General features: G+C 43.9%; 1 protein-coding gene across 1 annotated transcript; it reads left to right on the forward strand.

The window, feature by feature from the left end:
• Positions 1-13,632: 13,632 nt before the first annotated feature.
• On the forward strand, positions 13,633-48,490 carry LOC308158000 (STAM-binding protein-like A; the record flags this gene model as incomplete). The annotated part of the gene is made up of 9 exons (XM_080531593.1): positions 13,633-13,892; positions 16,132-16,207; positions 16,301-16,396; positions 21,104-21,488; positions 26,015-26,139; positions 41,830-41,967; positions 42,115-42,227; positions 47,437-47,536; positions 48,201-48,490. 9 exons carry the CDS (start codon positions 13,633-13,635, stop codon positions 48,255-48,257), a joined length of 1,350 nt encoding a protein of 449 aa, XP_080387719.1. The 3' UTR covers positions 48,258-48,490.
• Between the last annotated feature and the right edge of the window lie 23,599 nt (positions 48,491-72,089).

A 72,089-nucleotide genomic window follows, 5' to 3' on the forward strand; every position in this document is an offset into this window, starting at 1 on the left:
AGGGCATACATGTGGACCTCATCATCAGGATCCAGCAAACCCTCCCTCTCCATATTGTTGAACATGGTGTAGAAGAGGTCCAACACTCCCCCAAACACATCCCTCCACAATCTCTCGATTCTAGATAGGGTATGGAAAAGGTGGGAGGGGGGAAACACACATATTACACAAAACAAAAAACATACTTAAAAAAAGAGTTTTGGAGAAATGTTTGGGACATGTATATTTTGGACGTTGATTTGGAGAAGCATGATATACCTCTGGTTGTGTGTGCTTCGGCCTGTGAGGTGCGAATTCCGGCCTGAGCCTCTGGCGGACACCATGAAGTGCGCAACCTTGACATTCTCCCCTCCCTTGTCAGACCTGACACGGGACGGCACTCCATAGATATGAACTGCTTCAAGGAAGCTTGTCAATACTGTGGAGGCACGGTTGTTGGTGGCAGGATTCAGGAATGTCACCAGACGGCTAAAGCCATCAATGCCACCGTGAACTACGATTCGCCACCTGTAATGTAAGAAATTGCAAATTGTGTATACAAAAAGAACAATTATACCATCCCCTTACACACATGGAAAACAGCATTGCATAATTTTGGTAGGCTACTGTATCTTATGCAGTGTATCTTTCAAAACCATAGCCTTACTGTATAAGTTTATGGTTGCCATCGATGTGCCATAAACTATTGGGGGCTGGAACAGTATACCTTCTGCGCCTTACTGTACGCAGCTGGAGAGTGTGGCTCGCAATTCCCTCTGGACTGACACGGCGCATGGTTTCTTGGACACGCTGTCCTTTATAGAAGCAGGAAAAAACAAAATAAGAACCCAAAGCAAATAACGATTGCTTATACAAAGTTCAAAGCTTTATTGTCATTATACTGTAGCCTAGTGTATTAGCATGGTTGATGGGGAAGTAGCCTATAGGCCAAGTAGTCAATATAGGACAAGTCAGGTGGATTTATGACCAAATACAGGAGAATCTCCCTATTTGAATAGACCTGGGATACTTTCATTGATCTTTCAATCATATACTAATACAGGTAGCCAGACACCGGAGCACTCATATCTGCACATTGTCACAGTGTGACACCCAGGGTCCCATAGAAATACACCATGTCATCACCACAGCCTCCCCATAGAAATACACCATGTCATCACCACAGCCTCCCCATAGAAATACACCATGTCATCACCACAGCCTCCCCATAGAAATACACCATGTCATCACCACAGCCTCCCCATAGAAATACACCATGCCATCACCACAGCCTCCCCATAGAAATACACCATGTCATCACCAAAACCTCCCCATAGAAATACATCATGTCATCTGAGTGCGATTCACATTTCCGAGATGTACAATCCTGTTTATTTATATATTTAATGTAAAGATATCTATCTAACATTAGGCTGATTTGTGCATGAGTCGCACGTTTTGACCTAGTTCCATGTATCATTTCCCCCCCTTGATGGTATATGACAATATAGCTGTATAGCGGCACTTATTAAACCAAAACAACCCGCAATCAGAGCAGTTACTATTATGTAATATTATTGATGGATGTGCCATTTTTGATGGAGAGCAGTGAGCGGGAGACTCATCAAGGAGCATGTAGTTAACTAATGCAGTGGACAGCGGCTGTTTCCAGCGTTCCTGTCACATCGGATTTCGGAATGCCATAAAAATGTATCTGCGCTCCCTGTAAGTCATGCATTTTTGCATGTTTCCCTTTGATGGCATATGACGTCGGAAATTTAACTTAAGTTCAGCTGCGAAGTTGTTGCACTGTTGTCCTATATCAGTGCAGACTGGCAGGATGGGAGCACAGGTTTCATACAGGTTAGAGCGCCGTTATTCTGTCATGGTCTGATAGTGAAGCATTGTTCTTTTTTATTTGAAGGGTTGTCCCATTTCATAGGGAAAGATTTCAACCACTACGGCTTGTGGCTCTGTTCAGAGGCCTTGACTCCAAAGCGAGTGGCACTCCAAAACGAGCCATAACGGTAGAAAAGGAAATCGGGATTGGGCCTTAAGTATACATTATACAAACAGGGAATATATACGCAACCTTTTACAGAATTACTTACTGATTTACAGTTCATCTGCTGTTGACTTTCAGAGCTCTAAATCCATTGATAAAATACTATCGCTTACACAATTGAACACTAATGACTAATAAAATAGGACCATGTATTGGTAGGTACAAGAAAGAGTAATGCAAATTAATATAATTGAAGTAAGAAGCATACTGTCATATTATAGTGTGGAGTCCCTCCTCCTCTCACATACACACATACAGTCTATATACACCTATATACACATCAAATCTATATTGCAGACATTTTCTTTGCTTAATGCCGTACATTTAGCCTGATCTGCTCACACACTGGTTTCCTCCTCTCCCACTTCCCTCTCCTTCTCTCTCTCCTCTATCACCTCTACTCTCTCCTCCTCTTTCCTCCTCTATCACCTCTACTCTCTCCTCCTCTATCACCTCTACTCTCTCCTCTTCTCTCTCCTCTATCACTTCTACTCTCTCTCCTCTATCACCTCTACTCTCTCCTCCTCTCTCTCCTCTATCACCTCTACTCTCTCCTCCTCTCTCCTCTCTCTCCTCCTCAGGGTCCTCTGAGAAGCCTGGTCTCTTCTCCTGGCCTTCAGGTTCACAGCGATCACAACACAGACCTGCACCAGCAGACCACAGTTCAGCACGGAACACCACGCTGCGTAGAACACGGAGTCGATGACATTGATAACTTGATAGGGTTAAGCCTACTAATGTTTAATATTTAAGATGATGTGTTAGTGTCGGCTATATGATTGTAACATGACACCTTTTTTTAAGATTGTCCTTGAGGACCCCTGTACAGATGAGTGATGCTAGCTGGAACAGCACTGTGCAACCATAATGTTGCACTGCTGTACCAGACCACACACTACTATCACTGCTGTACCAGACCACACACTACTCTCAGAGCCTCACTGCTGTACCAGACCACACACTACTCTCAGAGCCTCACTGCTGTACCAGACCACACACTACTCTCAGAGCGTCACTGCTGTATGAGTCCTGAGCTGTACAAAAACGCTGGCACAAGCCAACAACTATGTTAGTCTGTGAGCACTAGAAAACCACATGTAAGCAAGGGTTTGTGTTTTTAAGTGTGCTTGCAGTAGCAATTCTGTAGCATTCTGGTTGACTCAGCGCTTGGGAAGGTTCAGGAAGGCAGTCCCATCTCCTACCAGCACCCAGGGCCTGTGAGCCGGATCAGCTTATTCCACCCAGATGTGACTCGAAAATGTCTGATTATAGTTCCATGGTGTGAATAGTGTCAAAGAACTAGCAAGCTAGCTAGCTAGCTCAGAGGTGAGGGGGCCGGTTCCATGCCACCCGCCCCCCCCCCCCCCCCCCCCCCCCCCCAAGGCAGCAAACCTAGGGTAAACACTGAAGCAAAGAGATATTTGTAAATCTGCCAAAAATCGTCCATGTGGCCTGCGGTAATGACATTTTGGAAAACATCACCTAATGTGATTCAGCCCCATTGCCTTCTTCAGTGTAATTACAGAGTTGAAACACAATAGGGTTGTTGCATTTGACTGTTTATTAGAATAAGCCAGTGGAGTATTTGAATGCCTTTTCCAGCATGATGGAGCACCTTGCTATAAGGCAGAAGTGATAAGCTAAGTGGCTCGGTATACCACAGTAACATCTTTTTGTGATCAAATATTTCTTTATTTTCTTTTAAAACAAACAAACATAATGACAAAACAAGACAACAAGGCCACATCCTGCAATCAACGCCCCCAACAGCCCATACAACCACGCCACAACACACAAATTACAATATAGCTTCTAGGTATTAGGGAGTCGGGACATACATTACAAGTCGGGACCCAAAACGTAAAAGAAAGTAAAACAAATAACCCCCACCCACCCACCCCAGGGACCAGAGGACAAGTCAGTTACAGTTGTGATAACCTACACTCAACTCAAAAGATTTTTAAGATCGACAGCTGTGGATATCCACAAATTAATATTTGCCTCTTTAGCACCATGCATACGGGCTGTAGAGAGTTCCAAATAAACAACATCCAAAAAACTTAAAACCCATTGTTTAAATGAAAGTGAATGTGGAGGCTTCCAACGTGTGGCAACCATTTTTTTTGCTGCCGTCAGACCAGCAAACAGAATGCGTTTTTTAGTTTGAGGGAGGAGGAACAGGGAAAGATCGTTGAGAATCAATACAGAAGGAGAAGGGGGTATAGTCACAGAGAGCAGAGCAGAAAGTTTAGAAGCGACCATTACCCAAAACTCTGTAACCTCTGGACACTCCCAAATCATATGAATAAATGTGCCCACAACCCCCAGAGGACACAGAGTGCAATTGGGGTCATTTATGATTTTCATAATACACATCTTCCGAGGAGTCATATAAGTCCTATGAATAAAATTATAATGAATTTGTTGGTGATCAGGATTCCTTGATGTTTGTAGGACATCTGACCACACTTTATCCCAGTCAAATTCTAGGTCTAGGTCCGGAATGTCCACCTTCCATACCGATCCAACTGCCAATGGGAGGTATGTTTTCTGCAAGAAGTACCCATATAATGTGGAAACTATGCCCCTCGTACTACCCACCCTGTCCAGAACAACAAGCACCGGGTGCCTGTGAAGTGGCTCCTTCCATGGGACCCCATGGGTTTTCATGGCAGCCCTTAGTTGTAAATAAAAGAAAAAGGAGGAGCGTGGTAAATTAAACTGAATTCGTAACTCTTCAAAAGAGTGAAGACCTTTATCCCCAATAACATCGCCCAATGAATGGATACCCCCGTCAGCCCATTGTTGGCATCTAATCGGACGCCCCCCAATTAAGAGTGCATCATTATTAAATATTGGTGAGCAGGGGTTCCATCCAGAGGGCAGTTTACATGTTTTTGTCATTGCTCGCCAGACACTGATTAATTGAGAAATAATTAGGCCAAACCGTCGCCTACACTGAGCAGGTGGAGTGTTGGAAAACAGCACCTCCTTCAAGGTGAGAGGGAATGTCAATCCCTCTTCCAAAGCACGCCAAGAAACCTCAGCCATGGGATTAAACCAAGTTACCAGAGGACGCAGTGTGAAAGCCCAATAGTAAAGTTTAAAATTAGGTAGAGAAAGGCCTCCATCCTGTCTCTCACGCTGTAATGTAACACAGTAACATCTGACAAAAAGATCTAAAAACACTGAAGCAGCAAACTTTGTGAAAACCAATACTTGTGTCATTCTCAAAACTTTTGGCCATGGCTGTAGGTTAAACGTCTCAACGTTTACCTGCCCATGCCTTCACCAGCGGTCCATTCTGGTAGTCTACGTGTCTAGTCTGTGTGATTTATCAGCTCCATCAGCTCCATGACGAAAAAAGCCCAGCAGAGGATGTTCTTCCTGCGGCAGTTGAAGAAGTTCAACCTGCCAAAGACCATGATGGTGCACTTCTACACTGCCATCATCGAGTCCATCCTCACCTCCTCCATTACCATCTGGTACACTGCTGCCACTGCCAAGGACAAGGGCAGACTGCTGCGTATCATCCGCTCTGCAGAGAAGGTGATGGGCTGCAACCTGACATCTCTCCAGGACCTGTATGCCTCCAGGACCCGGAGGCGTGCAGGAAAGATTGTGGCCGACCCCTCTCACGTCTCCTCTCTGCCTCCTCCCTGCCTCCTCCCTGCCTGTCTCACCCCGGACACAATCTCTTTGAAACACTCCCCTCTGGCAGGAGGCTGCGGTCCATCAGGACCAAAACCTTTCGGTCCTTCTGCAGTCAGCCTCACCAACAAGGCCCGGGACCCCCACTGACACAGACTCTTAACCCGCCCCCATAGACACTATTTATTGTAAATATCCATTAATTCATATTTATATCTTACTTGATTGTTTTTGCACTACTTGTTTTTTAATTCTTCTTATTCTTATTCTTATGTTGCCTGTTTGCACCAATCTACCACAGCAAATTCCTTTTATGTGAAAACCTACTTGGCGAATAAAGTCATTCTGATTCTGATTCTGATTCTGATTATATAATATAAAACACCTCACTCTGCAAAACGAGAGAGGAGGGAGTTTGGCAAAAAATGTCTGTCCAGTCAAGCACCACTTGTGTGTCAGGGAATGATGGAAACTCTGGTGGTAAGTGAGCTTTGACATCTTCTGGTGGTATCCACAGGCGGATGGAACCAAGTATATGGTACAGAATGTGCGTCCAGGTTGCAATGATTCTGCTGGCTGTGGTGCGATGAATATCAAAACGGTCACCGGCCCACCGACATGTGCATGAGAAACAGCAGTAATTAATCTATGGGTGCAAGGTTCTGTGAAAATAAACAAATAACAATAGCCCTAGATATAGTTTATTGACCTGTTATACAAAGACAAAAAGCCTTGATTGATTGATTGATTGAAAACCTTTATTGTCCCCAATGGGGAAATTTTGTTGTCAAACAGCTCAGTTAGGGCAGAAAACATTCAATACAGAAAACAGAAAACATTCAATAAAATACATAAAGCAGTGCAGGCTCAATAAGTAAAAAGTTCCAAAAGTTCCAGCTCCAGGTCTCCCCCACCCTGCAGGGCCTGGTTGTAGAGTCGGAGTGCAGCTGGAACAAAGGACTGTCCAAATTTTTTTGTACTTTGACAGGGGAGAACAAATCTGTGGCTGAACTTGCTCCTCATCCCCGCCAGCTCGCAGTACATCGGGTGGGAGGGGTTGGCCAGCATGGCCGCCAGTTTTTTCCCCATCCTCTGTTCTGCCACCACCTCTAGGCTGTCCAGCCCGGTCCCCACCACAGAGCTGGCCTTCTTCACCAGTTTGTTTAGCTTCGCAGCATCCCTGGCACAGATGTTTCCACCCCAGCAGGCCACGGCGAAGAACAGAACGCTGGCAACCACCGACTGATAAAACATTTGCAGCAGCTTGTTGCAGACACCGAAAGACCTCAGCCTTCTCAGGAAAAACAGTCTGCTCTGCCCTTTCCTGAGAAGAGCCTCGGTGTTGTTAGTCCAGTCCAGTTTGTTATTAATTTGTACTCCCAGGTACCTGTAGGAGTCCACCCTCTCGACTTCCACCCCCTTGATGGTGATGGGGGCTGGGGTCCTTCTCTTCCTCCTAAAATCCACCACCAACTCCTTTGTTTTGCTGGTGTTAAGCAAAAGGTAGTTGGTGTCGCACCACTGCACAAAGCTCTCCACCAGGGCCCTGTACTCCTCATCCCTGTCGTCTGTGATGTAACCGACGATAGAGGAGTCATCCGAAAACTTCTGCAGGTGGCACTGGTCGGAGCTAAACTGGAAGTCAGAGGTATAGAGGGTGAAGAGAAAGGGTGACAGAACAGTTCCCTGGGGGGCACCGGTGTTGCACACCACCACCTCAGACTGACAGCCCTGCAGTCTCACATACTGACGCCTGTCTGTGAGGTAGTTGTGGATCCAAGCCGTCAGGGAGTCCTCCACACACATCACTGCTAGTTTGTCAGCCAGCAGTGATGGCTTGATAGTGTTAAATGCACTGGAGAAGTCGAAGAACATGGTCCTCACCATGCTCTGTGGCCTCTCCAGGTGTGTGTAGGCCCTGTGCAGCATGTAAATGATGGCATCCTCCACCCCCATGCTCTCCTGGTATGCAAACTGCCGGGGGTCCAGGAAGTCCTTCACCTGGGGCTTAAGGTGTTGCAGCACTAGCCTCTCCAGGATCTTCATGACCTGTGGTGTCAGGGCGACAGGTCTGTAGTCGTTTGGGGTGCTGGGCCGTCCCTTCTTTGGCACTGGGACGATGCAAGAGGTCTTCCAGAGCTGTGGCACCCTCCTCAGTCTTAGAGATAGACTGAAGAGATGTTGGAATGTGTCCGCCAGCTCTCCAGCACACACCTTCAGAACCCTGGGGTTGATGTTGTCTGGACCTCTGGACTTGTTCACATTCACCCTGGAAAGCTGCCTTCTCACCTGCTCAGATGTTATAAAGCTGTGAGTACCGGTGTCTCCAGGTGTGAAGCATGCTCCCTGGCTCCTGGTGTTGGTAAGGGGAGGCAGTTGCTGCTGGGGTGTGAGGGGGTCAGGGGGAGTGGGGGCTACTGTTGCCAGGGGTGCGGTACATTGGAGAGGGGAGGAGAGGGTCGGGGGCTGTGGGGGGTGACAGGGGGATGGTTGGTCAAACCTGTTAAAGAAGCAGTTCAGGTCATCCGCCTGCTCTCGGGTCCCCTCCACCACAGTATGTGGCTGCTTGTGGCCCGTGATCTTCTTGAAGCCCTTCCACACCTCCTTGGAGCTGTGGGCCTCTAGCCCGCCCTCCAATTTCCTCCTGGATTCCTCTTTGGCTGCTCTCAGCTCCTTCTTCACCTCCTTCTGAGTGGCCCTGGCTCCCTCAGTGTCCCCTGCCTTAAACAGCCTCCTCTTCCTTTTCAGAAGGTTCTTGATGTTCCCATTTATCCACGGCTTGTTGTTAGGAAAGCACCGTACCTTTTTAATGGGGACGATGCTCTCTTCGCAGAACTTGATATAGTCTGTGACACAGTCTAGCAGACCATCTATGTCCTCCCCGTGGACTCTCTGGAACATCCCCCAGTCGGTTGTTTCAAAACACGCCCTCAGCTCCTCCTCCACGTCTTCTGACCATTGCTGGACAGTCCTGGTGGTGATAGGCAGCCTTTTTATGATAGGGGTGTATGTTGGTTCCATCCAGACCATGTTGTGATCGGATGCCCCTAGTGGCGGGAGGGCAGTGGATGTGTAGGCTCCCTTCACATTGGCATATAGTTTGTCTAGTATTTTGTTCTCCCTTGTTTTACATGTGACATACTGGGTAAAATCCGTCAATGTCTTTTCCATATTTACATGGTTGAAGTCCCCATTCACAATGATAAATGCGTTTGGGTGAGCGGTCTGTATCCCCGCGATACAGGAATGGATGACGTCATTTGCGCGCGCCGGGGTCGCGCTTGGTGGAATGTAAACAGTCACGGCCACAACATGGGAAAACTCTCTCGGACAGAGATCTGGCCTCAAACCTAGCGCCAACAGTTCTGTGAGAGCCTGTAGTCTTAATCAGAGGTGTTGCTGAAGCTTCCTGTCAGCTGATTTATTTGGGCAGCACACCCCTGATGAAGACTGCAGGCTTTGGTATGGACATTTCAGGTAAAGAAAATTGTCTATATTATAGATCTATATCATCATCAATTATATATTATGATATAGATCAGGGCTGTCAAACACATTCCATTGTTGGCCGAGTGTATGTAGGTGTATGTTCCAACTCTACCGTAACACTGATTGAACTGATGAACAGAACCTGTGCCCATGATAGAATGAGTTTGACACCCCTGGATAGATATAACAACTGTTTGCTTATCTTTCTGTTCTATAAAGCAGAGACCAATTAAATCCGACCTATCCACAGTGTTAAGCATGACATTACTTTCTTTTGTTTTTCGAGACCCTGATTACATAACTTCCTGTTGCTCTGGCAGAGGCAGCGTTGGCTTTGGTGATCCACCATCTTCCTTTTTACAGCAGGCTCCACTAGTCGCCAAACTAGAGGGAGGGAGCTGTCGGTCAGACATAGGGAGCCACTTGTCTGTCAGAGACAGACAGTAAGCCCATATCTGTCAGCAGGTCCTCCTCCTTCCTCTCCTCTGTACTGAGCCACTGCTGGTCAGAGGTCACACGTCTCTTCCTCCCTGCAGGCCCCAGCTCCTCCTCCGCCTTTCTCTTCCTCTGCTGGGACGCGAGGCTCCTGCAGATGTCTCTGTAGGCCCTCCTCCTTCTCCTCGTCCTCTTCATCCTCCTCCTTCTCCTCCTTCTCCTCCCCCTCCTCTTTATCCTCCTCCTTCTCCTCCTCCTCGTCCTCCTCATCCTCCTCCTCGTCCTCTTCATCCTCCTCCTTCTCCTCCTTCTCCTCCCCCTCCTCTTTATCCTCCTCCTCCTTCTCCTCCTCATCCTCCTCGTCCTCCTCCTTCTCCTCGTCCTCATCGTCATCCTCCTCCATCTCTTCTTCGTCCTCCTCATTCTCCTTCTCCTCTTCCTCGTCTTCCTCCTCTGACTCTCTCTCCTCTCACTATTCCTCTCCCTGCATCCACTGTTCTCCAACACAGGAGCGCCGTTTTATTATATAGCTCACCTTTGGCCGTTTTATTGCTAAAGCTATGATGGCTAATTCAGGTGTTTGCCCATATGAGGTGTGTGAGTGTGTGATTGGTGGTTTGAGTTTAGCATTCTGAATGGTGGTGTTTTCCATGTGAACACAAGAGATTTTAGCAAGTGTGGTGGGTTGACATAATTCACCCACAGAACTATGGGTTGGGAGTATTGTTCCGCACGGACAGTTAAGTGCGTGGTACCCAAGTTGTTTAGTCAGTTATACTGCTTGAAGTGTGTCGTTGAGACTCGTTCATGTCATTCAATAAACGTTTAGCTTTGACATTTGATACGCCGCCTACGACTCCCGTCTCTCGGCACTACACAAGGAAGATTGGGCCAAATGTAGAGAATTGTATTTTATTTAGTGTTTTGTCAACTGTGTGGTTTAGAGTGGCAACATGAGAGATAAGCAAGAAATGTGTTCGTCATTGTGAAGAAAAAAATTCACCAGTTTCAGGTTTTGGTCATTGTGTTTGAGGTTCGGATGTTAGTGTTAAAACAGTAGAGAAAAACTGTAAAGCGATAGAGAAAAACTGTAAGAGAACAGGTCTTACATGTAACGATGAATTGAGAATCAAGGACCCCAATTGAAATAAGCCAGTGGCTTTCTTGGGTTTTTATCCTGTTAGTTGACCTTGTATGTAATATGTACTTTCATGTACCTACTTCTGCAAATCTTCTAATAAAGTTTTCAATCAATCAATCAATCAATCAGGACTGATAGGGAACATCTGACAAACCGGACTCTGTAGGAGTTAGCTAACTCCAGAAGATGGCAGTAATGCAACATCAAGGATGCAAGCTGCCGTTAAACCCAAAAAGAAAAAAGAAGAAGAAGAGCGCTTTTATTTTGAAGTTTCAACCCAAGCGGATGTTGTCTGGGACCTGCTGGTTCGCTAGCTCCTAACCTGCTCCTGGCTGGACACTTCCTCGTCACAGGCAAAGATACTCTCTGAATGTGGTATGCTTATGGTGCATATGTATAGGCGGAGACAACATATTTGTGTCGCTAAACCAGGTAAGAGTTACAAAATAGTGGAGTTATCCGTTGGATAGCCAGCTATTTGAGCTAACGTCAGCTAAATGAGTTAGCCAACCAGGAAGTGCTAGTAAATCTATACTGGTCTCTAACTGTAACTAATGACTGCTTGGGTAACCTTTACTTAAGCACTGGTTTCCTAGACACGAAGCCTGTCTCATTCGTAATCCAAACCTCTTTAAAGAAGGTTCTCCATTGACATTGTGTTGTAGTCCAAGTTGTTCCTCTTATACCACTCAAAACTAGCCAGATACATCTGATCCTGGATAGCAAAAAAGAATCAGGATCATTCTGATCCAGATTAAACGTTTTGAGCAACTGGGAGGACCCAGGAGTTATTATTTCATATGTGCATATACCTCACCAGCTAGGTAGCCCTATTTGATGTCCAAGGACTAGGTACTAAAGCTTTTGAGGAAGCACACTTTTACGTCGCCTCTTGTCTTGGATTCGCTAGTACCTGGAATAAATCCAGTGACGGCATAAAACAGTTGTGAATACAGGCCCAGTGTCACTCACTCGGGTGCTTGGTCCTCAGGTATTAAAACAGTAATGCACATTGTCCACTGGAACGTATTAATAAACACACTGTTGCCTCAGCCTGCAGTGTGCACTTATGTAATATTCTCTTCCAGGTAGGTTCCAGGTACAACCAAAATGTGAAATTCATCATAGCATATCAATTATGTCAATCATCAATAGGGTGTCAAATGAAAGCTAGGAGTCTATATTTCAGCTATGAAAGCTAGGAGTCAAACAGAAGAATATTGCAGGGGATTTTGGCAAACTTTTTTGGGCCGCTACCCACACGTTTAGCTGTGTTACTCATTCCACGAATGCATGATCCTTAGAAGTTGTACCTCGTTGTAAAGGTGACTAATCAGGCTTTCCAACGATATAAAATACAATACCAGGTGGTATTATTAAAGGGGAGGAAGAATCGACTGAAATAACGTTTCCAAACTTTTTTGAGGGGTTTATATTTGTTCCAAAATGACATTCAAATCCATAAATGATGCATTTCTCATCAGGACCCATTAAGTCATTCTGTTACCAGATGTAAATCCACTTCATCTACTGTAGTTCAACAACCCAAAGAGATTTAGGCTATTCAAGCTCAAGGTATCAAATGATAACTAAAACCACACTCTTTCTCCAGACATATTAACATTTTAATCTGGAGCAGATATTTACACATTTGAGAGAAATGTGGTTACATTGGTGGTTACACCCAGTTGGTATTGTTAGAAGTAGTCTTTGTGCATATAGGCCTAGTTGTCTGGATTGTTAAACTTTGCTATCAAGGGTTTTTGTTTGGCATATTGAAAGTGAAAAATCAAGTCTCAGCATCATTCTGTTACCGTAGCACTAAATGATTGTTTTGGAGGAACAACTGACGCTGGCCATATGCAGTGGTAGTGGTGGTCCCTCGGGCTCAACAGTCTCCACACAGGTTAATTATACATTTTTGATAGATAGATTTAGATTAAATTCAACTTTATTGTCATCGCAGAGTACAAGTACTAGGCCTATACAACAAAATGCAGTTTAGCATCTAACCAAAAGTGCAAATAGTGATATAAGAACATGATAAATAAAACAAGAATGATGACAGTTAACTATGCAATATACGGTATGTGCAGAGGTAGGATTGTAAACATCAGTTATGTGGCTTGTACAGTGTGGTAGCTTATGTACAGTATCTAATGTGCATCGATCTAAAATTATAAATAAGCTAATCAAAAGACATGTGCGATGTGCAGTATGTGCAAAGGTCGTATTGTAAACATCAGTAGTGCAAAACGTATAGAGTGATCATAGTAATAGTTCAGCGGAGTGTGTGGAGGGGGGATTGTTTATCAGAGTGATTGCTCTGAGTGATCAGCCTGCTGGTGCGGGACCTGAGGTTCCTGTACTTCCTGAGTCTCTTAGAAGGTAGGGGGTTAAACAGTCCGTGGTTGGAGTATGAGGTGTCCTTGATGATGCTTGCTGCCCTCTGTCGACACCGGGTTGCCTGGAGGGACTGGATGAAGGGAGTTTGGTGCCGATGATGCGCTGGGTCTTCTGGTCAATCACAGTGCAGTTGCCGTACCACACTGTGTTGGTTGAGGATGCTCTCAATGGTGCAGAGGTAGAAGTTGGTCAGGATCATGGTAGACAGCTGGGCTTTCTTCAGTCTCCTCAGGAAGTATAGGCGCTGCTGCACCTTTTTGACCAAGGAAGAGGTGTTAAGGGTCCAAGAGAGGTCCTTTTTATTGAATCCATTCACAGTTGATGCTTTAACCAATGTGCACTTTTTAATGAACCTGTCGATGGAACTGTAACATCAGTCATGAACATAATTTCTCCATCTCATGGATGAATAACAATGTAAACTCTAACGCCCTTCAGGTGTGCAGGGAGGAAGAGTTGGGGCACCATGGCGGACCCCACTGACGTGAGTCTCCTTCAGGTGGGCAGGGGGGAGGCGAAGAGCGGGGGGGACCACACGGACGTGAGTCTCCTGCCGGAGCAGCGCGTCCGCGCCCTGACTAAGAAGGGCAGCTCTGTGGATGTCAACGACGACGTCCCCCCGCGCCGCTACTTCCGCTCCGGCATGGAGATGATCCGCATGGCCCACATCTACACGGAGGAGGGCAACACGGAGCACGCCTTCCTCCTCTACAACAAGTACATCACGTAAGGAGCAGCTGGATGTCATGATAATAATAATAATAATAATGCATTTTATTTATGGGCGCTTTCAAAGCACTCAAGGACACCTTACAAAGCATAATTTAAAAACAAGCAACAGATTCCAACAGTGATTCAAACAAGACAAAACAAAAGATTTAAAAACAACTATCAGTTAAAAATACGCTAGTTTAAAAAGGTGGGTTTTCAGGCAGGATTTGAAGGTGGAAAGAGAGTCAGTGTTGCGGATGTCTTGTGGGAGGATCAGAATTTTGAAATCGATGCGGTATTTAATGGGAAGCGAATGGAGTTGTACCACGATGTACCACGGTATCAAATGACGAAGTAACCCTATTACACACGGTAGTCTGTGATGTCTGGTTTTAACCGGGATGGTTCTCTATTTTGACACCTTTTGTTTTTAGATACTGTATCTCTATTTGCGCCATCCAGGTGGGTTTTTTAAGTGTCTCACTTTTTAGCTACTTCCAGCAGCCTGCTTGTTCAACTCGATATAGTAATATAGGCTTGGTGGAGTAAGCGGGGCACATCATTTCATGTTCTATCAGCAAAACATTTCCTTTTTGCTACTAATATGGCTTATATGTTTCACGTATTATTGTTATGTTACATTACACAAGTGTAAGAGAGTGAAATTCTTAGGCTTTGGATTCCTGACATTGCAGCACAAGACAATAAGGCAATAGGCAAGATAAGTCATTTGGACAAGTTACAAGTTGTGGGAGACAAATGGACAATAAGACAGGAGACAATTAGTACAAATAGTAAAATAAATAAAACAGTACAAGTAGAATGTCATGAGTATTGCAGTGGGTGTGAGAGGTAGTGTTGAGTAAAGTGACTGTGTGCTTAAGGTTAGGTCGTCCGTCTAGGTAGTCCGTAGTCCTTCTGAGGCTGTGCGTAGGCATATTACTGGATTCTTGTCAAGTCATGTTTAATTTTATTTCTCTACTTTGAAACACACCCAGAATTTGTGGCGTCAACGACTTGGGAGAGTCACAAGACTGAGCAATGTGAAAACTGGTTATTGGGGCGTCTCAAGACTACAGCAGAGTAACGTAACTGCTTCTAAGACTACAGCAGAGTAACTAACTGTTTCTCAAGACTACGGCAGAGTAACTAACTGCTTCTCTAGACTACAGCAGAGTAACTAACTGCTTCTCTAGACTACAGCAGAGTAACTAACTGCTTCTCTAGACTACAGCAGAGTAACTAACTGCTTCTCTAGACTACAGCAGAGTAACTAACTGCTTCTCTAGACTACAGCAGAGTAACTAACTGCTTCTCTAGACTACAGCAGAGTAACTAACTGCTTCTCTAGACTACAGCAGAGTAACTAACTGCTTCTCTAGACCAGTGTTTCTCAACCCTCTCCTCGGGGCGCCCCAGCCGCACCACATATTTGATCTGTTCCACCACCAGCTCACCTGATTCCACTAATCAAGTACAAAGCAATTATGGTTTGTACTTGATTAGTGGAATCAGGTGAGCTGGTGGTGGATCAGATCAAATATGTGGAGCGGCTGGGGCGCCCCGAGGAGAGGGTTGAGAAACACTGCTCTAGACTACAGCAGAGTAACTAACTGCTTCTCTAGACTACAGCAGAGTAACTAACTGCTTCTCTAGACTACAGCAGAGTAACTAACTGCTTCTCTAGACTACAGCAGAGTAACTAACTGCTTCTCAGGACTACAGCAGAGTAACTAACTGCTTCTCTAGACTACAGCAGAGTAACTAACTGCTTCTCTAGACTACAGCAGAGTAACTAACTGCTTCTCAAGGATCCCCGTTAGACTATTCCAGTCGGCAGTCGGACACCTTAATGTTCAGAATTGAGGACAGAAACCCTCATAACTCATCTAAGACCCAGCAGAACTCATCTAAGACCCAGCAGAACTCATCTAACAATTCATTTTATATGCAGAATCTGAAAACATCAAATCACTATAGTAGGGCACTTAGTAAAAGTGATGTTTTTGTACTTTTTTGGGGTACACTATATTGCGGAGGGCTTGTGGGCTTTTGTACATAGCTAAATAACAAAGATACACACTTTACATACTGTCGGGGTAGTGGTGACCTTGTGGATAGTGAGTTGGGCTGGTGATCAGAAGGTCAAGTCCCACCTGGGAACACCACCACTAGTGTGCCCTTGAGTAAGTGAACTACCATCCTAAAGCCAATGTTACACATTTAATAATTATCGTGTTATGTTTCTATCTAGGCTTTTCATTGAGAAGCTACCCAAGCATCGAGATTACAAGACGGCTAACATCCCGGAGAAGAAGGACACTTTAAAGGTAGGTCGACAGTACTTGTAGTCGACTTGTGTTCTCAAAGACTCAAAACTCTTATTAAGTGGATTAATTGCTTCCCAACGCTCTTTTCAACAGCGGTTGAAGGAGGTTGCCTTTCCTCAAGCGGAGGTGCTGAAGAAAGGTCTCTTGAGGAGATATGAGCAAGAACACGCACAGTATCTCCTCAAAAAGGTAAACTGCTTCGCTGAAATCTGCCACTGTTAATAGTGGTAGCTAACCTCGTGGAACATGTTGGGCCTTAAGCCTGGTACACACATAAAGATTTTCTTAATCTTAACAGATTTTCTATCTGAGAGAGACCCCACACATGAAGATAAAAAATCATGGATTGAACATTTTTTATCGTATTGTGTGTGGTGTGCTCCGATATTCCTAATACAACACACCACATTAGGGGTGGGAATTGCAAGGTAACTCACGTATCGATAACTACAATATTTCCCCCCCGTACCGATAGTATTGTGGTACATCGATTCTGCGATAATCGGTACATTGTAAGACAATTAATCAACAATACATCACGATATCTGTGTTAACTGGTATTTCATAACGTGGTTCCAGTGTTAGCAGCATTCGGCAGAAACCTTAGTTTTCCACAACACTGTACAGGCGACGGTCCTTGCAAATAAACCCAGCAATAGACTTGGTAATAGTCGTAGCCCTGGGGGAGTTAAAGGGAAGCCTTGTTTTGAAATATAATCATTCCAGACTTAAGATGTCAAATTAGTTTTTCCCCGCTTTGCGCCATTTATCTTCTTAATTTTTATAACATCACAACATGCTGATAGAACATTGACATATAACTACACATAATTAGATGAACACAGACACCCCAAACACGAACACGTGAACAACAAAAGTATTTACTAAAGTATCTCTTACCAGTCGCCTATGGCAAACAAGAATAGTGAATCCAATCCACAAATTATAAGTATTTAGTGATCGTTAAACAGTTGTTTATTATATCGAGTGGGTACTTTACAACTTCGAGTTTCGTGTTATGAAAAAAACAAGTTTGCAAGTGGTTTAGTCCTAGGCTGCGTTCGTAAATTCGCTCTTGAAATCTGATCAGCACTCATGGAATGCCTCTTGTCCAATCAAATTACTTGGTCCCTTTATGACGTTAGCCCAGTGTGACCCCTGTCTCAGAGTGAATTTACGAACGCAGCCCTAGACTGGCTTGCGTACCCCTTTACCTCGCTTCTACACTGCTTCTATAATACCAGGATCAGATGCAGGGTGAGACTTTCAAAGTAAACCTTTTTAATGGCTTCTGTGTGCTTTAGACTTGATCATCTTTTTTTTAAAGTCTGACCGGAAAAAAACTATATTTTGCCACGTGAAACGATAATAGTAACGAAGACGCCACGATACGATAATCGCTGTATCGATATTTTGTCCCACCCCTACACCACATACATAAAGATCTGTCCTACGACAGTCTAGAGCAGTGGTACTCAACCTTGTCCTAATCAGGAGCCACATTGCCGAAAAAATATTTTTGCAAGAGCCACAATCCAAAAACGCTCCTTTCCTCCCTGAAACCATTATGCATTTGAGAATATGGATAATAGTAATATTGTTAGGCCTGAATCAAGCGGTCAAATGTGGCAGCACCCCAGAACAGACGGACACAGAGACTAGGGTAATAACAAAGGATATTTATTAAAGGGGTTAGGCAGAGAATGGTCGTAGGCGTAGGGCAAGCGGGGGTCAGGCAGGGGGAGTAGTCGGCAGGCAGGGGCTTAGGCAGGAGGAGTAGGCAGGGCAGGCAGGCTAGGCAGGCAGGAGGGTAGGCAGGGCAGGCAGGCTGTCCAGGGATGATGGAATGGACTGGTGGAGGAGAGAAAACAAACAACGGTAAAAATAATTAAACGACTGAGAAAATAAACAAGAATAGGTTCGGATATATAACAAATATGTTATTAAGGAATGAAAAGCATAATGTACAGTGCAATAACTGTGATTTTATTATTTTCACTGCAACCACAAAACACACATTGCTGATCATCACTGCCCATAACAACAGATAACAGACCGCATGTTTACTGATCATCACTGCCCATAACAGATAATAGACAGCATGTTTACTGATAATCACAGTCAATATAAGAGCAGATTATAGACAGCAGGGGTTGTCAGAAGAGTAATGTTGTACTTACTTCACACTCAATGTGATTTCTGACACTCCTTCTGCCGCACAAGTGATTTGAAGTCGGACTGGAAACGGCGATCCGAAGGGCCTCTGTTGTGTGCTGCAGACTCAATCTGTTTCGGTTGCGACATTTTATTTTTGAGAGCGCAGAGAATGCTGCTTCACACCGGTATGTGGACGGAAACATTGAGATGATGCGTCTTGCCAGTCTGGAGATATTTGGTAGATGCCCCACCAGTTTCCAAAAGTCCATGACATCTGTAATCCGAAACTGACGCTGAAGTTCATCTGAGCTCTTTAACTCCACGAACTCCATTTGAAGCTGCACAAGTCCGAGCTGGTTGCTTATTTGCTTCATTTCATTGACCTCAATCAGGAATGGGTTTTTCACAAGTAGAAAAATATTGCTATGATCCTTGAAGTCGTGGAATCTTGATGTGTAGTTTTGCTTGAGCTCAGTTAGCACGTCACAGAATTGTGATTGACAGGACGGGAGAGCGTCTGCATGCGTCGCCATCACTTTCTGCACGGTGGGGAAGAAACGGTAATCAGAACCACGGACACTTTGTTCGAGTACATCCAGTTTGTCAGAAAATACTCTGACAGCCGTGTAGAGCTCATACACGGTCTTGTTTGTTCCCTGCATCTTGAGATTAAGTTCGTTCAAGTGCTGCGTAATGTCACACAGGAACGCAACAGACAGCCCCCACTCTTTATCATCCAAAAAGGAAAATCGGGAAGTCTCCCCTTGGCCGACAATGAAGGATTTCAGGGGTTCAAGCAGGTCCATGAAATGTGCAAGCATACGTCCTTTAGACAGCCATCTGATCTCGGTGTGTAACACCAAATCTCCATAGTGAGTGTCAAACTCCTCACACAGCAGTTTAAAATTTAAGTGGTTTCTTGCACGGGCCCTGATATAATTAACCACTTCGATTACATTTGCCATCACTTCATTCAGACATTTGAACTTAGCAAACAAGGCTTGTTGATGCACAATACAATGGTATGAGAAAATACCCTCAGCAGCAACCCCGCCGTTTTTCAGCGTTTCTTTCAGCAAAGCCACGGCTCCGTTCCTCTTACCTAGCATCGCCGGTGCACCATCTGTTGTGAATGCTGCGATTTTTTCTGGTCCAATGTTAAACTTTTTAAATGTTTCCAGCACTGCGTTTTTTATTTCAATGCCCGTTGTTCCATTTTCCAGTGAAACCATGTCAAGCAGTTCTTCTGTAATGTCAAACTTACTGTTGATCGCTCGGATAAAGATGAGTAATTGTGGCGTGTCATTGATATCCAAGCTTTCGTCCATTGCAAGGCTGACAAACTCAGCGGATGACAGTTTGTCCGTAAGAGTATGTGCAATATTCTCTGAAATGTCTGATGCCCTCCTAGCTACAGTAGAATCCGACAGTTGAATTTTTTTGGCCTCTCGTTCCAGGTCTTTTTTCTCAGGATACAACGTTGAAAAAGCCAGCAGTATGCAATCCTTCACCATTTCTCCGTCAGTATATGGCTTCATCTTTTTCATCAGTTCATGTGTGATTTTGTAGGATGTCTCTGTCGCTCTTTCACTCGTATTAGTGTGGAATACGTTTTTTTGAGCAGTTCGGTTCTGTTTGAGTTTCGCCAGCTTTTCCGCCCTCAGCTCTCCGCCTTTCGGAAAGTCGGTACTGAACTTCGGGTGTTTTGTGTCGTGATGGCGCTGCAAATTGGACCTTTTAAATTGTGAAATGACGTTGTCACAAAGCAGGCAGATGCATTTTCCCGAACCGGTGGAGACGAAGAAAAACTCGAGTTCCCAGTCCTCTTTAAATGTTCGATATTCCTCTTCATATTTTCGTTTCCTATATTCCTTCGCCATTGTTGCATAGTGCTGTAAGCTCTTCCCAGTGTGACGGAGCAATTATCTCGCGCACCTGCAATCAGAGCGCGAAACCTGAAATAATTTGTGATTGGTTGTTCAGAGGGATGGGGGGCGCGGCTTAATAGACTGATGTGTGACTTGTGAGTGATAATGAAATGTTGATAAATTCTGCTGACAATGTTTTATTTTTTTATTTTTTATTTTTTATTTTTTAAGTGGGACTTAAAAGAGCCGCAACTCGTCTTAAAGGAGCCGCATGCGGCTCGCGAGCCGCGGGTTGAGTATCGCTGGTCTAGAGTCTCGTCCCCCAAGCCAGAAATCTTGTGTGATCAGGGTAGTAGTACCGTGACTGACCTGTAGAGGCAGCCATGTGCGACAGGCGAAATAAAGTGCTGAAGAACGAAAAGAAGAAGTCGCTTCTTCATTGGCTACATTCCATCAGCGTCACAATCGGACTCGGAAATTGGCAGTTTCGGCCACACACCCGAGGATTTTCTGTCTTAAATATCGAACACTAATATTTACGATCGTCGGCCCCGACCATTTTCCGAGCAGATTGTCGGGAGAAATGGACTCTTAACACACCTCACACCACAGGATATTCTTGTAGGATGATCTTTAGAGCCATCCGATAATCGTCCGTTTGCTGTCCTTGGTCGGAAAGGGGAGAAATCGGGCCAAAATCTGCCAGATTATCTTTATATGTGTACCAGGCTTTAGTTATGGTCAAAGGGTTTGCAAACTTCCAGGGTGATTTCCCCCCAAATAATGTTATTTCAGTATTTGTGCCCGCTTTTGGCAAGCATTTTAAAACGGTGTTAGGCGGTGAATCCCCATGTGTGTGCTCTGTGTGTAGAAGGCGGAGGAGAAGGCGCTGGCGGAGCAGCAGGGGAAGCAGCGAGCCCTGGACGCGGAGCGGGAGCGCGTGGCCGAGCTGCAGCGCCGCCAACGGGAGCAGGAGCAATTCAGCGCCTTCGAGGAGATGATCCGCCGCCAGGAGCTGGAGAAGGAGCGCCAGCGCGTCCTCCAGGAGTTCACCGCCCCCCCGGGCACCCCTCCGCCCGACGCCCCTCTGATCCCGGGGGTCCACGGCCCCCCTCTGCCGCCTCCGGCTGTGTCCCCGACCCCGCCACACAGCCCGGGGGATGCCGTCCACCACGGCCACCCCCACCCCGTCACTGCCACCCCTCAGTTCGACCGCTCGCTCAAGCCCGGGTCCCTGGTCAGCCACGGCAGCAACAGTGAGTCGTTACCACTTCGATACGTCTGTCTTCCCTTTTTTTACTTTCCCTTCTCCTGTCCTTACTTTGAACTGACTTGTTTTTTTACTTTTCAAAAAGGAAGGCAGTGTGTCCTCCAGGATTTTTCACAATAGTGGCGGGGTGGTGAGTTTTCACGTGCGTAGTGCGCACGCATTTTTTGCGCGTGCACGCGCATGAAACGCGCATTCCATTGTGATTAAATGTTTTGAACGATATGTACTGTCTCTGCTTAGAAAACACATTGATCCACTGCTAGATGTTTTTCAATTTGCCTATAAACAGAACCGTAGCACAGAGGATGCTATTCTCTATATCACACATTATGTATCCAAGCACCTCGAGAACAAAAAGGCCTATGCCCGAATTATGTTTGTTGATTTTAGTTCCGCCTTTAATACGGTACAACCCCACGTGCTCTTAGGAAAGCTCAGACATGGGTGTCAATAGTACTTTAATCAAATGGATCCATTCCTTCATGTTAGAAAGAGAACAGCAAGTGAAAGTCAATGGAACACTGTCAGTGACTAAACACTGCAGTACAGGTGTCTCCCAAGGTTGCGTTCTGTCCCCATATCTTTTCTCAGTATACACCAACGACTGTAAAAGTAACCACCCAAGCAACCATATTATAAAATATGCTGACGACACTGCAATTCTAAGTCTCCTTGATAAAGATACAGACCCCTCGGTGCTCGATGATGAGATTAACTCTTTGACTGCCAGCCATGTTCAGAGCGGAGAGCTCCACACTGCCAGACTTTTGGGGCATTTTCGCTGAACTTTGAAGACCCACCAAATATTGACTTTTCGGACTACATAAACATTGAACATATCTACCAAAACTTTAGACTCTCTTCTTTCATCAGAAAAAGAAAGTTTGTTTCTAGCCTCTTTGAGTGTTTAGAAATCGGCCGTAGAACATAGGGTGGTTTCAGCAAAAACACCTGATTTTGACCAATAAACAGAGAAAACGAGCTTTTTCTGCAGAACTTTTTTTTAATTTTTTTTCTGCACTTTTTCTGTATCATCCGACTCTGAACTGTTTGAAGAGTCGCGCGATGGCCACGCTGCTCCGCGATGCTCCGCAATGCTCCGCGCCGCAATGCTCCGCGCCGCGTTTGGCACATACCCTGATCCGTTTCGCCATTACTACAACCCACAGCAAGCCACTTCCTTCTCCAGGCTTTTATCGAACTACTGCCCCCATCTGGGACCAAAATACATTACACCCAAGTCTGAAATTCACTCGCTAGGTGTAGAACATGTCAATAACGCGATCCCCGCGGAAAAAAAAAAAAAAATCTATAAGACGCCGTTTGGCGTCTTTGGCAGTCAACGTTACTATTCGATAAGACGCCAATTGGCGTCTTTGGCAGTCAATGAGTTAACATATTCACTAAATGGTGCGACAGCAACCATCTCATCTTAAACCTCACCAAAACTCAGGAGGTTGTGTTAGACCCAAGGCAGGTAACTGACCATGAGCCTGTGGTCGTTAAAGACCAAATAATCATCCAGGTGCCCTCTTATAAGTACTTAGGTATTCAATTAGACAACCATCTCTGCTGGAATACACACATAGACAGCTTATGTAACAAACAACAGCAGAGGCTTTATCACCTGAGGCGACTCAGACTTTATGGGGTGAGAAAGCAGATCATGAGAATTTTCTATCAGTCCATTGTTGAAAGTGTAATCAGATATGGAATAATTGTGTGGTTTGGCAACTTAACTGTACAACAAAAAAACAGACTAGTCAGCATTCACAAAACAGCCATGAAAATTGTAGGTGAAAGAGACTATGTGATCCTAAATAAACTTTATGAAAAAGCTGTCCTGGACAAGGCTAATAAGATCATCGCAGACCCCCAACATCCGCTCTCCACAGAATACGAAGTTCTCCCCCTAGGTAGAAGGCTTCGTATGCCAAGATGTAATTATAAGCTCTTAAAAGTATCATTTGTCCCATTCTCCATTAAACTAATCAATTCGCTCAAGCAGAAACGATGATTAGGACATGATCACCAGCACCTGCACTTTATCTTAGACACCACTTGAAGGGCCATGTGCAATATTCGAAAACACCACTTGAAGGGTTATGTGCAATATATATTTATACCAAATGATGCCATGTCCAGGTGGAAACTGCTGCCAATGTCACTCAATGTTTGCTGCTGTCCTGTTGTTTACTTTGTCTACTGTATGTTGTATGTATCGTCTCTGTTGCACTTGAAGCATGAAAGTACCATGCCCAAGCCAAGTTTCCCCTCGGGGACATTAAAGTATAATCAATCAATCAATCTAGTGCTCAAAACAAAGACGTAATTTCACCAAAAACTAGAGAGTGGCAAAAACATTTTTTTTTAAAATAGAGGTTAAGTCAATAAAGCAGGGCAGGTGATTTTATATAGAAGGTGATCAAATACCAAGATATCCTACAGCTGCAGCAGAACATGCGGAACGCGCATACAGCACTGAACATCGGTTACCGTATAATATACTGTACATGTGACTAGGGTTGGGTATCGTTTGGGTTTTATCCGGTACCGGTACCTAACCGATACTTTAAAAAAACGGTACCGGTACCGAAACGGTACTTAATTCGGTACTTTAGATTTTTTAAAATGACATTTACACATGGAACCGGGAACGCGCATACAGCACTGAACAACATCCATAGAATATAAACTTGTGACAGACAGTCACATACATACATACACACACACACACATACATACACACACACACACACACACACACACACACACAATGAAAGATCATCAGCTCATCAATACGAAGTAGGCCTACATGGGAGTAGTACACGCACAAAACCGACTAACGTTACTCACTAACTGTTTACACAAGTAAAATCACAGTGTGACAGATTCGGTAAACATCCAACAGCAAGGTAATGCATCAGCTGAGTTAAAGAAAACCAATTCTTACCTTTAATGACAGCGACATGAACCCTGTTTACCCGTACCTCCGCCGTTCTGTTCGTGATGATTTTAGAGGCAATAGATTATTTTTGCCCCGCGCATTTTGCCCTGTAATTAGACCATGCGACCACACCTTGTGTCTCTTATTGTCCAAATGTTCCCTGAATTTTAGCTGCATGTTTTTCCAGCATGTAAATCCGTTGTCAATAAAAATTCGACTCCCCTTCTTTCCCCCTGCCAATACTGTGTCGTTTATGACATTTATCAACGTTTATGCTATGAATAGTTCGAAGCTAGCGTTAGGTGCGAGGCTGCCTGGTTAACCCATTAGCGGGAACATTATTTGTTTCACAAAATAGGCTGATTTAGTTGACCATGAACATCAGAGACTACATTACGAATGTTCATTAAAATATAGGGCTGCAACGATTAGTCGACATAATCGACGACGTCGATCATAAAAACTCGTCGACGTGGAATTTTAGTGTCGACGCATCGTATTATTATTTTTTTAAACGGGAGCCATGCAAGAATCAGCTGGGTAAGTTTTAGCTAACGTTGTTAGCCAACTGGCTAACGTTATATTGTTAGGGTCGTAATGTTTATGTTAGCTTTACTGTTACATGTTGGAAAACAACGTCTCATGGACAGGGCTGTACATGCTATGAGCGTTTGTGCTATTAATTTATTTGCCCTGTGGCACGCGTGTGACAGACAGAGGCGCTTGTATGTAACGTTACGTAGCAGGGGTTTTCCATGTTGAAGCCAGGAGAACGCGAGATGAAATGAAGTGAGGGGTGGTCGCTATTAAAATACCAGGTAGTCATGGTGGATGATCATGAATGATGCTTGATAAGTGAATGCTATTTCAATTATGTTGAGTCCACCAGCGAGCTGTCTGTAAGATAAACAGCACCAAGCGTAGCCTACTAACGGGAGCTGTCTGTAGTCTAGCCAGCAATGCTAGCTAGCCAATCAACTAGCTCTGTGAGCAGCTGTAGCTTGGCGTAACGTTAGGTTAGATAGCTAGTTAAGCCGGATTTATGCTTCTGCGTCGCCATTTACGCGCAGCAAAAAGCCACACGACTAATTGAAAAAATAATCGACAGATTAGTCGACTACCAAAATAATCGTTAGTTGCAGCCCTATATAAAATACTTGTATACTGAGCACTGGTATAAGAACATGAACCAGAGAACAGCAGTAAAAGCAATAACCCACAGTCGTCGCTGATGATGTTGCATTTTCGATTAGGATACGGGATTAAAGGCACCGGCGATGGGCTAAGAGAGAGAGAGAAGAGTGATTTCCTGAAATCCAAATGTCCCGCGAAATTTTGACCAATCACAAAACTGTTTTGCAAGCGCGTTGCCTCGTTGAGAGCGCGTTGCCTCGCCTGTTGAGAGCGATTCAGTCTCGATTGCAGTGCGAACACAAAGAGGGTCATATGATGTATGTGCTTGCAAGGGCAAACGTCAGATGACTTTTGTGTTAGCTTTCACCCTTGAATTTTCCCCTCTTCCTTAGTTTTCATTGTTTCTTATTTGTTTGTGTCTCTTCATCTAGACACCATGGACGATGCCCTCCGTCAGCTGGCAGTGCCTGCTGAGTTGTGCAGGAGCTTCCTGAGGCTGGCAGACGCCAACACCAGCCGCTCTGTAGAGACCTGCGGCATCCTCTGTGGCAAGCTGGTAAGACCTGGCTGGTGGAGCTCCATTATGTTGGTTGTATTGAACTTATTACAGTGCACTGTCAAAAGGTTGAGCTTTTTACAGGGTGAGCTTTTTACAGGGTTGTAGGAGTTGGAGCGTACAAACGAAACGGAGACTTGGTGCCAGTATAAAGCCGACCGTGTCGGCATTTATTTAACTGATGACATAGCGCCCATAGCAACATACAACACTTCCTTAAATGTTACCTGTAACCCCCATACGTCACACCCCAGTGACCGGCGTTAAAGTGCCCGCACACAATTCCCCATAACCAAACACACAGGTGAATTATGTACATCATACATCATAGTATTGTCCGCTGAAATGTAATCTGAAATGTAATCTGGCTTACCCCCGATGTCCACCAGAAAAGCCTTGTCTCCAGCCTCCAGAACCTGAAACGGTCCGTCATAGGGCTGTTGAAATGGCCCTCGGTGGGCGTCATGTCGGATGAACACGTACTCCGCCGTCCGCAGGCAGGGTGGCATATATGACTGGGGTAGCCCATGCTGTGAGGTGGGTACAGGTGCGAAAACCTTGGCATTATCCAAAAACTCGGCTTGCTGTTTGAGCGCCGACCAGTTCGCGTACAGAGCCAATAGATCCACGGAGGACGCCGTGAACATGGCTCTGCACTACGTACTAGAACACCTAGACACTGCAGGCAACTACGCCAGGATCCTGTTCGTGGACTTCAGCTCGGCCTTCAACACGATCCTCCCACACATCCTGGAGCACCAGCTATCCCTGCTGCAGGTGCCGGTCTCCACCTGCAGGTGGATCACGGACTTCCTGACTGACAGGTCTCAGCGGGTGAAGCTGGGGAAGAGCATTTCCAGCTCCAGGTCCACCAGCACGGGCTCCCCGCAGGGCTGCGTCCTGTCTCCAGCACTATTCTCCCTTTACACCAACAGCTGTGTCTCCCGCCACCCCTCGGTCAAGCTCCTGAAGTTTGCAGACGACACCACCCTGGTGGGCCTCATCTCCGGGGGGGACGAATCTGCCTACAGGGGTGAGATCGAGGGGCTGCAGAGCTGGTGCAGTTTAAACAATCTGGAGCTAAATGCTCTGAAAACAGTGGAGATGGTGGTGGACTTCCGAAGGAAAGCAGCCCTGCCCCCTCCCATCACGCTGGGAGGTACCCCGGTGGCCTCTGTGGAGTCATGCCGCTTTCTAGGCATGACCATCTCCCGGGACCTAAAGTGGGAGCAGAACACAGAGGCCCTCACAAAGAAGGCCCAGAAGAGGATGTTCTTCCTCCGGCAGCTGAGGAAACTCAGGCTGCCGAGGTCCATGATGGTCCAGTTCTACACGGCCATCATAGAGTCCATCCTCACCCACTCCATCATCACCTGGTTCCCTGCTGCAACGACCAAGGACAAGGCCAAGTTGCAGCGGGTGCTACGTTCAGCAGAGAGGGTGATCCGCTGTCCCTTGGGCTCCCTCAACTCCCTGCATGACACCAGGGCTCTGAGGAGGGCAAGGAAGATCATGGCAGACCCCTTCCACCCCGGCCACGGCCTCCTCACCCTGCTTCCCTCTGGAAGAAGGTTGCGGCTGCCTAAGGCACTGAAGGCCCGCCACAGGCTCAGCTTCTACCCCTCAGCCGCCAGGCTGATAAATGACTCTGGCTTCCCCCTCCCCCCGCCCCCAAGTCTGCCCAGGACTGAACTGGACTCACTGTAAAAACTCTGCACTGCACTTTATACTTTATACCGCACTATCCAATGCACTGTTGTCTGTCCTGTGTTGTTGTTGTTGTTGTGTTGTCCTGTTTTTTGACATGTGAAAAAAGTACTAACGCACTTGCTGTGGTGACGAAGCAAATTCCTATATGTGTAATGCATAGTGGCAATAAACGTTATCTGAATCTGAATCTGAATCTGAACCAAGGGATCGTGGCGTTAGGGACGAAATCCCCAGGAACCCGTAGCGGCTGTCCGTAGACAAGCTCGGCGGATGATGACCGAAGGTCTTCTTTAGCGGCGCTAAGGCCCAACATGACCCACGGGAGCCTGTCGACCCATCCACTGTCCTTGTGGCTAGCCCGAAGCGCAGCTTTCATAGAACGATGAAACCGCTCACACAACCCGTTGGCCTGTGGGTGATATGCGGTGGTGCGGTGTAGCTTCATCCCCAGGCCTCCGGCAACTGCACTCCAGAGCTCAGACGTGAACTGTGGCCCCCGGTCAGAGGAGACGTCAGATGGAGCACCGAAACGGGCGACCCAAGTGCCAACGAACGCCCGAGCTACCTCAGCAGCCGTGGTAGATGATAGTGGAACGGCCTCCGGCCACCGTGTGGTTCTGTCGACCATTGTGAGGAGGTAGGTGAACCCATGAGAAGGTGGCAAAGGCCCCACCAGGTCCACATTGACATGATCAAACCTCCTCTCCGGCACTGAAAAATGTGCCAGAGGGGCCTTCGTATGTCGATGCACCTTAGAACGCTGGCACATGACACAGGCATCTGCGCACTTCTGAATGTCCTTTCTAAGCCTGTGCCAGACAAACTTAGCTGCCACCAGTTTTTTTTTTTTTTGGGAACTTAGTTTTTATTTCAGTTTCAACAACTTGTACAATCATGTCATGTTTTGTCTACAATTCTTTCCATTCTTATAGCTGTACACATATGGTCCATGGATGTGGTTCAAAGCATGACACACAAAGCAAAAAAGAGCGATCAACAAAAACATTGAGATGTCAATGACGGAATAAAATTAAAGATTTTGAAAAGAAAGAAAGAAAAAGGGTAGGGTCGGGGGGGGTTGGGTCAGGTGGGGGTTGTGTATGTGTGTGTGTGTGTGTGTGTGTATGTGTGTGTGTGAATGCAATGCAGGCATATATCTATGTGTAGTGATATGAAGTGAGTCTAGAATACAGAAATATACGAGTCGAGATGTGTGGAGGGGTTCACTGTATTAATATGGACATAACCGGGCTCCATCTTTTAATAAATAGATGTTTCTGGAGTCTCAGAGTGTATGTTATTTGTTCCATCTGGTAGATTTCCCATACTTTCTCTGTCCACATATTGTATGTAGGGGGGTCTGGTTTTAACCACTTACCGTATTTTCCGCACTATAAGGCGCACTTAAAAGTCCCCCCCCCCAAAAAAACCGACAGTGCGCCTTATAATCCGGTGCGCCTTATATATGGATCAAAATGTAAAAATTACATGACCAATATTTTTTTTTTTATAATGATAAAATGTTTCAGTACGACTGGTAAACTACAAAGCCGCACCGCTTGCAGCATTACGGTAATCAGTAAACGACGGCCGCCATCTTGGAATCTCCGCGAATGCTATGCTATTGTTATGCTATCATGTGCTCTGAATGGATGCCGTACTCACCCAACTGTTCAATTCGGACACTGAAGAAGAATAATTCAAGGGATTCGTGGACGAGGAATGAACTGAAAAAGTGAGCTTTACGTGTTATACATAACTGAACAATGTTGAGTTATGCACTAACGTTTGATTTTGTGGTATCAGACTGTTTCTTTTACTACGTGTTTACTGAAATAAAGTTTGAATGTTTGACTGAATTGAATTAATGAACATCTCATCCCTCTGTCTCCATGTCATTGTAGAACACCCATGCCTTTGGAATGTGAAGCTTGAGGTCTACAAAGACAAAGAAACGTTCCCCTCCACGTTTGGGAGAAGAGTGAACTTGTTATATTGTTTGGGAGATATTGTTAATATTGTTAATATGTCATTGTTAATATTGTTAATATTGTTAATATGCACATTAACGTTTGAACAACGTTTGAACGTTGAACAACGTTTAAGAACGCTTAATAAAGTTTGACTTTATTTGACTGTTGTGTTGACATTCCCTTTAGCACAGCTCCATCTAGTGGATGCATAACGCAACCCCAGTCAAAAAAAAAAAAAACGACAGTGCGCCTTATAATCCGGTGCGCCTTATAATCCGGTGCGCCTTGTATATGAAAACAATTCTAAAATAGGCCATTCATTGAAGGTGCGCCTTATAATCCGGTGCGCCTTATAGTGCGGAAAATACGGTAATTGTAATGCATTTAATTGCTGCCGTTAGTAATATTTGTAAGAGATATATTCTTGCCCTTCCATCAATGCCTTCAGGTATAACTCCCAGTAGTGCCATCTTTGGATCTTTGGTACATTTTTGGTGGAATACTGCTTCAAGGGCCTAAAACACCTCTTCCCAAAATGTTCTTAATTTGGGGCATGACCAGAATATGTGGGTGTGGTTGCCAATTTGCGTACTGCAATTTCTCCAACATTTATTTGAGTGTGTTGGGCCCATTTTAGCCATTATTTCTGGGGTTCTAAAGAATCTCATAACCACTTTCCATTTGAATTCCCTCCATGTATTTGAATTGGTCACTAAATGTGCTTCAGTGCATATTTCCTATGTCCTGTGATATGTCAGTATTCATTTCAGTTTCCCATCTCTCTTTCCTCTGTAGTGTATTATTTAAATCCATGGATAGAAACCTTTGGTAAAGGTCACCTATAATTTTCTTATTCTCGTTTCCTTTTTGCAGCTTTATCAAGAACTCTTCAATTTCAGTGGGCTCCAAGACTTTATTCCATTCTCTATGTTTCGTTAGGAAGCTTCTTAATTGTAGATATCTGAAAAAGTCTGTGTTAGGGAGCCTAAATTCCTCTCTTAACTGTTCAAATGATTTAAGGCTACCGTCTTTATGGAGTTGGTGCAAGTTAGTAAGTCCATGATCCGACCAATTTCTAAACCCTATATCTGTATTGGAGGGTTCGAAATTTTTCATAAGACCAATATTGGATAATGCTGAGATTGCTTTAGGTAATTTTATTTTCCTCCAAATCTTTAGTGTGACTCTGGTCCATTCACCTAGTTGAGTTTCCTTTAGAGGGACATCTATGAAAGGCAAGGTCTGTAAGGGCATCGAACATAAACTTTTTTCAATGTTGAGCCATCGTGTATATGAAGAGTCTTGGATCCATGCTGTTAGAGGCTTTAGCTGGGCCGCCCAGAAGTAGTATCTTAGGTTTGGGAGTTTCAGCCCACCATATGGTTTAGATAGTTGTAGTGTTTTAAGTCTGATTCTTGGGCGCCTTCCTTGCCATATGAATTTGGAGATGAGTCTATCCCACTTATCAAATGTGGATTTGGGGATATCGATGGGTAGCATCTGGAACAGGTATAGAAGCCTAGGCAGCACATTCATGCGTACACTCTCAATACGGCCCAATAGAGACAGGGGAAGTGTTGACCAGCGGTCTAGATCTTTACTGATATTTTGGATTATGCTTTTGTAATTTGCATCACTTAGGTTTTCTAACAATGAGGGGATTTGAATGCCAAGATATTTAATACCATCCCTGGGCCATTTAAACTCACTCTGGATTTTGATAGTTTGTGGAATTCTACCTCCTATGTCCATAGCCATTGTTTTATCAACATTTACTTTATAACCCGAGAAGTACCCATAGTTGGAAATAAGATCTTTTAGGCGTGGGATTGTTGTTGCAGGTTCAGTTAGATAAAGAAGCATGTCATCTGCATACAATGATAATTTATGTTGTTCCTCATTTATTGTCAGTCCCTTTATGTTGTCGTCGTCTCTAATGAGCTGTGCCAGTGGTTCAATACTGATATCAAACAGCAGGGGCGACAAAGAGCACCCCTGCCTGCAACCCCGTTCTAGAGTAAATCGGTCCGACAGAAATCCATTCACTTTTACAGCAGCTTGTGGATTTGAATATAGTGTTTGAATCCATTTGATAAAATTGGGGCCAAATTTGAGTCGTTTTAGCGTTTGAAATAGGTATTGCCAAGATACTCGATCGAATGCCTTCTGGGCATCGAGGGATAATATCATTGCTTCTTCCTCCTTAACTTTAGGGTGAGTCATAATATTTAGTAATCTTCTTATGTTGTCCCCGTAGTATCTTCCCTTTATAAACCCGGTCTGATCGGGGTGGATAACTTGTGTGATAATTTTATTGACGCGTCTTGCTAGGATGGCTGTTAATATACGTAGGTCGGTGCATAAAAGTGAGATGGGTCTGTATGATTGGCATTGGGTGGGGTCCTTGCCCTCTTTATGTATTACAACTATTGTTGCGTCCCTCCATGAGGGAGCCGTGGTTCCAGATTGCAATGTATGGTGGTATGCTTTTAGCAATAAGGGACATACTGTCTCTTTAAATGTTTTATAGAATTCATTACTAAACCCATCCGGTCCAGGACTTTTATTGTTTTTTAGTGTAGAGATCACTTCTTGTATTTCCCATTCTTCAATTGGTTCATCTAGTTCTTTTGCCATAGGTTCAGATAGCTCTTTTAGTTTGATGTCTTTCAGAAATGCTGTCAATTCATTATCATCTGTGCAGGTGTCCGTATTTTTGTAAAGAGATTTATAAAATTCTGCAAAAGACCTTGAGATTTCATCAGGTTTTGTGAGAGTCGAGTTATGAGTTTTTAATTTCTGTACTATATTCGATGATTGTTGTTTTTTTAGTCTTAGTGCTAATAATCTACTTGCTCTGTTTCCATTTTCATAATATTTGTGGTTGGTAAACCTTAAATTGCCCTCAATCTTTTCAGTGATTAGGCTATTTAGATCCCTGCGTGCTTGTTTGAGAGCATTAAGTAGATTGGAGGTTGGTGTTCTTTTATGCTGTTGTTCAAGCAGCCTTATTTTATCCTCTAATTCTCCTTGTTTTGCTTCTCTATTCTTTTTTTTCGCGCTCGCGTATGAGATAATGCGACCTCTAATGTATGCCTTAGCACAGTCCCATAGGATGAGAGGTGATATTTCAGGTGAGTCGTTAGTTTCTAGGTAATACTTTAGTTCAGTTGTTACAAATGTGATAAATTCCTCATCATTTAGAAGTGATGTATTTAATCTCCATTGTTTGGTTTTTGGCCTGTGACCTATGTTCCATGATAATGCAAGAGGTGCATGATCAGATAGAGTAATTGGTAAGATCTTTATGTCTTCTATCCTGTGTAGTTCTGCTTTGGGTGTAAAGAAATAATCAATTCTCGAATAAGATGAATGTCTGTGCGAGTAGAAAGTAAAATCTCTACCTTTAGGGAATCTGCTTCTCCAAACGTCCACTAGGCCTGATTCTATCGACAAGTGTTTAAGCATTCTACTCATTCTAGAAGTGGGAGTTTTGGAGGTAGGTTGTCTATCCATTAGCTGGGACATAACACAGTTGAAGTCTCCTCCCAACAGTAGGATACCGGAGCTGTGTTGTATTGCTGTGTTAATGACTGTGCTAATGAAGCCGGGCTCATCCTCATTTGGAGCATATATGTTCATGAGGGATACATGTATCCCATCTATAGATCCATTCACTAAAATGAATCTTCCCTCAATGTCCTTGTGGACCGTTGTTGGTGTAAAGTTAACCTGCCTATGTATCAATATAGCCACTCCTCTCTTTCTACCTGACTGATGTGATGAGTAGAACACGCTGTCTGCCCAGGATTTCTTTAGTTTCTCATGTTCCATATCCGACAGGTGGGTCTCCTGTAGGAATGCTATCTGACAGTTGGCTCTTTTTAGCTGATTAAGGATTTTCTTTCGTTTTATAGGATTGTGAAGGCCTTTAACGTTATAGCTTATAACCTTAAGTGATCCCATGGTTCAGAGTAAGAATTAGGGAGGATCTTAATTTTACCTGTAGGTATGGTGATGGCAAGGATAGGCACATGAATAGGAGAAGATTGTGAACTGCATGTAGTACAGTGTCTATGTGTGTGATTGTGTGAGTGTGGGTGTGTGGATATATGAGGGGTGGGTATGGGTAGGAGGTGTGGGGGAGTTGGGGAGTACATATAAGGGAAAAAAACAAAATAATGCAAGAGAAAACAAAATACATAAACATACACGTTGCTCTTATTCTTCCGGTATGATCCCTGTGGAACAGTGGGATCTGAACATAGAAATAAAAATGAAAAATCCGGACACTCAACCGACATGAGTGTCTGGACAGACTTTTGGGACATGGTCCCAGGCTGCGAGTCTGAACAGGCAGCTGTGCGAACAACCTTTAAGAGGGTTCGCCTTTGCTTGGTTATAGTACCAAACAGAATAGCTAGGAGTAGTTTGTTAACATTTCAGGCTCCCGTCGAACCTTGAGGTAAAACAAAAGGAGGGTGAAAACCCCCTAACCTTAATTTCGACATTGTCGAATACATTTTACATTGTATATGTATATATAAAGAAATAAGAGTAATAATAATGATGTCTAGAGGCAGAAATAAATAAAAGGATCGGAGAGAAGCATTAACGCAGTGGAAATTAAGAAACAAATAAAAACAGTCTCCTGGTCAGGTAATTTTCACTTCCCTGCCCCTTATGAATAAACAGATAGATTATTTCCCCCTTGGGGTAAGTTTTAAATTGAACTAACATATGTCCAGTCTCCTTCAACACTTGCATATAAACTGCTGTGAAGAACTACAATAACAACAAAGGGGTGGCATTGACGATGGTAATATATTTAAACAGATATCGTCCCGTCAAAGTTGGTCTTGTAATGACACTGAGACCCACTGGTCCGTGGCTGGGGGAGACCTACCCTGAACCTGTTGCCGGCATGACGTTCTTCTTAACGTAGTCCATCGCTTTGTCTGCATCTGTGAATTCCTTTTCTTCTCCGTTGTGTGTGATGCGGAGTCGGGCTGGAAACAGTATACCATACCGAATGCCCTGACGGTTGCGCAGCAGCTTCCTGACCTCCGTGAACGCAGCCCTGGCCCTGGCGACGTTGACAGCATAATCCGGAAAGATGGCGATGGTCTGCCTGTTGACCCGGAGAGGAGCTCGAGTGCGCGCGCAGCTCAGCACCTCAACGCAGTCCTGGTAGTAATGGAGGTTAGCAATGATGGCGCGTGGTTTCCCCTCCGGTCTCCTCGGAGCCAGGGTTCTGTGTGAACGGTCCACAAGCACATCTCTATCCAGTTGTAGCGCTTCCTTCAGTAGTTTCGAGACCGATGCAGTAGAGCATGATCCATTCGTCTCGGCCACCCCTAGTATTCTGATGTTGCATCTCCTCATTCTTCCCTCCATGTCGTCGCATCTCTCTCTGAGCCCGGTTACCTCTGCTTTCAAGCCCGTCACCGTAGTCCGCAGGGCCACCACCTCGTCCGACCACGTTGACAGGCCGCCCGCCACCTCCGTGATTGTAGCCTTTATTTGGTCAATCTCAGACTGAACCGCTGCAGTATTGTTAATGATTTCCGATTTTACTGCTTGAAGTTCACTTTTAATATAGTTGAAATCTTCGGCTAGTGCATTTTTAATCTCTGTCTATCACCTCGGCAATGTCGGATTTCAGCGAGAGGAGGATCTCTGTTTTCAACGCTACAGCGTCCATCACTGGGCTGTCTGTCCGGGGCGGGACCGTCTGAGCCGGGGTAGCTGTGGGACTCGACGTCGCGGTGGCTTTTGGCCTAGTAGTGGACGGATTGTACTTATATTTGCGCAGATTTGCAGCCATTGACCCCTAAATACACAGACTTTTGATTTTAGGAATATGTTAGAGACAAGTTTCCCAGTATTTTGTAATGTAGAAAGCTTATTAAATTAAATAAAACAGAAGTCCGACGGGAGCTCAAGCGAAACACGTTCTACTCCATTGCCAGCCCACGTGATCCCCCTGCCACCAGTTTTTGAGAAGCCTTCTTCCCTGGGTGGGACAGGCCATGAATAGCGTCGAAAACCTGTCGTCTCCACCCAAGGGGCACGACGGGCCGTGGCTGCCCAGTGGACATGTCGCACAGGAGTGTGGTCCCGGTGTCGTCAAAGACCACGTCCTCCAACTTAAGCCCTGTGACAGCAGTCCTGAGGCCTGAGCATCTTGGTCAGAGGCTTGATCGCCTGCCATGCGGGCGTAGTCGATGCCCAGGTGAACCGCACCGGCGACCGCCCGTGAGAGGCAGTCAGCAACCCGGTTGTCCTTCCCTGCAACATGTTGGATGTCGGTGGTAAACTCAGAGATGAAGGACAGTTGGCGCTGCTGACGGGCAGACCATGGCTCTGAAACCTTTGCCATCGCGAATGTCAATGGCTTGTGGTCCACGAAACCTGTGAATGGCCTGGCCTCCAACAGAAAACGGAAGTGCTGAACGGCGAGGTAAAGGCCCAGGAGCTCCCGATCGAAGGTGCTGTATTTACGTTCGTTAGGGCAGAGCTGCCGGCTGAAAAAAGCGAGTGGCTGCCAAGCTCCCTTCACCCACTGCTCATGCACCGCCCCGACTGCATAGTCAGAAGCATCCGTGGTTACGGCGATCGGTGCATTCGGCGAGGGATGTGCCAGCATAGTTGCCCTAGCCAAAGCTCTCTTAGTCCCAGTGAATGCATTGTCCATCTCCACAGACCAGCCGATGATGTGCTTGGCGGTCTTGCCTTTAAGAGCCTCATACAAGGGCTGCATACACCAGGCTGCTCGGGGAACAAAGCGGTGGTAAAAGTTCACCATGCCTAAAAACTCCTGCAGGGCCTTGATCGTGAGTGGACGTGGAAAATCCACGATAGCGTTCACTTTTGAGGGCAGGGGCACTGCCCCGTCGTTAGTGATGCGGTGTCCAAGGAAATCGATTGACGTCGGTCCGAACTGGCATTTGGCTGGATTGATGATCAGGCCATGCTGGTTAAGCCTTTCAAAGAGAGTTCTTAAATGAGACACATGCTCTGACATGTAAGCGCTGGCGATAAGAATGTCGTCCAGATAAACGAACAGGAATGGCAGGTCCCTAAGCACGGTGTCCATCAGCCGCTGAAAAGCCTGTGCCGCGTTTTTAAGACCGAACGGCATACGGAGGAACTCAAAAAGGCCGAATGGGGTGATCACTGCTGTTTTCGGGACGTCCTGTGAATGGACAGGAACCTGGTGATAGCCACGAACTAGGTCCACCTTAGAGAACACCAACCTCCCCGCCAGCCGGGCAGAAAAATCCTGAATGTGTGGGATTGGGTAACGGTCAGGGGTCGTAATGTCATTGAGACGGCAGTAATCGGCACATGGACGCCACCCACCACCAGGTTCGGGACGATATGTAGTGGAGAAGCCCAGGGGCTGTTTGACCGGCGAATAATGCCAAGGCGCTCCATGGTGTCGAACTCCGCCTTAGCAACGTCGAGCTTAGCTGGATCCAGGCGCCGGTCACAAGCATAGACCGGTGGTCCAGTAGTGGCAATGTAATGCTCAACCCCATGCTTAGTGGCGGCTGACGAGAAAGTGGGCTCCGTAAGACTCGGGAACTCAGCTAAGAGGCGGGAAAACACATCAGCAGCAAAAAGAGCACTAGACAGTCTTGTCGTGCCCGCACCACTGACTGCACATGCGAGGGAACTAAAAGTCTCTGCGTTGATGAGTCGTCGGTTCTTGACGTCCACCAAAAGGCCGTTAGCGCAGAGGAAGTCGGGAGTAGACACAGTAGCCGTAATAAACTCCCAGTTAAAACGCTGTCCTCCGAAGCACAGTGGTATTTTCCTCATCCCAAAAGTGCAAAATTGGCAGCTTCTAGAATGGGGCCATGTTTATCGCTCTGGATCTCTATCCGTGATGCAGGCAGGACGCTCAGCTGAGCCCCTGTGTCACAGAGGAACCGCCGTCCCGAAACTGTGTCAGTAATGAACAACACGCTACCTGAACGGCCGACACTCATGGCAGCTACCGAGCGCCGGCCCTGGCGTTTCCCGATGCCTCAAAGTTGCACGGGGGGCGGCACCTCCTAGCTTTGGAGCCATATTGTGCGTGGTAGTAACACAGGCCTGTGTCCTGCTGCCGTCGGCCTACAGCGGCAACCTCCACTGTGTCTCCCGGCCACGATGGGTTAACACTAGCTGAACCTCGAATTGTCATGCTGCACCGTTGCACACCAACAGAAAAAAACGTATCTGCCTCTCTAGCCAAAGCACGGCTATCCTTAGTAATTGAATTAGCTAATGCAGCCCGAACCTGTAATGGTAGCTGTTGCAAGAATAGTTCATTGAAAAGAAAACACGGCGTATGATCCCCTAGAAGAGCTAGCATATAGTCCATCAACTCAGAGGGTTTAGCATCGCCGAGGCCGGGCAGAGAGAGTAGCTGGCGGGCACGTTCAGATTCAGTTAAACTAAAAGTCTCTAATAAGTACACTTTCAATACTCCATATTTGTTGCGCTCAGGAGGCTGCTCGAGAATACTCACAACCCTGGCTGCTGTAGAACTCCCGAGAGCAGAGACGACATAGTAGTACTTTGTATCATCCATGGTAATTCCTTTCAACACTTTTTACAGTGTGAACTTTTTACAGGGTGAGCTTTTTACAGTGTGAGCTTTTTACAGTGTGAGCTTTTTACAGTGTGTACTTTTTACAGTGTGAACTTTTTACAGTGTGAGCTTTTTACAGTGTGAACTTTTTACAGTGTGCTTAACTTTGTCTGACATTAAAACCCCCATAAAGCGAGTGCTTAGCAACTATGCCAATAGAACTCTGGAGATTATTGACTACACACTGTAGTTCGAACAAAACTAATGCATCACTAGAATACCTTCAAAATAGTGAAAATACCACCGCTCATCTGTTATCAGACTTCGCTGAGGTGCTGGAGCTGAAGAGTATCAAATAGAGTGAAAAAAGGCATCATCCGCACACTCAAACCTTTTATCCCTGAAGAAGGTCTATGAACAAAAGCTTGCAATAAAATAATTACTTTTTCACTTTTTTCACTAGGATACCTTGAAACATCCCTTTTAACCCTTTGACGCATACTGTATGATCATGTACATGTAGGACGCCTATTTACGATTGACGCAACAATCAGCCTTCAGACCAACCAGACTGTTTGGGCTGAACATTTTGCACAAATGATAAGTCTTTACAACTGTATGTCCTCAATATGAGCGGTTTCTTTTTGTTGATGTAGATGTTCAGACAGGAGTAGCAAACAGCATAACACAGTTACTTCTAGCTCTGGGGAAAGAGTGAGCTCCCAAGCAGTCTAATTGAGCCAACAGCTCTCAGCTGACAGAAACTAGAATAGAAATGAGATGATAGAGGTTACAATTTACAAATGTGCTCAGCAGAGATTCAAATAATTGACTAAAACACTTTCCGAAAGTTGAAAGTAATCCGACTAGTGACTATTGTGTGTGCACTCGAATTCTTTTTCAGAACTCTCTGTTCTGTTAGATGTTTTTGAACTTCAACAACATGTGAACCTCCATACTCATAATCGAGGTCACACTCTGGACCTTTATCATCACCAAAGGCCTAGATATTTCAAATGTTGTTGTAACTGACATTGACCTGTCTGACCATTGTTGCATATTCTTTGACATATCTATCTTTCCCGTTATTCAAATTGTCTAAAACTATTTCCAAACGATATATCAATGAAAAGACCAGTGCACTTTTCACACAGGCCTTTTCCCTAGCCCCCCCACAAACTTCTATTTCAACCTCAGTAAATGACCTTTTACACGATTTCAACTTAAATATCACAAAAACCATTGATGATATTGCACCCATTAGATCCAAATGCATCTCTGGTAAGCAAAAAGCTCCCTGGAGAACTGCCCCACCCGTAAAGACCCAGAAAAGGGAATGTTGTAAAGCAGAGCGCAGATGGAGAAAAACAAACCTTCAAGTCCACTATGATATCTATAAAGAGAATCTTCAAAACTATAACTTAGAAATAAGAAGCTCCACGCAATACTTTTTCTCTAAGATCATAAACAATAACATCAATAATGCCTGCATCCTTTTCAGAACTGTTGACAGACTAACAAATCCCCCAACACCCATTGCTCAGGAATTTCACTCGACTAATGAGCTTGCATCCTTTTTTAACAATAAAATAGAAACCATTAGACAAGGCATTATGTCTTCTGTGTCAGGCATGAAAAACATGAATCCCCATTAACAACCCCAAATAGGGCGGACATAACAACCATGTCACAATTTAACACCATCGATTACAAGACCCTAGATCCACCTGTGCCCTTGATGTCCTGCCAACAAGCTTTTTAAAAAACATATTTAGCTGCATGGCAGGAAAACTAATACAAATAATTAACACTTCCCTTTCATCAGGAATCTTACCTGAAGCCCTGAAAACTGCAGTTATCCTCTACAAAAAAATAACGGCCTAGATCCATTTGTACTAAACAACTACAGACCCATATCAAACCTTCCCTGTACAGGAAAAATTATTGAAATGGTTGCCCACGAACAACTGAGCAATTATTTGACCCTAAATGATCTCTTTGATGACTTTCAATCAGGCTTTCGCCCCCTACATAGCATAAAAAAGAACAAAATTGCCTACCACAACTATGCGGATGACACTCAAATCTACATAGCCCTCTCACCGAACGACTATAGTCCCATTGACAATCTCTGTAATTGCATTGAGCAAATAAACGCCTGGATGACACAAAACTTCCTCCAACTAAACAAGGACAAAACAGAGATAATTGTATTCGGTGCACCTGACAAAAGATCGAAAGTCAGTGCCAAACTTGATTCTCTCCCTCTTCAAACTAAAAAACAGGTCAGAAATCGTGTAATTCTAGACTCCGATCTAAACTTCAACAAGCTCAACAAAGGTCAACAATAAACTCGATAACTAAATCAGCCTACCATCACCTGAAAAACATAACAAGAATGAGAGGTTTCATGTCCAAGCAAGACCTTGAAAAACTCATCCATGCATTTGTTTCGAGAAGACTTGATTATTGTAATGGTTTACTAACAGGCCTATCTAAAGGAGCTGATCGTAAATTGCAGCTCATCCTGCTAGGGTCCTAACAAAGACATTTGAACACATTACAACAATCCTGAGATCCCTGCACTGGCTACCAGTCTCTCAGAGAATTGAATTCAAAATCCTCCTAATTACATGCAAATCACAAAATGGTCTTGAACCAAAATACATATCAGATCTCCTCCGACCCTATATTCCCGCAAGGTCCCTAAGGTCAGCTGAGACTAATCAGCTAATAATTCCAAGAGTAAAAACAAAACACGGTGCAGCAGCTTTCAGTCACGCTGCTGCATGCTCCTGGAAAAAACTCCCTGAAGGCCCAAACCCTTAAAAATGTTAAATCTGGGGCGCTTAGGTGGCGTAGCGGGTTAAACGTTGACCATGTAACTGCAGGGTCCCCGGTTTGATTCCAGCCAGGGACATATCCTGCATGTCATCCCTCCTCTCTCTCTTACCCATCCTTCCTGTCTAAATCTCTATTACATCTGTCAATAAAATGAAAAATATGAGTGGGACTGCCCCAGGAAAAAAATACTTCTATCAATGTCTTTTTTACCATTAACTATTCTAAATGTTTTATCTATTTACTTCTTATATTTGCTTTTATTCATTGTAATTTTTATTTTCTTACTATGCTCCTCTTTCTGTATTTTTAAATAATGTATGTAAAGCACTTTGAATTGCCCCTGTTATATGAAATGTGCTATACAAATAAACTTGCCTTGCCTTCCAGGAAGTTAGTTTAATTTTTTTTACCTCATCTGTTCAAATCCAAACTGTTGGTGTGTAGAGCTAAAAGGAGACAAAATGCTTCCTCTTTCCAATACTTATGGAGGTCACTGTACATATAAATATAACCACTTTAGACCCTTTGCACTTGGTAATGTTGTGTGTGTGTGTGTGTGTGTGTGTGTGTGTGTTTCAGACCAGGAATGCCTTTACAGTGACTCATGTGATCGTCCCGAAGCAGTCCGGCGGCCCAGACTCCTGCGACACGGAGAACGAGGAGGAGCTCTTCCTGATCCAGGACCAGTATGACCTCATAACGCTGGGCTGGATCCATGTGAGTGAAACACCCCACGTAGCGGCCTGGGAAACAGGCTGTCACGATGCCTTTCATTCTCCTTATCGTCATATCAGCATTTGAATTTGTCTCCGTAACCAAATGATGTGCGTTGATCCAGAGTTTTGGCCTTTTTGTGTTTGATAGACCCACCCGACTCAGACAGCATTCCTGTCCAGCGTGGACCTGCACACACACTGCTCCTACCAGATCATGATGCCCGAGGCCATCGCCATCGTCTGCTCCCCCAAGTTCAATGAGTGAGTCACAGGAGGAATCTGATGTCATAAGGTTTTTATTGTTCTTTATCACAATGACATCAAACAGTGGCTGGTGGAACAGTAAGCAGAGACAGAGAATTCCTGTCCTATGTAAAGCAGTTTGTTTGAACATGGTAGACACACAACCGTCTTCCCATAAGCCAGAGTGACCACAGTCAACCAGCAGCTCCTCATCCAACTATTTGGATGAAGTCTGGACCTCCGTGGTGAAATTATTTCTTTCTACTGACTTATTTTCATTAAAAAGATCATTATTATGATTATATGATTATCAGATTATTGTCTGACAGCTAAACAGTACTGTTCACACATAACTACAGCCTTAGAGGAGGAAACTACTGTTCACACACAACTACAGCCTCAGAGAAACTACTGTTCACACATAACTACAGCCTTAGAGGAGGAAACTACTGTTCACACACAACTACAGCCTCAGAGAAACTACTGTTCACACACAACTACAGCCTTAGAGAAACTACTGTTCACACACAACTACAGCCTTAGAGAAACTACTGTTCACACACAACTACAGCCTCAGAGAAACTACTGTTCACACACAACTACAGCCTTAGAGAAACTACTGTTCACACACAACTACAGCCTCAGAGAAACTACTGTTCACACACACAACTACAGCCTCAGAGAAACTACTGTTCACACACACAACTACAGCCTTAGAGAAACTACTGTTCACACACAACTACAGCCTCAGAGAAACTACTGTTCACACACAACTACAGCCTCAGAGAAACTACTGTTCACACACAACTACAGCCTTAGAGAAACTACTGTTCACACACAACTACAGCCTCAGAGAAACTACTGTTCACACACAACTACAGCCTTAGAGAAACTACTGTTCACACATAACTACAGCCTTAGAGAAACTACTGTTCACACACAACTACAGCCTTAGAGAAACTACTGTTCACACACACAACTACAGCCTCAGAGAAACTACTGTTCACACACAACTACAGCCTTAGAGGAGGAAACTACTGTTCACACATAACTACAGCCTTAGAGAAACTACTGCAGTGTTCACACATAACTACAGCCTTAGAGAAACTACTGTTCACACACAACTACAGCCTTAGAGAAACTACTGTTCACACATAACTACAGCCTTAGAGAAACTACTGTTCACACACAACTACAGCCTCAGAGAAACTACTGTTCATACACAACTACAGCCTCAGAGAAACTACTGTTCACACACAACTACAGCCTCAGAGAAACTACTGTTCACACACAACTACAGCCTTAGAGAAACTACTGTTCATACACAACTACAGCCTTAGAGAAACTACTGTTCACACACAACTACAGCCTTAGAGAAACTACTGTTCACACACAACTACAGCCTCAGAGAAACTACTGTTCACACACAACTACAGCCTTAGAGAAACTACTGTTCACACACAACTACAGCCTCAGAGAAACTACTGTTCACACACAACTACAGCCTTAGAGAAACTACTGTTCATACACAACTACAGCCTTAGAGAAACTACTGTTCACACACAACTAGAGCCTTAGAGAAACTACTGTTCACACATAACTACAGCCTTAGAGAAACTACTGTTCACACACAACTACAGCCTCAGAGAAACTACTGTTCACACACAACTACAGCCTTAGAGAAACTACTGTTCACACATAACTACAGCCTTAGAGAAACTACTGTTCATACACAACTACAGCCTTAGAGAAACTACTGTTCACACACAACTAGAGCCTTAGAGAAACTACTGTTCACACATAACTACAGCCTTAGAGAAACTACTGTTCACACACAACTACAGACTCAGAGAAACTACTGTTCACACACACAACTACAGCCTCAGAGAAACTACTGTTCACACACAACTACAGCCTTAGAGAAACTACTGTTCACACACAACTACAGCCTTAGAGAAACTACTGTTCACACACAACTACAGCCTCAGAGAAACTACTGTTCACACACAACTACAGCCTCAGAGAAACTACTGTTCACACACAACTACAGCCTTAGAGAAACTACTGTTCACACACAACTACAGCCTCAGAGAAACTACTGTTCACACACACAACTACAGCCTCAGAGAAACTACTGTTCACACACAACTACAGCCTTAGAGAAACTACTGTTCACACACAACTACAGCCTTAGAGAAACTACTGTTCATACACAACTACAGCCTTAGAGAAACTACTGTTCACACACAACTACAGCCTCAGAGAAACTACTGTTCACACACACAACTACAGCCTTAGAGAAACTACTGTTCACACACACAACTACAGCCTTAGAGAAACTACTGTTCACACACAACTACAGCCTTAGGCCGTGTACACACTTGACTTCTTTTTTTAGAAAGAGGCGCAGCCTTCGCCGCCTTTTTCCCAGAATGCATTTCGCACCGGCTAGCAGCGGGCAATTTAAATTGTCAATTTTAAACCTCCATTGGCTAAAAGCTATAATTTTGGCTTTACAAGTGTTAACATGTAATTTTATGAAGTTTTAATATGTTTTCAGGCGAGAAAGTAACCACATATATTCCCGAAATGTGTCCAGTTTATCAAAATAACCTGTTTATATATCTGATCTGACGTCTTTTTCCGTCTTCTGTTCGCTAGCTGCGTTCGTAAATTCGCCCTGGAAATCTGATCAGCACTCATGGAATGCCTCTTGTCCAATCAAATGACCTGGTCCCTTTATGACATTGAACCCAGTGTGCGCTCCGGCGCTCTCAAAGCAAATTTACGAGTGGACCCTGCGTTGCTTACATACCTTCACTGCGGAGAGAAACATCGTAACATAATTACAACAAGTTGTAAAATGATTTCGGGGGCCAATATCTTTAGCTAGCTAAAGTAACTAGTTTACTTTATTGTTGTCTTAGCAGTTGGTAAAAGAACAGGATTCAAATAAATATATCAGCAATAACATATCGTGGGCTTGCTACAGCAAGCACAATAACAACCAACTTGAAGCCACAATACTGGGACCATTCGTGACTGACAGTCAGTCAAATACTAGACCAACGTGTGTGTAAGACACGAATAAACTTGGATTTCATGCATTTCAAGTGGCATCTTTGTAATCATGACGATGTAGTCATGTCTAAGAGGCAGACAAGGCTTCCCTTTAACTCCCTGAGGCTATGACTATTACCAAGTCTATCGCTGGGTATATTTGCAAGGTGTGTTGTGTTGAACTGGGTATATTTGCAAACAGTGTTGTGGAAAATGAAGATTTCTGCCGAATGCTGCTAACACTGGTAGCTAGGAAGTAGGTTACTAGGGAAGGTACACACGTACCTACTTTCCTCGTCTTGATTGGTCAGCTGTCAGAAAGGCGGTTGACATCACACAGCGCCTTTCTGAAAAGTTAAGTCCAACTGAAAAAGGCGGTGGCAGCTGCGCTTTTTTCACACCTTTTTCCTTTTCCCATAGGGTTGTATGTAAAAAGGCGCTGAAGGCCGCGCTTTTTTCTAAAAAAAGAAGTCAAGTGTGAACACACCTTAGAGAAACTACTGTTCATACATAACTACAGCCTTAGAGCTGACTATGGAAACTACTCTTCCATAACAAAATGATTACATTTGATTACATTAGATCCACAGCAGGCTATTTCATGAACAACACACTCTAATGGAGAATTACCTTGATTTTTCATGAGATTAACTTGATAGTCAGTTATAATAATACTCTGCCTATAATGATATTACACTTTAAATTAATGACTTGGCAAGAAGGTCATTTTGCAACTGATTCCAAGCAGAGGGAGCAGTATACTTAAATGCCCTATTTTCCAATCCAGTTTGAACTTTGCCATTGAACAATTTGCCATCAATCCACACACAATACCCCAGAATGACAAAATATATTTTTGTTTTATTTTTTATTAACATTTAAATGCAAGATATACCCCATCTACGTATTCAGACCCTTTGCTATGCTCTTAAAATTAGCCAAAATGCACAAATGTTATCAACAAATGATTCAGTAAGTTAAATTGAGTAAATAGTTCATGTCATTTTGGAATGAATATCTTTGTTTTTATTTGGTTGTTAAGTCGCGACGTGTTTCCGGGTCCAAAGTTGGCTGAGGCGCTGTCTTCGAAATGCCGCAATAATAATAATAATAAATTATATTTATATAGCGCTTTTCCGAGGCTCAAATACCCTGACAATGGGGAAAACGGGAAAGTACTGTGTCCCTTGTTGTATGAATAGATCCGAGTCTAAAAAACGATTAAACTGTCATTCTACCGCTGTAGTACACTGGTATTCTGGTGCGGAGAATTTCTGGTTTGGACCCGGAAATTGCAAAACGTCACGTTTGACGTCAGACTTAACAACCGGATAGGGTCTCTGTGTAGATTAGGATGTCACTACCAACTCAGCAACTTTGATAATTTTCTCTTGCGTTCTTGACAAACCCCTCAGTCCCTGCCAGAGACAAACATACCCATAACTTGATGCAGCTCCACTCATCTTCACACGAGAGATGGTGCAGAAACTGCATTGCATGTGCTAGATTTGCACTAAACTTAATGCTTTGTAGTAAAACCAAATAGACATATTTCCAGCCACTTTCTTTGCTGTATCACTTGAATTCGTTGTTGCAAACACAATTATGGATATGGGTTAGATTATTCTTCCGTTAAGGTATTCTTTTTGGCCACTTGGTTATAGACCAATTTTGTAGAGTGACTGAGATGATGTCCCATCAACTGTGCTTTTTCCTCTCAGCCATTCAACTGTGTAGATGTGTGTAAGTCTCCCCAGGCCTCAGGGTCACATTCCTGAGCAGTTTAGTTCCTTTACATTTGCGTTTGTAATGACAACCTGATCCACACAGTGTGTCATTTATTCCTATGCATATCAGAGACCCTATAAAAACAAAGATATTGATTCCAAACTTACATGAACTCATTAATCTGCATTAAGATGGAATTCAACTTATTGAGTGATTTGTTGACGACAGTTTTGCATTTCAGTTTGAATTTTAGGGACGGATAGTAAGAATTAATCCTGCAAACGAACGATCTTCTCATACTTTTCTGAAGGATGTAGGTCCGTAGGTAAGATGAAAGCAGACCAAGAATAGCCTTAGAAATAAAAAATATGCCATTTGTTAAGTCTGAGTGGACAAGGCACACCATCCCTTAAGTTGTTTTGGCTTGTTGACATTGCAGGACTGGCTACTTCAGGCTAACAGACCATGGGATGGAAGAGATCTCAACATGTAGAGAGAAGGGCTTCCACCCCCACAGCAAAGAGCCCCCCCTCTTCACAGTGAGTACCCCCTCTTTCAAAACGATATTTATATCAATATCTGTTTATGATGTGATCTTATGACATTGATGAGGTTAGCTCCCAAGAAAAGCAACGGTACATTCTGGAGGATAGATAGAATGTGATTTGCTAAATGTCAGACAATAAATACCTACCGATATCTTTATGTGAGCCTGCCATGATTGGCAGCGGTGCCACGAGTGGAATGAGTTTGAGTCTGGCTCTTTCTCACTCATTATTGGTTGAGACACATTTAGCAGGGTTAGAAAGGTTCGATTTATTGTCTTTTTAACAGCCTTTTTAACAGAACTCGACATGCTTTGCGGTCAAATCGACTGAAAATGATGGATCAAGTCACGTTTGGCATGATTTGTTAACATACAAATAAAGCCTACAGTTTGGAAAGCAATTACTTAATAGTGTAACTGTTGCACCATTTCTCTAGCATAATACATAATAGTCTATATAGGAATAGCCTAACAGTCTTAATAGGCTAACTAAAGGGCTAACTACACTGGCTCAGCCCTACCAAGCTCACTCACTTCCACCTCATCACATATGGAAATAAGCACATGTAGCTGAGTAGGTGGAGTGTTATTAAATATTCAATGTTAAATGAACCTTTTACCTGGCTGACCTGCGGCCCTCCCCTTGCTCCTCCCAGGGTGCGGGTCACATCACCATCACCAACGACAGAGTGTCCATGCTGGACCTGAGGTGATCACCACCGTCCTCCCGCTCCTCTGAACCAGTCAACCCAACACTGACGGACGCTGCTTTCTCTTCTAAACACTCATTGGGAATCATCGGTACACTACAGTAACATTGGTGCCTTGAATTGGTTCTGACCAATCACATGGACCTTACTTCCTGTTGGAAAGGGACCGGAATGTGGACTCATAATCACACAGCCCTGCCAGGGGACACAGCTAGCAGAATCCCATTGTGTGTGTGTGTTTTGGCCCTTGTCCTTTTTTAATTAGCCTATTATTATTATTATTATTATTATTATTATTATTATTATTATTATTATCAGAAATTGATTTATGCCACAGGTAAATGTGCAGTCCACATAATACAACATGCAGTAAACAGTCTGTTGATGAGGTGACATCTGTTTTAGAGAGGCTTTCTGGGCTTATCCTGAACCGGGAATTTAGGAAAGACTGTCCTCCTAAATCACTCAAACATTGACTAGTTAACAGAACCAACGTGTCCTCGTCCATAGGCTCCCTTCACGATAAGGAACCAAATACATGTTTTTGTAACTTTGGTGGACTAACCCTTTTTAAGCATCTTTTCATAAAGGTGTTCAATCAGAGCTAGCCTGGCTGACCCAGACCCACACGGTCCCCATCACCACTCATCTGCTGACCCTATTGCTCTCTCGTTAACCTCCATGTTAAGCAGCTCATATTCAAGTCGGCGCATTATTTGGTTCTTATATATATATATATATTCTTATAAATAGAAGTGTTTCCCATGGGACGAGGCTCCTAACTCCGTCATCATTTCACGTAGGTGACGGGATGGCAGCCTGGGACGGTGCTTCAGTGATGGAGCATGATTTGTTCAATTGGAAAAGGGGTCGGTAAACCAAGTGGTGTATGGCCCGGCACAGGCTTGTCAACCTATGGTGTCGACCACATCAAAGAGCCACCCCAGTCTGTAAGGCTTTAGCCAGGCAAGTTTAAAGCATCTTGGGGCAAAACAAAGAGCATAGCTGATTTCTCACCATAAAATAGTGGTTTACCGACCAAACCTAGACTTGGAAAAACAAAGGTTAAACGACCAGGTGAAGCTCTATGTGGGGTAGCGTACGTCATAGAGTAGCAGTGTCACCTTAGCGCCCAGCTTGTGCTCAAAGCAGAGGTACGCCACAGCTTGTGCCCAGAGTTCACCTGTCCACCCTGGGCGGTGCTTGACTGCCCTCAAAAGTCTTAGGCCGCTGATTAGTAAAGGTCAGTTGTCCAGTGAAAACAACGGCCAATGGCTTTGCCTGGCGCAATGGTAGTGTTTGTGCACAGCATGTGAACGATCTATAAGCCACCCATGGCAACTTTAATGACATGGCCTGTTGTAGCATTGTGCTAATGCAGCTGCCTCCTCTGTACAGACTTGCCACCATGTGTGATGCGACTCCGTCACTTTAGCCTGACAGCACGATAGCTACCTCATCTTCAACGTCTGGGAGACCTTAGGAACGCGTACGTGCCTACTGGCGACGTGAATAGCGCAGCTCTCAATGGCTAATGTTCGAGCAGGTTATCTTCATTGCTAAATAGCAATTTAGAAGGAAATTCGACTGTTATAAATATCTTAAGATATTAACATATGCATAGAGGTAAATTACTATTTAGATCCTGTAAAAGTAACAAAAGTAAATAAATAATAAAGTAACAATTCTACTGTGGTAAAGCCATACTAGTGGAGTATTCTGTCTTGCTTTGGAGGTCAGTTTTGTACCATATTATGAAAAACTCACTTTTTCAGTGCTTGTGCTATACATTTGGGTCTCTGACGGGCCTACTAACACACAAACTGAGAAATCAAACTACCCAGTCAGTTGTTTGTGGGCGGCCTGGTTCTGAAAACATGATTCAATAAAACTACCCAGTCAGTTGTTTGGTGCCTGTTTCTGAAAACATGATTCAACGGCTCATCTGCCTCCCTTTCCTACGTAACAGAGGGGTCTCATTAGAATGATGAGTATACAGTGGGTTCGGAAAGTATTCAGACCTCCTTACATTTTTCACCCTTCATATCGTCATATTGCAGCCATTTGCTAAAATCAATTAATTTCATTTCTTTCCTCGTTCATGCACACACAGCACCCAATATTGTCAGAAAAAGACAGACTTGTAGAAATGTTTGCACATTTATTACAAAATAAACACTGAAATATCACATGGCCATAAGTATTCAGACCCTTTGCTCAGTATTTAGTAGAAGCACCTTTTTGAGCCAATACAGCCATGAGTCTTCTTGGGAAGTTTTTCACACCTGGATTTGGGGATCTTTTGCCATTCCTCCTTGCAGATCCTCTCCAGTTCTGTCAGGTTGGATGGTGAACGTTGGTGGACAGCCATCTTCAGGTCTCTCCAGAGATGCTCAATTGGATTTATGTCAGGACTCTGGCTCGGCCATTCAAGAACATTCACAGAGTTGTTCTGAAACCACTCCTTTGTTATTTTAGCTGTGTGCTTGGGATCATTGTCTTGTTGGAAGGTGAACCTTCGGCCCATTCTGAGGTTGTGAACACTCTGGAAAAGGTTTTTGTCCAGGATATGAATGTACTTGGCTGCATTCATCTTTCCTTCAATTGCAACCAGTCGTCCTGTCCCTGCAACTGAAAAACACCCCCACAGCATGATGCTGCCACCACCATGCTTCACTGTAGGGATGGTATTAGGCAGGTGATGAGCAGTGCCAGGTGTTCTCCACACATACCGCTTAGAATTAAGACCAAAAAGTTCGATTTTGGTCTCATCAGACCAGAGAATTTTATTTCTCAGAGTCTGGGAGTCCTTCAGGTGTTTTTTTGGCAAACTCGATGTGGGCTTTCATGTGTTTTGCACTGAGGAGAGGCTTCCGTCGGGCCACTCTTCCATAAAGCCCCGACTGGTGGAGGGCTGCAGTGATGGTTGTCTTTCTAGAACTTTGTCCCATCTCCCCGCTGCATCTCTGGAGCTCAGCCAGAGTGATCTTTGGGTTCTTCTTTACCTCTCTCACCAAGGCTCTTCTTCCCCGGATGGTCAGTTTGGCTGGACGGCCAGTTCAAGGAAGAGTCCTGGTCGTCCCAAACTTCTTCCATTTAAGGATTATGGAGGCCAGTGTGCTTATAGGAACCTTATTTGCAACATAATTTTTTTTGTAGCCTTGGCCAGATCTGTGCCTTGCCACAATTCTGTCTCTCAGCTCTTCAGTCAGTTCCTTCGACCTCATGATTCTCATTTGCTCTGACTTTACACTGTGAGCTGTAAGGTCTTATATTGACAGGTGTGTGCTTTTCCCAATCAATATAATTAAGCACAGCTGGACTCCAATGAAGGTGTAGGCCCATCTCAAGGATGATCAGAAGAATTGGACAGCACCTGAGTTAAATATACAAGTGTCACAGCAAAGGGTCTGAATACTTATGGCCATGTGATATTTCAGTGTTTATTTTGTAATAAATCTGCAAACATTCTACAAGTCTGTGTTTTTCTGATAATATTGGGTGCTGTGTGTGCATGAACGAGGAAACAATTAAATTAATTGATTTTAGCAAATGGCTGCAATATGACAGAGTGAAAAATGTAAGGGGGTCTGAATACTTTCCGAACCCACTGTATATATATATATAAACCCCTCAAAAAAAGTTCGGAAACGCTTTCTTTGTTGATTAGTCCTCCCCTTTAATAATACCAATTAATAATATCAATACAAAAGCATACATTCATGAAATGAGTAACACAGCTAAACGTGTGGGTAGCGGCCCAAAAAAATTCACTCTCGTTTTGAGTTGCTTGGTGGATTGGGTGATTGCACTCTCCGAACTTTTTTTGAGGGGTTTATGTGACAACTGACAGTGAAAAGAGCTACCTGTAGGCAAAATAATTTTTCTGTTTTTTACATGTGCTTAAACTACAGATTGTAAGCTTTCAAATGATGCATCATACATTGAAATCGGAAACAAATTGAAGACGACATGAGTATTTGAAAGTTGCTAACCCTGAAATCACAATGCTGAGAAAATGCCCTTCAAAGATTTTGTTCTTTTTCACACCTTCACACAGCCAGGTAATGGGCGGTAACAATGGCTGGTTAACCCCACCCCCTCTAGATTGACAGCTGTCAACTATCAATATCTGTCAGTGTTAGTCACTGGGTCAGATAGCTATAGCTAACATGATTACCTAGCAAGGTATTACCTAAGCTAATTAGCCAGCTTATCATTATGGAGGCTTTATGGTTGTTGTAACTGTTATTCTTTTAATGATACAAAAAAGTCTTCAATCAGAATCAGAATTTATTTTTACAGTACACAAGAATAAAAATCTTTGTCTTTGGTTTTTCAACATTAGCATTGCAGCAAGGTACATAATCACAATAATAAGTAAAGTAAGTAATAATAAGTAATACCGTTTTCTGAGGTGCTGTGGGGTCTGGTGGGCATGTGGTGTCTTTTGCCTCATCTGAACAGAATTCTCTGATCAAAAAGATACTTCTGTCTGGCCATGTCAAGTCCGAGTGGGCCTTGCGCATGAAGATCACCTCCGGGGGGCTTGACATCAGTGACTTTCAGCCATAACCACGCCAGGTTCCTTAGCATCAAAGCTGGAACAGACGAATGACAATACATTGAATTATTGCCCACAGTAAATTAAATAATATTACCGCAATACCCTGTTCATAAAATGAAAGAGGTAATACATGATAATGAATAATCTGAAGTGCTGGTAACTCAGGCAATCAGGAGGTGGAGGGCAAGGCCAGGCACAGTACCACAGCATGAAGTTGTTCTGAACAGTAAAAAAAATAAATCAAACACAGTTAGCTAGCTGTACACGGTATCAACAACACAACTTATAAGAACAGCATAATGCGCCCTTTGTGAGCGAGCCCTTTGTGAGCGAGCTTAACAGCCAATCACACCCAAGTGAAAGCATACATGTTATTTCAGCCACACCCCAAGCACGTCGGAAAAAGCATGAGAAACAAGCCTATTTTGTTGATAGATTATACTTATTTAATGAACGTAAAACTGTTCGGAAAAATAACGAGTGGGTAGTTCAAAGCTTCAAGTTGAATGTTAGCAAAAAAAACGAAAATCTGACTGTCAGAAATAGTTTGAAGACTGATTTTACGTATTTCTGTTTTGCGCCTGGTAACTCCAAATATGCTAGGTTGCCACATATATACACTACCGTTCAAAAGTTTGGCGTCACTTAGAAATGTCCTTATTATTATTATTTTTGTGATCAAGATTTTTTATTGCTTTTATCAACACGTAACAATGACAATACAGAACAAGAAAGGAAGGGAGGGGAAAAAGAAAGAAAACAAAAAAGAAAAGGGGTAGTGTAGCAGACAAGTCACAGCCAAATAGTAGAAATACAACACAATCCGGATTGGGGTAAGTGGAAAATCAAATCATAGAGCAGTCAGGTTAGTCAAGTTCAATGAATAAGCCTTCCACGCATCAACTGTACTGGGCCTTGCTTTGTTCAATCTGGCCGTTGTGCACTCAAGATTTACAATCCTCTGTAAAGAGTAAAACCAAAAAGTGTTCATACTGAAATCAGGTGTCATCCAATGTTGAAGAATAGTTTTTTTTGCAGAGGTGAAACCATTAAATAGCATTTTCTTTTGCGTAATACTTAAATCGAAATCAGAGTCATCATTGAGCAGACATAAACATGGATTAGGGACATAGTCAATCTTAAATAACTTGGACATTACAGAATTGACATGGTTCCAAAAATTGGCCACGACTGGACACTCCCAGAACATATGGAGAAATTAACCCGGTGTGGGGGTAGGGCACAGTAGTAGTTGGGTTGTAGTTTCATTAAGTATCTTCTATATGGTGTAGCATAGGCCCTGTGGATGACTTTAAAATGAATTAACTGATGAGCTAAGTTTTTGGAGGTTGAATTGAGATTAGACCATATTGTGTCCCAGTTTGGGTGGAAATCCAATTCACCAAGCTCTCGGCTCCATAAAGCCTCAACCGCAAGTGGTTTTTTAATTGCGTCCATTAGATTGCGATATATTCTGGATACACAGCCACGAGAGGTTGGGGTATGTTCTAAGGCTGCCACGATTAGTCGACTAGTCACGACGACGTCGACTACCAAAATCGTCGCCGACATATTTGGTAATCGCCGTAGTCGCATGTTTTTTGGGAGCTGAAATAAGCGTTTTTTTTTTTTTTTTTTTTTTGTGCCTAGCAGCAGGGGAGCCCCCCCTCCCAAATTTCGTTGTTTGGTACCTGTACTATATCAATGACAATAAAGACCATTCATTTCATTCGATAAGCATTCGTTTTTCTTCCCTGAAGCTGCCACTGGCTAGCGTCTCCCAGTGTCTTTGATGTACATGCGCAGTGTCGGTCATCCGGGGCACACGTGACTTCCCCGGAAAAACAAACAGAGAAATGTCTTCCTGTCCTCGTACCTCTAAAGTGTGGGAGCATTTCAACCACAACGTTGAAAAAAAGAATGTAAAATGTAAAATTTGCAAAGCTGAACTCGCTTATCATGGCAGCACGTCTATGATGCGCGAGCATCTAAAAAGGAAGCACGTTGTGGCAGATGACGAGGAAGACGATGGCTCGTCTCGGTAAGCTAGTTAGCTTGTTATTGGCTAACGATATCGTTACGTTAAAAGCCTTCTTACATTATTTTACGTTGTCATCAAAGCGATACTTATCAAATAGCTAAAAATGTTGTCTTAACGTTACAGTGCTAAGAAGGCGCGTTCTACTATGAGATGAGTGAAGCAAAGCAAAACTTTTGTACTCTGTACAAGTATTTATTTTTGTTTTTGTATTCTTTTGGTTGCCTAGTGCCTAGCCTACCTCATTTTACTCAGCAGTTTGCACCCTCTACTACTCTTTACATTACATTACATGCAAGTGATGCCAGAAATAAATCTGCAAAGTTCATCATTGTGAGAACAGCACAGAGGATCACCGGCGCCCCCCTCCCCTCTCTGGAGGAGCTGTACAAAACACGCTGTCTCAGGAGGGCCTCCAAGATCTCCAAGGACCCGACCCACCCTGGGCACGAACACTTTGTCAAGCTGCCCTCGAACAGGAGGTACAGGACCCCGGCCGCTAAGACAAACAGACTGAAGGACAGCTTCTACCACAGGGCCGTCAAGGCCCTGAACACAGAAAAGGCCTAAGTTCTGGGCCCAGGACAGTCCGGACGGATTGTATGGCAGCTAGTGCTGAGGCACAAACATGTACATTTTCAAGCCTGCAAACTGTGACACTTTAAAATAAATGTAAAAAAATACTTTCTTGTGAAATATGACAACCCTAGTTGACTATCTGTGCAGTATAGTACAGTGGATTGTGTACATAGCCTCTATTGATGTAAACCAGCTCCTTACCTTCTTGTGATTTTATGCATCTATGCTTTTTCCAAAATGTGTTTCTTTTTCCTTTCCTAAACACCAGGGGAGCCTCCCCTCCTAAATTTCGTTGTTTGGTACCTGTACTGTAGCAATGACAAATAAAGTCTATCTATCTATCTATCTATCTATCTATCTAAAATATCTATTTTTGAGTGAACAATCATTTTAATTGTCTTTATTTTTAGTTAGCACATGCCTACAACAACAACTAACAACTTCAAGCTAAATTTAGAAGCTGATTTAGAAGATGATAGCTAAATAAGAGCGATTGAGTAATTGTGTGATAAGCTGTAATTTATGATCCGATTAGTCGACTAATCGTTAAAATAATCGGTGACTAGTTGACTACGAAAATAATCGTTTGTGGCAGCCCTAGTATGTTCAATCCAGGCTATCATGGGGTGAGTTGGAAGTGGGGAGCGCCAAGGCCTTGAGTGAGGACCTCAGCTGTAGATAGACAAAATATGATGACGCTGGAAGGACAAACTTAGTTTGGAGGTGCTGAAATGAAACTAGGCCATCATTGTCATACAGGTCTCTGAGAGTATTTACACCCCGAGAGCTCCATGTTTGCTGGGTGAATGGTCGGTTACCCGACATTAAGTTTAGGTTATTCCATAGAGGAGTGGAGGAACAGAATCGCAAGGAACCTCCCATGATTTTCTCAGACGCTTTCCACACCTTAAGGGCGTTATCTATAATGCAACCAAATCTATGACTGAGAGTCCTACGTCCAGTGCCTGAGAAAAGTAAATCCTCTAATCTGACTGGACTGACCAGGCCTGCCTCTATTGACCTCCAAGGTACTTTTGAATTTGGATTCACCCAGGTACGTAAGGCTTGAGTCTGGAAAGCTAAATAATACATCTTAAAATCTGGAATTGCCATCCCACCCGACAGAAATGTCCTTATTTTTTAAAGAAAAGCACAGTTTTTTTTCAATGAAGATAACATTAAATTAATCAGAAATACACTCTATACATTGTTAATGTGGAAAATTACTATTCTAGCTGCAAACATCTGTTTTATTTTATTTTGTTTTTTTATTTGTTTTTCAGATTTTATCCCTTTTCACCCAATTTGGTAGCCAATTGAACCCAACCTAGCATCCAATTATCCCCTGCCTATTGCGAAGGATCCGCCGCACGACCCCGTGGCCGGCAGTCCCAGAAGAGGCCGCCAGGCAGACTAGCTGACTGGCTCCTCGAGCCCAGCACCTGTTATTCCGGCACCCCGGGGGCGCTGTTGCGCGACGGATCCTTGTCCGGAAATACTCCTATACCGCCCTCGGGAGCGGCCGCCCAATATGCCGCTCCCCGTGTGTGCCCCAGCCATATCCGGATCTGGCGAGCTGGGATTCGAACCCAGTCCCCGGTGGGCAGCATGCACTAGTGGCCACCGCTACACCACCGCGGGGCAAAAACAGCTGGTTTTTAATGGAATATCTACATAGGTGTATAGAGGCCCATTTCCAGCAACCGTCACTCCAGTGTTCTAATGGTACATTGTGCTTGCTAATCGCGTTAAAAATCTAATGGATGATTAGAAAAACCTTGAAAACCCTTGTGCAATTACGTTAGCACAGCTGAAAACGGTTTTGCTGGTTAGAGAAGCTATACAAATGGCCTTCCTTTGAGCTAGTTGAGTATCTGGAGCATCACATTTGTGGGTTCGATTATACTCTCAAAATGGCCAGAAAAAGAGAACTTTCGTATTAAACTCCACAGTCTATTCTTGTTCTTAGAAATTAAGGCTATTCCATGTGAGAAATTGCCAAGAAACTGAACATTTCCTACAACAGTGTGTACTACTCCCTTCAGAGAACAGCACAAACAGGCTCTAACCAGAGTAGAAAGAGAAGTGGGAGGACCCGATGCACAACTGAGCAAGAAGACTAAGTACATTAGGCTATGTTCACACTGCAGTGAAATTGTTTTTTTTTGCCGACACGCAACTAAGGCCTGATTTGTGCATGACCGTGGGAACAGCGTAAGTCACATGAAATCTGACTTTTTTAAATCCGACCTGGGTCGCGTTCAGAGGTGGTATTATATCGGATACATGTCTGATATTTAGTAACGCGACCCCGTCTGAACTGTCAAGTCGCGTTTAATGAATCTAGATTTACTTGCAGTATACAGAGTAAACCTGTATCCTACAAAGAGACTTAAATTTAGATTTAGTAATCTAAAAGTGAATAAGACCCCTATACTTTTTTTTTTTGTTTCTTTTTTTTTTACTACTCGATCTTTTCAGTTTGTAAAGCGTCTTTGCATGTCTAGAAAAGCGGTATAAGTCTAATGTATTATTATTATTATTATTATTATTATTATTATCCATGGTTACTTCTGTAAACTGTGCGCTGCTCGTGACATCCTGATGTCATTGTTATTGTCCTTCTGCGCATGCCGGTGTGTTCAGGCCCGTGGAATGTTCACACTAGTGACTAGTCAATGTAGGTCAAATATAGGTAAAAAAAAAAAGTCATGTGAACTGCCAAACAAAAAAATCGGATCTGTGTAAAAATTCGGAATTGAGCATCAAGACCTGCAGTGTGAACGTCAGGTCTTGTACTCATCAACGATGAATTGAGAATCAAGGACCCCAATTGAAATAAGCCAGTGGCTTTCTTGGGTTTTTATCCTGTTAGTTGACCTTGTATGTAATATGTACTTTCATGTACCTACTTCTGCAAATCTTCTAATAAAGTTTTCAATCAATCAATCAATCAAACGTAGCCTAAAGCTGCGTGCACACAGGGCCATTGCGTTGCACCGGAAGTCATTCATCTCAATGGGGCCGTTGCGTTGATCAGTTGCCTTGCTCTGCATTGCGTTTCTTGACCATCAGGGTGCGGCAATCAGTCAAAAAAATTCTGCTTTTTGCGTTGCGTTGGATCCGGAAGTAAACCGGAAGTAGTTTCTTGCCCGGAGCTCTCAGATTTTAAATCCTCAATTTTGGCCGCCATTGGCTAAAATCTGTAATTTGGCTCTACAAGTGTTAATATGTCATTTTATGAAGTTTTTATGTTTTCAGGCGAGAAAGTAACCATATATATTCACAAAATGTGTCCAGTTTATCAAAATAACCCGTTTATATATCTGATCTGACGTTTTTTTCCCCACTTCTGTGGGAAACTTCGCTAGCAACACGAGTAGAGTTGTTGCGTCTGCATCGCACGTTGAAGTACGTCAAGTCCATCCCAACAGGTTGCGCCAGAACGACGCAACCCAATGGCCCTGTGTGCACCTGGCGTTAGAGTCTCTAGTTTGAGAAATAGACGCCTCACAGGTCCTGAACTGGCAGCTTCATTAACACTAGGGCAGCCGTGAGGTGTCATTTGATCTCAGTGAGTACAAAAAAAAGTCTAGCTTTGCACCCGATTTCAGGACCCTCCTTTCATGACTTTTCCTAGATATGTGCGTTCTACCACCCAGCATCTTTACATTTTCAAAATCGAGTTAGTATAAAGCGATTTTGCAGTATTTCTGTGTGTTTCTGTGTATTTGCCTTGGTATTCGGCTGCCATCTTTTTCTCCAAGGCTGCAATTCTCTTTTATATCAGCAGAGGTAGCAAGGGGACACACACTGTGCTCAATCTTCAGGCTTCAGTGCTGAATTAGATACAGTGGATAAGAGTGATATTTGTAACATAATGTGTTTATATATAGGCTATATATAGCAATAGGGATACATAAGATATGTATATGTACAGACAGTTATGAAAATGATAAACTGTACAGTATGTCTCCCAATCCCTTCAGATTTGTTGGAGTTCCATGCAATAGTGATAAGATATTATGATATGTGTAGCAGTTATGAATGATACACTGCACAGTATGTACCTATCAAGTTGTGTGGTGCATGCATAGCTACCGCAGCAAAGTAATTGCAGTAGCCTACGTTTGATTATGCCTGTACTCATCAACGAATATTATATAACGAACAGATATTTATAATATTGTATTGTATTTGTATATAATGTTGTATAATGTTTTTTCTGAGTGGGGCAGTCCCACTCATAGTTTTAATTTTATTGGACTGATATAGAGAAGACATACCGGAAAGTAAGGAGAAGAAGGGCCGACATATGATTGATAATTGATAATAAGATCAGTATCTTTGGTAAATTTGGTAAATTTATCAATTTATCTTTGACCAACAGATTATTTATTAATCATCACAAATTGAAACACGCAGAGCATGTATTTGACAAATAAACGTGTAGGCTAGGAACTCATTTCTAAAGTGAGTTACAATCACTTGATGTAATGGTTGATGCATGGTGGAGGGTCATCTTATTCTCGATAATCGCTTCTTGATCGTTTCCGATCAACAAACAAAGGATGCCAATTCATGGGGGAGCCAAGCGGGTTTCAAAGCTTACAGCAGTCGCCGGGGCTGACAGGCTGATGTTACGGCCGGCGTGAAGTTCACGACAGGCTTGTGCATCTCTGTGAAGCTCATAATTATAATAACACAATATTGCAATATTTATTACTATTATGTTTTGGATTATAATAATCAACCATCATTCGTTAGTAGCCTAATGAAAACTCCCGCAGTCCCGATCAATCTCCTCTCCACTTTACCATTTTCATTCCTTCCAACAAATTGCAAATGCTTTTGGACATGCATCAATTGCTTTCATACAATTCTCTGCTGTTTTATAACATTATCATTTGCTTATGTCATGTCAGTCAAAATTAACTATACTTATGAATGCTGAATAGTCATTCCCTATAAAACTAATAGTCCTCATTTCATTGCTTGAGTCATTACATCCAAAAATGTTGAACAAGTTGTCAAAATCTGTCAAGCAAATTTTATACATTTCTTAAAATGGTTTTTTCCTGAAAAAACAATTTCTCTCGGGTGAACTTCAGCTTTCACTGATGAGGAGGAGTGTGTGAGGCATTAATTGTAACCAATGATAAGCCACTTCTCCACAGTCACTCAGAGCTGAATCCCATGAACCCTCAATTGGCAAGCATATATGAACTGAGCAGGACATAGTGTGTACCATTTCGATAATACTGTGACACAGAAATGGAAGGTCATCATCGTGGAAGAGGGGCGAGGATGCGGGGAGGGGACAAAACAGGGGAAGAGGAAGAAGAGGCCAAGTACATAAGCAGATTCCTGATGAAATTAGGGCTACAATTGTGGACCATGTTGTCAATCATGGCTGAGGCTGGTCGAAGGGTGCAGCCAAATGTTCGGAGAACCACTGTAAATTCAATTATTCAAACATTTCGTCGGGAGAACAGGTATGTATATTAGACAGTAATTCAGCACTAAATCTGCACTACACTACTGTCATACATAAAGCTTAGTGGGACAAGAACTTGTTACTTTTTACATTTTACATTTAGACTTACAGTTTACTGCAGCACAGATTTACTGTATTGTAGTGTTTTAGTAAAGATTTGCTATATTTACAGTATGGTACTGTACTGCAGCATTTTACACGTGGGAAGCACTGTTATTGGACACTACAGTAATATGGGTTAAAGCAGTATATCTCATGTTTACTGTACATTACTGTAATTTTACTCTGCACCACATAGGATTGCAAGACAACCTCGCAGAGGTGGAAGAGGGCCCATTTTTACTCTGCAAGAGTGCTCAGGAGAAATGAAATGCGCATGAAACAATTGTACAATGTGTCGCGGGTATGAGAATGGGGTGTGTGTGAGTGAGCGCGTTTGTGTGAACGGAGCGTGTCTGAGTATGCGTGGAGTCTGTCTCTCTCCAATTAGCAGCGGCCGACGGAGGGAGCTGATAGGTGGGTGAGCCAGAGCGCGGGCTGCTGAGGGAGATAAAGCCGAGCTAGGGACGTCAGACGCAGTAACCAGATGAAGATCGTGATTCAATCATTCTACTTTGTGGACTACTTCTCCCTATCTCTCCCTTCCTGGATCAAGATTGTCCTCAGCATTGTTCTCTCATCGAAGTAATTCTAGATTACTAGTATTACTATTACCGGACACCGTCACCCGGAAGAACGCCTGCAACAACGTGAGCACAGCAGAGGTCTGATTTCTCTATCTCTCTTCTCTACTTCTCTCTTCTCTCTACTTTGCATAGCTCCCCCTTTATATAGCGGCTGCACTACCTCCACCCTTTTAGAGTGTCACTCTCACCGAAGTCATTCTAGATTACTAGTATTACTATTACCGGACACCGTCACCCGGGTTAGGGTTAGGGTTAAATCCCCTGTTTTATTTCCTACACATATTATTTTCTACACATATAATTATCGGCATTCACGGAGCGGTATGGCGGCCGGAGGACTCTCAAAGGAGGAGATGAGGAGCGTATGGAAAACGGCATTCGTACCGGAGAAACCAGCAAGGAAGCATTCAAAGCAAGAAAAACCTCCTCACTCATCACCCAAAATGCTCCTCTCCAAACCTGAGAAACATCAACACAGAGACCACAATAGATCACAATCACTACAGGAACCACAAGGAGACCAGCAGAAAACCACACTGTCACAACAACAACAACAACAACAACCACCACCCACTCAACCCCCCAAAGGCCCACGCCTGCCCCGCCGTGAGCAGCAAGCCACCAGACCAAAAGCCCCCAAAGACCGATCACCCTCAGTAGACAGTTTTATTACAGCAACTCTCAAAGATCTGGATTCACTACTACCCATCCCACCACCAGGAGGAATCACTGCACCAGCAAAGAGCACCCACAAACTACAAGTGACCAAAGCATCTAAGGAAACACCAGCACTCCCCACCCCCCTTGTCATTCCAACCAGCACTAATGCAGCACTAACCCCTCAACCCCACATCTCTGCCGAAACCCACGTCCTAGCCTTGCTGGATAAACTCCAACTACTACTCATTGAACTCAACAAGAACATCCAATCAACCCCACTTGCCCACTACATCCCTCAACTCCAAAACATAGTTGGACACATGAGCTCAACCCTGGTGAATGGCAACCCTATGGAGACACCCCTCGTACCCCCCCACCTGCCCACTTACTCAGAGACTGTTCACCAAAACAAGGACAAATATAGTGATAATTTCCCATCCAACCCCAAGAAGAGAGCAAAACCAGACCACCCAGAGTCACCCAAAAACCCCTCACTCATACCAGTAGTGTTAGACAATATCAACCACGGCACCTTTACCACCAACAAATCCATCTACGAAGAATTGATCCGATGCAAACCAGACATAAAAATAAAAAAATTAGTCCGCATGCAACGAGGAGGCATCCTCATATTCACACACGACATACACTCCATAAACTCCCTTCTCTCTCCCTGGCCCCAAGACTCATTCCAGAACTCAAAAATTACATACCGCCCAGCAAGAAACGCCACTCCAACCACCACAACTCATCAACAAATCAAACAGTTGATCATCAAAGGAGTCAACACTGGCATCGACACTGAAGAAATTAAAGAAGAACTGGAAAAACAAGGCATCTCCATCACCAAAGCACACCGGATCATCAGCAGAGCCACTCAACAACCCACCACCTTCATAAGGATTAACCTCACAAACCCCACAGATGCACCTGGCCTCCTCCAAGAAGGTTTCTTCATGAATTACTTTCACTACAGAATTGAGAAATCCCACCCACCCCCATCCACCCAGCAGTGTTTCAACTGCCAACAATTCAACCACACATCAATGCAATGCAAGAACCCAGTCACATGTCTCAGATGTTCAGGTAACCACCACCACAAACAATGCACTAAGGACAAATCAGACTCCAATTGTGCAAACTGTGGTGGCAAGCACCCCTCCATCTCCAAGACCTGCCCCACCTACCTAGCCCTCACCACCACTGCACCAAGAAGTTCCCGGCCACAAAATCACTCAAATTTCCAGTTCCCCCCCACTACCGCTAATCCACTAAATCCCCAAACCATACCACCGACCCCCCAAGACCCCAGCACAAACCTCACCAAGCTACAGGATGACCTCAGACTGTTGTGCAAGGATGAGAACACAATTTTAAAAATCCTGGAAAGCGTTAGAAAGAACACCAGCTTTTTAAACAGTCCTGTCTTTTAACCTGCTCATTAAACTTATTTTATTTAAGTTTTTGAACCTTACTTTATGGCTACCACCTTTTTACACATTAATATCAGGGGAATAAGGAAAAACTAAAGCGAATTGAAAGTTATTCTAGCAGAGGAACAGGTCACAGTAGCCTCCATCAATGAAACCCTCCTCAGTAAAGACACACCTTTCAAAATGGACGGCTTTAATATTCTAAGGAAGGAACGGCCAGCAGGCCATGGGGGCGGGGTGGCACTATTAATCAAACAGGGTACAGAATACAAGGAAACCCTTTTTAACCTCACACAAGAAGAACTCTCTAATAACGAATACATGGCAGCCACACTGTTTTTAAATCCATCCACTACTCTTCTCATCACCTCCATTTACTGCCCTCCTGGATCACAACCCTCTGAAAAACTTATCCACACCATCACCAATAACAACAGAAATGTACTCATACTGGGAGATTTTAATGCCAAGCACAAGGATTTTAACTGCAATACCACAAATAAATCTGGAACAGCACTGAAAGACATACTGGACACCACCAACCTCACCATCCTCAACAATGACGAACCCACATTCATCCACTCTGCCAACTCCGCCACGGACATACTGGACCTGGCTCTCTCATCACCAGACCTCTCAGCCACTCTCCAAAACTTCACTGTTAGCCACGACATTGGCAGCGACCACCTCCCCATCCTAACCACTTTCTCCCTCAAACTCCAACACATACCACAACAACCACGGTTCAACTACAAAAAAGCCAACTGGGAAAACTACAGGAAATACATCACCGAACAAACCACACAAATCACTCAGATCCCACACGACCACCACTCACTCGACCAGATGGCCACACACATTGGATCAATCCTCACCCAGGCACGCAACACATGCATCCCGTTACACACTACCTCCAAACCACTGCAGCAGCTCCCAGCCCACATCCTACATCTGATCAAAAAGAAAAGAAAACTACGCAGACACTACTTCAAACACAGATCACTTGACACCAAAGCAGAAATAAACAGGCTCCAGAACCAAATCAGACAGCAGCTCACCCTACGCAAACAGGAAAAATGGAAGTCATTCTACAAAAAACTGGACAATAATTACAAAACCAACCCACATAGTTTCTGGCAAAAAATAAAAAACATGAATGGCTCACAAAGCCAAAACAATATACCAACTCTAACACATCAAGACCAAATCATCGACAGCAATCAAGAAAAAGCAAATATATTCAGAAACCACCTTCAAAATATCCACACATGTCCCTCAGCTCCACACTTCAACCAGGACTGGAAAGAAACTGTTGACAAGGCCACAACCAATTCCTCTCCACCTCTCATCCCAGCAGCTGACCACCCACTGTCACAACCAATAACCCCCCACGAAATCAAAGCCCTCCTCAAAAAAATGAAAAATAAAGCACCAGGAGAAGACAATATTGACACCATCCTGATCAAACAAGCACCTGATATTTACCTGAACCTGCTCTCCCTCCTCTTCACTACCTGTCTCACCACCGGGCACTTCCCCTTACCCTGGAAAACAGCCACAGTCATAATGATCCACAAACCAGGTAAAGACCCCAAAAACCCCACCAGCTACAGACCCATCAGCCTCCTCAGTCACATCGGGAAACTGTTTGAACGCACGCCTCACATTGCACATAGAGCACACGGGACTCCTGGGCATTCACCAAGCTGGCTTCCGCAAAAACAGATCCACCACTGACAATATCCTTCGGCTGTCAGAAGCAATCACCCGCAGTTTCACCAAAAAAGAATTCACCATGGCAATATTTTTCGATGTAGAAAAGGCATTTGACAAAATGTGGCACAACGGACTACTCTTCAAACTCCAAGACAATAAATTCAAACTACCACTTCCCATCTACAACATAATATCAAGCTTTCTTCATAATCGTCAAATCAAGGTCAAAGTCAACATGTCCCTCTCCACCCCTTTCACTCCTGAAGCCGGTGTTCCACAAGGTGCAGTCCTCAGTCCCCTCCTTTTCCTCGTCTACATCTCAGACATCTACTACCCCCCACCCACCATTGGACATGTTTCACAATTTGCCGACGACCTCTGCTACTGGACTCATTCAAAATCCATTCCACTTGCTGCCAAAAAACTCCAATCATGCATCACTACAATAGAAACCTGGTCCAACACCTGGAGAATCAAACTCAACCCCACCAAAACACAGCTCATATTATTCACCAAAAACCCCCATCTCAAACCTGTCGTCCACCTCACCCTCTATAACACCCCCATCACCCTGGCCAAAGAGGCAAAGTTCTTAGGAGTCACTTTTCAAAGAAACATGTCATGGACCACTCACATCAATAACCTGGAAAAACAAGGAAATCAAAGACTCAACCACCTCAAAGCACTCAGCGGACACAAACACGGAGCATCACCAGAAATCATCCTCAAATTTTACCAATCATACATCAGATCACTATTCGAATATGCAGCACCAGCCTGGACCACAGCTTCACAACACCAGTTCAACAGACTCCAAACCATCCAAAACAAGGCAATAAAAATGGCATACAGACTCCCGATGTACATCAGCACTCAATACATCCACAGCATGTCCGGACTCCAAACCATCAAACAAAGAAACACCATTCTCACTCAGAAATATATCCAACGAGCAATCAACAATCCATCACTGACGCAGTTAATTCAAGAAGCACAATGGACCACCGGAACACCTCTCTCCATAATCCTGCAAAACAATCCACCATAACCATCAACATCCTGACTGACAATATGATTCTATGATTTTATATTTTTATTTCATTTACTAGATAATAACCTCCATGCATCCACCCATAAGCACTATTGAGCAATGTTGGCCTTTTTCCTGTTGTCTTCTTCTATCTTCTATCAAGAGAAAAAAAAGAAGAAAAAAAAACTCCTATGGAAGCCATTGGCTCCTCTACCGCTCCTCCCCTCCATCTACCATTGGCTCAGCAACCGCTCCTCCCCTCCATCTACACCTCCACATCCAAGCGAAACGATGGATAGAAAAGGGCACAAGCCCTGAGCTGTCCAATCATGAACAAGAACTATCGTATCGTAGACGCAGTAACCACTCACTATTGTTGGCAACCAGAGACCAGATCCAGGAAGTGAACGCCAGGGGAGAATTGATTGATTGATTGAAAACTTTATTAGAAGATTTGCAGAAGTAGGTACATGAAAGTACATATTACATACAAGGTCAACTAACAGGATAAAAACCCAAGAAAGCCACTGGCTTATTTCAATTGGGGTCCTTGATTCTCAATTCATCGTTACATGTAAGACAGACAAAAAAGCTAGTACTATCTACAAGATAATACAGACAAATAACTATTACTATCTACAAGATAAACACACATCCATCATGGGAAGAACAATACAACAAAACATAAGGTATGTACAGCGGGTAGGACAGGTGGGGACATACACCACAGGTGGGGGCGGGGGACAAAACACAAAGTATGTACAGTGGGTAGTTCGGGTCTTTTAATCTGATTTTTGATTTAGAGGGTCCAGTTACGGATTGCAGCCTCCTGTAAATGTTTTTTGAGAGTGGTTTTGAAGGTGGGCAGTGTTTTGCACTCCTTTAAGATTATAGGAAGGGCGTTCCACATTTTTACTGCATAGTTTGCAAACGAGTTTAACCCCTTGTTTGTGGTGCAACGCGGTTGAACGTGGTTCGTGGAGCTTCCTCTGGTGTTGTATGTGTGGACGTTGTTCACTTTTTGGAAGTATGTTGACAGGTACTTGGGTGTCTTTGTGGTGTAGCGTATCTTGAAGACCAGGCCCAGTGCAAGCTGCTGCACTCTGTCAACTACTCGTAGCCAATCAAGGCTCAAAAAATGAGCAGCGGTTAGATGTGTCCTAGGGTTGAGACCTAGCAGAAGCCTAACCAGTTTATTTTGGGCTGTCTGGAGTCTTGTTTTATGGGCCTTTGTGGTTCTATAGTACCATGATGTTACGGCATAGTCGAAGTGACATTGAATGAGAGCTCCTGATAGGGTCCTCAGTGTGTTTTTACTGACAAGTGAGGATATCCTGTACAAGAATCTAGTTCTATGGTTAACTTTTTTGATTACTTTTGCTGCCATTTTATCTCCGGAAAGATTTGCCTCTAAGATGGAGCCCAGGTATGTAATATCCTCTTTTCTTGTGATATTAATGTTACCCACTTTTATTTTAAAATTTTCAGCCTTTCTGAGTTTAGATGGGGATCCGTATAGGATGGTTTCAGTTTTACCTAGGTGTATTGATAGTTTATTGTCAGCTAGCCAGATGCAGATTCTACTCAGTTCAGTGCTTAGCGCTTTTTCCACCTGCAATATGTCCCTGTCAGAGACCAGCAGAGCCGAGTCATCCGCGAACAGGAATAAATTGCAATCACATGCTGATGACATGTCATTCACATATATTAGGAACAGTAAAGGTCCCAAAATGCTTCCTTGTGGAACGCCGCAGGTCACTGGGAGGGGGGGGGACAGTGTTCCGTTCACACTAACCACCTGTTCCCTCCCCTCTAAGTAGGATTGCATCCAGCTCACCGATGTTCTATCGAACCCTATTGCTTTCAGTTTATCTAACAATATGTGGTGATCTACTGTGTCGAAGGCCTTCTGGAGGTCCAGCATGACCATGCCGCAGTACTTGCCCGAGTCCACCTCATGGTTGATGTGGTCGTTCAAATAGAGAAGGCATGTGTCAGTGGAATGGGATGTTCTGAATCCTGATTGAAATTCATACATCAGCTTTTTTTCGGTAAGGTACCTATCGACCTGTTCATAAACTATTTTTTCCATAAGTTTCGAGATGGAATTAAGAATAGAAACAGGTCGGTAGTTGCCTGGGTCTAATTTGCTTCCTTTTTTATACAGTGGGGTTACCCTTGCTATTTTAAAGTCAAGGGGGACGTGTCCCTGTTTGATGGAGAGGTTTATTATGTGGGTGATGATTGGGGTAATGGAGGCAGCTGAGTCTTTTAGAAATCTGGCTGGAATATTGTCATGGCCCGTGGCCTTTTCTGAGTGTAGAGCGCCTAGCTTTTTAAACACCTCATCGTTTGACACCATGGAGAGTTTAAAATCATCATTGCGTACACCCAGTTTATTGTAGAACTCACGGATGTGCTCTACACCATAACGCCCTGAGTGGGGTGGTAGATTGTTAACTAATTTAGTGGCTATGGTTGTAAAGAAAGTGTTTAAGCACTTAGCCACATCCAGCTTGTCTGTAAGGAGAGAATCACCAGATTTGATGCTGATGTTTGTAGACCTGGTTTTGAGTTTTTGACTGCAACCTAGTTGGCTATTAAGTAGCTTCCAAAGGTCACGTGGTTTGTTTAAGTTTTCTTCGATTTTGTTATCGAGGTATTCTTTCTTAGCAGATTTGGTCATGGTAATTACCTGATTGCATAGTTTGTTGCATTGTTTTTTAATTTTCTCAAAGTGGGTTTTGTGATCTTCGTTTAAGTGTTTCACTAATTTTGATTTGCATTTTTGAACTTCAGAGCATTTTAGGTCTCTGACTTTCATAGCATTTAGAATGTCCGAATTCATCCATGGTTCCGATCGGGTTTTAACCCTGGTGGTTCTCATGGGGGCTATACTGTCAATAATATTTAGGAATTTGGTTTTGAAACCTAGCCATGCCTCTTCAACCTGTGTGCATTTTAGTTCATCAAACCAGTCTTGATTCTCCAGTTTATGGTTTAAGGCCTCACTAGAATAGGATTTAAGGGATCTAGTAGTTATAGTTTTATGACCGCCAGCCTTGGGACACGCACAGGGAACGCCGACTGATCGCCGACTCACCGTTGACTTCTGATCTACGCTCGCTAGTTGGGGACAAAAGGGACGGTCGACACCTCACCCTAATATAGGGATTTTGCATGTGAGTTGGGGCCGCCTTTTGTCTCTGTTCCTGACCTGTGTTCTGTCTCTCTCCTCCGAGTGCACCGCGAGAGACGGAGAGCTACGCCGGAGGAGAGGTCTTCGTGACGCCGGCTCCGACACCGCACGCTGACGGTGACAGGACCGGATCACCTCGCTGACCTGCGCTGGACGCTATCATCGAAACGCCTGACACACGAGACCCTCTCGTTGTGGATTATATGGTTGGAGTATAACGGAGGACTTGGAGAACCACTGAGACTGATCAAAACAAGCCAGTTGAGTATCCTTGCTCCCCCAGTACTGTGTTGGATTTTCCGGTCCCCCCCCCCCTGAGTGACAGGGAGGACGTTCCCTGGCGGGACGTACAAACTAAATACTTCTCTCAAAACCTTTAGTTCATTTGTATAGTGTGTGTACTGCCATTTGTATATATTTAGTATTTGTTGGGGAACAGGGGGGGGACTATAAGACGGCTGGTAACTGGCATTTGGCTTAGCCCTGAGGCTGGAACCCCCATGCTGTCCTGTGGATGCCACCAGTATCCTCCATCACGTGTGCAACCTAAATTTGCTAAGTGCAATCGTGTGTGCTTTTCGGTTTTGCCCTACTGTGTGGAAGGGGTATTTCTGCTGTGGAGTGATCTTATGATTCAGCTTGAGTGTGTGAGTTTGATCTCTTAGTTCACGTTTTGCAGTGCGGTTGAGTGTGACTATTTATAATTGGAGAGACTGGGGTCCGAGTGGACGATAGTGGCGGGTTGGTTGTGTGGAACAAAAGTCAAGGTAGTTGCTGAAGCCCTGCATTACCCCTGCCTTCTCATCAGTGCCCCCTTACATGAATTTCGATTTTAGAACATTTAATAAAGATTGTTTTTAAAGGTATTCTTTGTCTTGTGTCTTGTCTGTGAACGTGGGGGATCTCGAACCTGGAGGGGGACGGAAGAGGGAGACAGAGCCGTGTTTTCGGTGTCTAGAACTAGTCCTGTCTGTTCCCTCTCTCGCCCCCCCTACTGGTGACACAATGTGCCATTTGAACAGCGACAGAGTGAAGGAGATCCGTCACCAGTATGTACAGGTAAAACATTTATGTGTTCTATGCATACTCTAATGTTCAGTGCTGTAAACTGGTTACTTTGTGTAGTGCCATGCAGTACACTTACATGACAGTACGTACTGTACATACAATATGTTTTTTTTTTCTCTCTCTCTCTATTCTGGGATAAAGCATGTACTACTGGAGCTGGAGGCCAGGGAACCGCTGCACACATTAATATACGTTGATGAGGCGGGTTTCAATCTGGCAAAAGGTAGAAGGCGTGGAAGAAATTGCATTGGACAGAGAGCAACCATTGATGTCCCAGGCCAACGAGGAGGGAATATTACAATGTGTGCAGCCATCTCAGAAAACGGCGTCCTCACCCATATACCCCGTCTTGGTCCATTCAACACACAACATCTGCTGACCTTTTTAGACATTCTTTACAGGGACATAATCCCTGAGAATGAGAGGGGTCTAAATGGAGACCATCTGAACAAGTATGTTGTTGAATGGGATAATGTGCGTTTTCACCACTCAGATCTGGTCAGACAGTGGTTTGCAGCACATGAAAGGATGCTGGTGGAATATATCCCTCCCTACTCCCCATTCCTGAACCCAATAGAGGAGTTTTTCTCTGCCTGGAGGTGGAAGGTACTGTATATGACCTGGGGCCTCATTTATAGAAAGTACTTAGATCAAATGTTGATCTTACCCGTGTCGTACGTAGATAACCACGTCAACGTAGTGATTTATACAATTCCAACGTGAGTCGATTTGACCGTGGAAACGATCCTAGCTCTCCGTCGTGTATTGACCTTGCGTACGCACATTACCTACTGGTTATGCAGAGTTATTACCGGCATGTGAGCTGGGGCCTCATTTATAAAAAAGTACTTGAACGTCATCTTTGACTTTCACGTAAGCACATTTTTCTAAACGGACGTAAGCATTATTTATAAAACGGGCTGAGATGGTTTAAAGTTGCGTACGTGCTTCCTGTTACGAGAGTTGACCTGCAGAGTCAGTGTTACTTACCAGAGAGCTTGTTGATTCATTCATTACTATGCTAGCACAGACATACGGTGTAAGTTCTGTATTGTCCTAGAACTAAGATTAAAGTCTCTGATTATAACCGTATCCGCATGATCATTTTTAACATGGTGTCAGAACTGGACTCAGCGGCAAACGACAGAAGAAGGGAATAACATACCCAAAGACGGAAAAAAAACATTCTGATAACTATCGTTACTGCTGAGACGGACCGCGCTAGCTATCACGAACGCAATGGCTGAAGCTAAAGCTATTTACCCGGCGATTCCAGTGCCGGAACGGATGGACATGAAAGGGGATGTACATAGCAACTGGACATTCTTTAGAGCACAGTGGGAAAACTACGAGATTGCAACT

This window comes from Nansenia antarctica (assembly GCF_963989245.1).
Source record: "Nansenia antarctica genome assembly, chromosome: 5".
Lineage (NCBI taxonomy): Eukaryota > Metazoa > Chordata > Actinopteri > Argentiniformes > Microstomatidae > Nansenia > Nansenia antarctica.